General features: G+C 38.3%; 1 protein-coding gene across 1 annotated transcript; it reads right to left on the bottom strand.

Moving 5' to 3' along the window:
- Nucleotides 1-5,801: 5,801 nt before the first annotated feature.
- LOC130073988 (SH3 and PX domain-containing protein 2B-like) lies at nt 5,802-35,641 on the bottom strand. Its single transcript, XM_056239445.1, has 4 exons — nt 35,354-35,641; nt 20,615-20,695; nt 5,987-6,062; nt 5,802-5,821 (listed from the first exon to the last, which is right to left on the bottom strand). The coding sequence occupies exons 1-4, from the start codon at nt 35,423-35,425 to the stop codon at nt 5,802-5,804; spliced, it is 249 nt and encodes an 82-aa protein (XP_056095420.1). The 5' UTR covers nt 35,426-35,641.
- Nucleotides 35,642-61,695: the final 26,054 nt, after the last annotated feature.

The raw sequence follows: 61,695 nt of genomic DNA, 5'->3' as shown, positions 1-61,695 counted from the left end.
ATCCAACTCCATTTCAAAACAGTCTGTGGGTCCCATCTTTTGGACATTCATCGCATTGGTTTTCATTTCTTGTCCTCGGAGCACTAATCTTACACATTCTACATTGATTAAAAAAGAAATTCGAATGCGTTATTTATGGTAGTATTATTTTATACAGAAATCAATTATTTATAATTCAGATGAGAATAATGTTACATTGTTAATTAATAATGTTAATTAAAATTAAGGAAAACAAATATATTGATCTGAAATATAGCAAATTAATTTTAAATTAATTCAGGTACAATTACCAAACATATCGCAAGGTCTTTTTGTCTTTTTATTAATTTGATTAATAAACTAATTATATAAAACTATTGTCAGTGCACTACAAATAAACTGGTTCTATGCCTTTATTAATAAAACTTATTTAAAAAATACAATGCCTGCTGCATTTTTGTTTTGCTTTTCCCTCCATTGTACCGAAATCGTACCGAACCGTGATGTCTGAACCGAGGTATGAACCGAACCGTGACTTCTGTGTACCGTTCCACCCCTAATATATATATATATATATATATATATATATTGTCACGTTTATGGTGGCTTAGAAAGCACACGACGAAGGAGATAGTGAAAAATACAAAGTCTTTAACAAGTATAAATACACATAGAAAATGAGGACACTAAACAGGAACAGCAGAATGAAGATTAACAAATCAGAAACCATAGTAACTAACGAGAACTCATACAGAAACGACAGGAACAACTAAATGGAACATAATTGTGACATTATGCCCCCACGGAAAGGTGCGTCCTTGCGCCGAATAATGTCTAACTGAGGAAGGAGGGGGCTTTGGAGGAGGGCGTGGAACTGGTGATGGACAGGGACGACCCGGAGGAGTAGGAGAGAAACACCATGGTGGTGTCGACGGTGGGTGGAGCTTCGGCTGAAGGGCTGAGCGAAAACCTGAGAGGCGATCGATGGTGGCGGGACCAGGGTGAGTGCAGGAACCGGCAGAGCAGAGAGGCCGATGGACCAGGGCAACTTCGATGGTCTAGAAGCCCGAGGCTGAGCTGGTGGCTCACGGGACTGAGGTGGCAATGGGGACTTGGCTGACCGGGGCGACGCTAGAGCTAGCGAGGATGACAGGGAGGAAGGAGGAAGGAGGAAGGAGGAAGGAGGAAGGAATGAGACAGCGTAGGGGTGGGGGGTGTAGGGACTTCTGGAATCCCGGAAGTCCATGGCGGAAAATGAGCGAAGACCGCCGGAGGCCGACCTGGAGGGACAAGTGAGCCCAGCGGAGTCTCAGGGCAGACGGGCCACGGAGGCGACGAGGAAGCATAGAGCCGAAGCGAGAGCGATGGGCTAACGGGTCGAGATGGGGACTTGGGACTGGAGGCCCGATGTGTACCCGGGGACTTCGGCTCATGCCGAGCTTGTGGAGGGGAAGCCCGAAGCAAAGCTAACGAACCGGACGGAGCAAGTGAAGGGGCAGAGCCGGGGAGCTAGACGACTCCAGTGGCACTGACGGATCCCGATGACTGGCCGTGACCAGCAAGGGAGATGGGACCAGAGAAGTCAGGCACGACCAGGGCATCCAAATATCCGGACGGGACCGGCGAAAAAGGCGAGAATTCGAGGTTGTGGATCTGGGTGGGAACTGGATCCACAGGACACAAATCTATCAGGTTCAGGACCGGATCTGGGGTGGACTGATCAGGGCGCTTAGACTCCAGGGCATTGATGGTATCCGGATCTGGTTCCTGGACGAGCTTCATGGGTTCCTCGGGCTCGCTGGCTGTGAGGGAGAGGCTGTCGTCCCAGAGCATCCAGCCCCAATACCCCAGCAACCTTCGGTTCTCGGGGAGGAGGAGGAGGAGGAGGAGGAGGAGGAGAAGACCCAATGCTGGTGAGTCCATAGTTTACTTGTTTCAGAGGGTCGGTTATTGCCATACTTGAACATACTTGTAATATATATATATATATATATATATATATAGGCCTATACAAATAACCAAGCACTAGGAAAATATAAGTATCAGGAAGTTAAAGCTATTATAATACAGCTTTTTTAATTAAAATGACCTTTTTTTATCCTTCCCCAAATCATCCATGGGACAGACAGGTTCAGAATAAAGATTAAATGGTGCCCTGCCGTGAGTGTGTTTACAAAGCTCACAAATGGATGTTGAGTGTGTGTACATGATGCTCAGCTAATTACAGGAGTTTCTGTGTAGATTGGTGACAAAGTGCTGTGTCAGTAAGCCCAGACACTTGTTAAACGGTTGTAAAGAGCTGGTATGTAAGGCAACATTCAGGTGCTTGTAGACTGTCTGATTCACAAGCAAACAAACCTTCCAGCCTGCTTAATTACAGCCAGATGTTCATTCTAAACAAATTAACTGTAACATTCTGAACTTGCTGTAAATGGTGTTGAGCTAGTACTCTGGGGGTGAGCGGGGCACAACCTAACGCGGGGCTAGTTGTAACACACGTGCTAGCATGACGAAACTTAGCGTATTTACTAGTTGCCATATCAACACTAGGCTACATAGAGAAAAAATTGTGCCACAATTCAAAAATGTTCGGAAGATATCACTGAACAATTATATAACCATAGCAAAAGTAATTTAAAAAGTAAGTTACTTTTTCATCTCAGTTTTTAGTTTTTTTTTTTTAAAGCAAGACATCTGCTGTTATTTTAATTTGCCCACATTGTTTTGAACAATAACTATGTACTTATTAGAGATGTACTTAAAGGCCCACTGAAGTGCCTTGAAACGTGCAGCATTACACAATTTCCTGAAACAGGAAGACAAGGCGGGACATTTTGGAAAGCTCCTCCCTTTTTTAAAATAACCAATAGCTTTTAGTTTATATCACAGTTCAGCCAGAGCCGTTGAGCTTGATAAAGCCGCAGTTTCCTGCTAATCTCCTCCATATCGCTTTAAAATACAGCATTTTGTGCAGAATTCAAATGGGTTTGATACGGTTTCTGGTCTGCTTGACTCGAGATATGATCCGCTCTGTGCTTTCGTGCGGTGGTTTGAGTGACACTAACATGAAACTAGACTTCATTCGCCCCAATGGAAAGCATATTTACACTATCTGAATCGTTCCCTATCCCTATGTGCCATTCACCATGTAGAAAATAATAAATGTGTGATTCAGCGTCTAATCGTAAGTTCGGGGGCGGTGCTTCAGATTATAGATAGCATTTGATTGGACAGAAAATATGATGAGAAGCTGATATCATCAAAATCATTGAACCATATTGGCGGAAGTGAGAGACTAAGTTTTGAACGCGGATATCTTCTAAAATGTGAATTTTGTCTTTTTTTTTTGAGCAAACTAGCTTATAGACAACAGTAAGGCTAATATATTCATACTAAAAGCCAAAACATTTCAATTTTGATTTCATGGGGACTTTAATAAATTTGACTTAAAGGACAAGTTCGGTATTTTACACTTAAAGCCCTGTTTTAAGATCGTTTCCGATGAAATAGAACGGTTAAGATTGAAATTTGGACACATGCTGCTGGCCTGAGAATTTTCGGTTTCTGTGGTCCTTCATAAAACGCATTAAACTTTATTTTACAAAGACGTGAAACTCACTGGGGGAGGTAGGTGGGGAGGCTAATGCCAGGTATGGGAATTTAACTCCAACCCTGATAAAACTCACCTACCTGGAGCTTTCTAGCAGAGATGGACTTATTATTGGGAGATTCGAGGGTCCGTGGCTCTTTGATTCAAGAGAGCGTAACGGCTAACATGGATCACGTGTGCCTTGGTAACCAATCACATTACAGCCTTGACGTCATTGACTTTCGTTCAGAGTTATGCGACAGTCGATTACTGTTTGCGGATATTGTCCGTAAATTTCAGGGGGTATAAACTCTAAAAGTAGATACATTCAAAATGAATGTTTAAGAGCAAAAATGTTGAAGATTAGCCGATGGGTTGTCGCTTCATTAAATTATAAGCTATTTCATCACAAAACTGGTTAATTCAGCTTAGTGATGCCTCTCCTCCATTGACATCCATTCAAAGAAAATGGCCTCTTGTCTCCTTCCCTGCAAACCGCAGTGTTAGCATGTGTTACGCTTTTTCCGGCTAAGGTTGCAGGCTTGCCTTCGAGTGTCTTTGTTTCTAGTAATCCTGAAGACATTGATTAGCTTTTTCAGGTGTGTTTGATTAGAGTTGGAGCTAAACTCTGCAGGACAGTGACCCACCAGGACCGAGTATACAGAAAATGAAGTATACCCAGGCCAAAAAGTACATGGGTGGATCTGAACCAGAACTTTTTTATACACAGTGTTATTAACCAACATAGAAACAGATAAACATTTGGCTGGTTTTATTAACACTTCTTTCACAATGTAAGTAAACTGTAAGTATGATACGTTCAGTTAAAGAAAGTATACTTTCAGTATAATAACTATTAAACTGTTAAATACTTAAAGGAACACTCCGACTTTTTGAAACTTTAGCCTATTCACCTTATCCCCCAGAGTTAGATAAGTCCATACATACCTTTTTCATCTCCGTGCGTGCTGTAACTCTATCTGACGCACCCACCGCTAGCCTAGCTTAGCACAAAGACTGGATGTAAATGGTTGCAGCTAGCATACTAATCCAAATAAGTGACAAAATAACGCAAACATTTTTCTATTTACATGTTGTGATTTGTATAGTCACAGAGTGTACAAAAAACAAAGTCACATGAGACACAGACATATTTTAACCGTATAAATACTGGGAACTATATTCTCTGAAGGCGAAGCACTGCTACTTGGGCGGAGTGATAACCGCAGCACCTGAGACGCGCCGTGGTGAGGAGCAGAGAGCGCGTCTCAGGTGCTGCGGTTATCACTCCGCCCAAGTAGCAGTGCTTCGCCTTCAGAGAATATAGTTCCCAGTATTTATACGGTTAAAATATGTCTGTGTCTCATGTGACTTTGTTTTTTGTACACTCTGTGACTATACAAATCACAACATGTAAATAGAAAAATGTTTGCGTTATTTTGTCACTTATTTGGATTAGTATGCTAGCTGCAACCATTTACATCCAGTCTTTGTGCTAAGCTAGGCTAGCGGTGGGTGCGTCAAACAGACTTATAGCACGCACGGAGATAAAAAGGTATGTATGGACTTTTCTAACTCTGGGGGATAAGGTGAATAGGCTAAAGTCCCAAAAAGTCGGAGTGTTCCTTTAAAAGCGTCCTTTCATAAACTAAAAAGATAACTAGACGAATATAGCTAGTAAACTAACAGTATGCCTATAAGATCTTGTTGTATACTTCACAGAGTAGTTGCAATGGAAAATAAAAATGTGTAAACTAGTTGTGTCCTCAAAGACTACGGTTACACTTTTTAACAAAAAAATGGGCTTATTTAGTCCCAAGAAGTTCTGAAATAGTGGAAAATATACTCAAACTTTAATTGAGTTGACGTATATTTTTATTGTAAGAATCTGCGGAAGGAAATATGGGTTACTCTTTATTTTGACAGTGTGTGTACTTACAGTTACAACATGGGTTAAGGGGTTCAGGGTTAGTACGTAGTTATAACCCAGTTAATGTAATTACTATAATAAGTAAATAGTATGGTACATGCGGAACAGGACTGTAAAAAAAATAAGTGCTACCGAAATACGAAATATTTAGATTATGTTGTCAGAATAAACATATAAAGATGCACAGTGGCACCAAATATGTCTCAGCGACCTTGAGCTTTGGAAAGGCGCTATATAAATAAAACTCCTTCTTCTTCCAATGCCGTGCTAAATGCTGGCAGATTCCCTGTTTCCACTAAGTGATCAGTACTTTGTAGCAGAAACTGCTGATAACCACACATATCATAGTGAAAAAGGAAATTACAAGTTTACAGCATTTCCCATATGAAAGCAAGAAAGCGATTCCAAGAAGCAGCATATAAGACAGAGATCGGTGTATTTCTGTAGTCTATGACTTGACTTGAATGTATGCAAAGGGTGATGTTTACCTGGTAAAAAGGGAATGATTCTGCGTTTAGGATCCTTCTGTCCACCTTCCACAGGGAATTTATCCAGAAGCTCCATCTGGAAAACAATACAGAAAAACTTAACATTAATGTGAAAAGACAACTCATGATGAAAAATGTATTGCAGGACTTGAATGAATCAATTAGGGATTTGACTGGATATTGAGAACAAGAAGTCACTGATTACAATCCAACAATTGATATTCAACAAGTGGCCATTCCCCCTCCCGGCGTGCTCTAGATCTACTGACATAGTGGGACATTTTTATACCCAACACCTCCCTCCGTTAATACTCAAGTCCAGAATACCCTGTGATGCTCACTTACAGCTATACGTTATTTTTCTTTGCTGGCACCAATTAACATTTTCCTCCCATCTGTGGAGATTTGGTAACAGGCCCTTATTCCAGTCCAAAAGCAGCTGCGGACCAATGAAAGCACACCTGTGCCTTTCCAAAGTACGTTAAAGTAGGTCATATGTGCATTTTACACATTCATTCACTAATGACTATAGCAGAGCTTGAATTCATCAGCTGAGCAACGTTTTCCAGCACAGCAGTTCTGAAATATGCAAGGCCCAACAATTTACTTCTAATGCAATACCCAACATAAGGCTAACCAGTGAACCAGGATTATTGGAAATACGTGGCTGTGATGACATTTCTGCCAAATGAATGATACTTAGTTGTTTCTTGCATATCATGCACTATGATAAAAGTAGGGATGCACAATATATCGGCCACCATATCGGTATCAGCTTCATTTTTAATGTTATCGTTATCGGCCCGATAAGAAAATTTGGCCGATATATTAAAGCCGATAAATAATGTATTATTTCCTCCAGCTGAGACACTGTTCGACATGATGGTTTTGAATTGCTAGAAATATGATTGGAATCACTTCAAAAAGGAAAATACAGTAAAGTGCAACATGTGCAATGCAAGTCTGTCATATCGGCTACATAAAATTATAAGAACATCATTATAATTGTGCTTGGGACATTGCTTTTAATGATGAGACTTCTATTTTTGTAATCTCAAAATTATATAAAACTTTGGATTTAGATTTTTATCGGCTTTAAAATACTAAGAATTATCGGTATCGGCCAAAATTTCATATCGGTGCATTCCTAGATAAAAGTGATTTGAGGCCAGTGTAATAACCGCATGAACATTCGATAATCTACCCCTGTAATAATAATTGGTGTGAGAAAGACTGAAACTGTATGTATAGGTGTGTTATTGAGTTTTTACACAAATCTATGTAGAGGCAAGTTTTTCCAATGAGCCTAAGTTTGGCATTTCAGATCACATAAATTCTGTTGTGTGATTAATTTTTCTCATAAATATAATGATGACTTATACAGCATGTGTAATGAGTTGCAAATGGCTGAGGGGAACTGCATGATGCAAGTCTAACTGAACAAATAAAAACAACAGATGTAATGAAAATCGAAAGCTTCACTATTTTTTAACATAGACTTTCGCCGTAAACATCACTAAAGGAATGCAGTGGCACATTTAAAAGTTAAACATTAATAGTGCCGTAGTTCTCACTCTTGTCTTTTCGAGACGAATGACGAAGCAGAGAGAGACTGTCATTCTGCCAGACAAAGCTTTTACTGTTGTTGGCCGATTCGTTAAGCGAAGGCACAATGTCTTCTACTGTGACTCAGCACCATCTGAATGACGGCACATTGATAAAACTCTTTATTTTCTCTTTCGCACAGACAAATGAGCTGCATGGGTCCATTACAGGGCAGCGTCTGGCTCTTCTGAGATTTAATTTTATAGCTCCACATAACCGTTTCAAAAATACAACTTGAAAGCTTCATAATGCAAAGGCCTTGGTAGACCAGTGGTCTCTCTCCGACACAGTGTATTAGACTTCAGCAGGCCTGAGAGTCATATAAATGCCCTCGATTTTAATAATGCTATTTTACATTTTAAAATTCAAATGTGTCCGATATGTTTTCTGTTCTGCGATATGACTTGCATGATCCGCTCTGTGTCGTGTCTCTAGAGCTGCGGTGGTTTCGAGTGACACTAACATGAAACCAGACTTCATTCGCCCCAATGGAAAGCATATTTACACTGTCTGGCTCATTCCCTATACCATATATAGAGCACCAAGTGCCGTTCGCCATGTAGAAAATAGTAAATGTGTGAGCAAGTGACCGATTTCAGCTGCAGCTTCAGCGTCTATTTATAATGTAGGGGGCGGAGCTTCAGATTCTAGAGAGCATTTGATTGGACAGAAAATCTGAAGAGAAGCTGAGTGATGTCATCAAAACCCTTGATCCATATTGGCTTAAGTGAGAGACTAAGTTTTGAACGCTTATATCTTCTAAATGTGAATTTTGTAATTGTTTTGGAGCACACTAGCTTATAGATAACAGTAAGACTAACATATTCAAACTAAAAGCCAAAAAAACGTCAAAAATTTTGATTTCATTGCGACTTTAATTAAACGGCAGCAGGTTCATTGGGAAGATGTCACTTTAAGACCTCCCAGATCTAATATACAGAAACGCATCCGGTTTCCTCCCAACTTACATTCACTTAAGACATAGCCGACTGTGTTTATGTAAACCTTATGTGTATTTGACAGTTTAAATGCAATTATAATAACTTAATAACTTAGTTTAGAACTCACAAGCTGTTTGACAGGCTTTTAGTGTGTGCACGCTTTGGTTGGTCAGAACAGCATGCGAATACAATGTTTTAAGTCTCCCTGTAGTCCATCATTTTATCCCTTAAAACTCATCTTTCATCACCAAAATGACATATTTAAACAGTTTAATAAAAAATGTAACTCGACACCCTTGCCTCATTTAGTATACGCGGTTCTATGAATATGCAAATGAGCCCCGCCTCCACTCACTCACTCAGCTCAGAGATCCACTGGTTGACGATCACACGTTGATCTGATTGGTTACAAGGTCGTTTGTGACGTCAGAAACACCAGCGATTTCAAACCGTGTTTTTGAGACTGTCTTTGGTCCACTGCAGTTTTAAGGAGAAAATACTCAGCAATGGTGTCTTCTTCATCTCATGTGAGTGTATATAATTTTAATGAATTTATGTATAAAACTTTTTTTTCTCTTGCAAAAAATGCCTGAGTACACTGATTCCATAAGTCACTGTTTCCTACGCATTGTACGTGGAAGTGCAAATCAAATTTAACAACTACTGCAAAGAGTTTTCAGTTAACCTTGGTTTAAATTCATTACTATTTTTGACACTTTCATTCCATTCCTCTTCTCTTTTTTGTGGACATAAACAGTGTCTGCATTCTACAAAAGAACTAATGCTATGGTCTACAAAAGAAGGAAAGTCATACAGGTTTGGAACGACAAGAGAGTGGGAAAATAATGACACTGGGGGAATCAACTATTACTAATAATAATAACCCGGTTCACTAACCCTGCATTCACATTTCCACGAACAAATCATGATTCATCGACAACTTTCATACAAAAATGTAAAATATAAATTTCCAGGGAAAACGGAAGGAACAACTGAAACCACATGTACGTAAATATTACAAACTCAGGGTGGCCTTACAGACACACGGGAAAAGAGTAAGAGAAGGTGCATTACAGCTTGAGCTGCAAAGTTTCTTTACATTTATGTACAATTCGCCTTTGGCTAAGCCCCGCCCCCCTTAGTTACTGTTGCTACGTCCGACAAACAAACTTCATCTGGGCTCTGGTATCAACATGGCGTATGCTGTGACAGCTCTTCCTGCTGAAATTTTATCAAACTTGTATTAAGCAGCAAATAAAGTGTCCGATAGAAGTAGGCAAAAGGGGCTGCAATATACGTTCGAAGGCTATATTCACGACATACAGGTGAAACGCAAGGAACAAGGCATCCAAATAGAGGCAAAAGCATACCGGTCACAGTCAAAAAATGAACCACCGCATATCCTACTAATCGAGACGGAGGCTGGGACTAACAATATCTGTTCATGCAAAGCTGGGTAGGTCTCTATTCACTTCTATAATCGTTATTACAAAGCAAACGGACTATGCGAGTATAACGTTGTATTTATTAGCAGCGTGTGCTAGACGACACTTGTCAGGGAAGGGAAAAAAACGCACACCCCCCTCCAATACTACAAATTCCCCAGGCACAACGTTTAACCATATTTTTGATAAAACTACGACGGTAATAGCCTGCTGAGACCAAAAATATGAGACGCCTGTGTTAAAGTCAATGGAGCGCTGTGAAAAAGTGTCGGACCTCTGTGGGAGCTCGTTCTTGGCTGCGCTGTGATTGGTCAATCTACATTCTAGGGTGTGGCTTAGCCAAAGGCGAATTGGTGTCAGAGGTCTGTAATCTGGGTATAAAGGGTGTTTACCGGGGCATTCCTCGAGGTTCTTGCTCTCAAGCTAAAGAGCTTCTTTAGAGAGCATCCTCTCTTTGCTGAGAGAGATGAAAGGCTGTGCATAAAACCCTTATCTGGAAATGGTTTGGGCGTGTTATACGCAAATTAATAACCTTGCTAATTTAGAATACTCCAAATTCATTAACATTAGAACAAGGTTAAAGCTGCAGTCCGGCATTTTTCCTCTTTGTCGCCATCTTTGTTCGAAATCTGCAATTGCAGTCATTCGCGGAATTATCAACTTTACGTGGGTTGTAGTTCAACACCCTCGACACGGCACAGCGCGGATGAACACAGTGTTTGAGGAGAGTGTGCAGCTGTCAGTCACCGCGCCGATGTGGATAATTGCATTCAGAATCACAGATTATTCTTTTTGGAAGTGTGACCAACATAAGAATTTTCACTGGAAAATGTCATCTGAACTAGTAAGAAACATTCACTTTTGTTCTGGTTCTGACATTGCAGTAAATCGCGCTGATTAAATCTAACAATTGCTTATAAGTTATCATTTCACGCAAAACCGTGCAAAGTAGCTATACTATGTTCTCTAATTGTTAATGTTAACAACGTCAGCAAGCATTGCGTGACTACATCATGTGATGTCCTTCCGATATTATCCTTGTTTTCGCATGGGTCCGGTTGCAGTCTCTTTTTTTCTGTAGCCACTCCGAAGTCCGAACGAAGTCTTTTGCATGTTACAGCGGGTGAGTCTCTAGTTGTCACTGATGATGATCGTCGTTTGAACCTTTCTGGATCCGCCATCAAATTGATAAGTTTAATTATATCAAGTGCTGTGAGAAAAGGCTCTAAATCTCTACCTCCAACATCCTCACACGCAATATAGCTTATACTAGCCGAGACTCCTTCTTTATGTGTACAGATGTGACGTAATGACGCAAAGACATGCTCGAATCTCCCGCGGAAATCCACCAGTACCACTAAAATTAAAAACATTATTACAAGCTTACCGTTTTGCATCGAGCTAAGGCAAGCAGATAGTTTTGAACACTGGCTGGTTATGTATTTTATCAAATATGTATTTTGGATAATTTTTAACCCAAAAAAAGCTACGGACAGCAGCTTTAAGAACAAATTCATGTTTGTGAATTAGGCTAATTTATTTTTTTGTGAGAAGTTCTCCTATGCATATACAGTAACAATGGATAATTTGCATAATTATTAGTGAATGAGACCCAGTGTTTTCAATAAAAGACAGTAAATCAGCCCCTCAGAGTAACAGAAGTGGATGCGAGGAACCGAGAAGAGAACAAGTAAAGTAAAAGCTGCCAAGAACATGACTCCGGTAAATGTTGTTTATAGGAGGAATTGAAATTCCTTTATGATAAATCCATACAATCAGTTCTTCTTCCTCAGCTGAACAAAGAGAAAACCCCCTTCCCACATGACAGGCGTCTATCTGATGTGAAGAGCAGACATGCGTCTCTCTGGAGTTCACATATGCTAATCACATCCATATGTCTGAGAGCCACGCCTGAGCTAGTGTTCAGCACAACTTGAGCTGTTTGGACAAGTAAGTTGCTGACATACAGAGGAATTCATGTTTATCATGATCTCAAAAACTTGAAATGCTTTAAAGGGAGTTTTGTGGGCAAACATAAAATGTGTCTACACATTTCTTTTACAAAACTGGTTGGTTGAAATGGTGTCCAGATTGTGCAGAGCTATACATTCGCAGCTTAAATATACTATAGTTTTGAGTTTGTTTGAACTTTTTGTTCACAACATAATAACCCTATCTCTATTTGTGGCATTTCTTATACTATTATTCTAAAATGTGGAGAAAGTTACAATTAAGAACGAGAAGATGTGTCCACACTTTTTGTGGAAAAGATGTGCACTTCATTGTATTCAAAGTGCACTTGTGTACATTGAATCTTAAAAGTAATTGCAGATAATATAATATTAAGGAAATAAAAGGCCACTTATAGAGTAAACTTTCATGACTATGTTTGGTTACAATTTATTTTAAGGTGTCCATGTTACAGTGTAACTATACATTTAAATACTGAGTAATATTATTTAACATAGGGTTAGGGTTTGATTCAGGGTTAGTTGCATGTAATTAAGCATAAATTGTTGAATGATTCGGTTGTGCAAGGCACTATATTTTTTTAGTTTACCCTGAATGCTCGTCAGTACATTCGTCAGTACATACTTTAACCATATTTCAAAGACAATGGAAGTAAAAATGACATATGTAGATGCACTCAAGTCCTGCTTAAGTGGACTGAACTACTTGCATTCTATAATACATTTGAATGTAATTGTAAATAGCATGCGACTGAGTCTCAGAAAACATTACATTCATTTAGCACTTAATTAAATTCTTAAGTAAATTATTTGAAACTTTTTCAAAAGTATGCTAAAGAATACTTATTTTTCAAAAGGGCAAACTCTGTGTCCTGACCTGATATTATCTGATAAAATGATGCTATGAAAGATTAATTGAACTTAAAGAAATTCTTCACTGTGATGCCATTAATCAAATACTAGTTAAAACTCGCAATCCCAAACATTGTGGTATGAATGAAAATGTATGTTCCACCATTTGCAAAACCCCCAAATACAGAGAAAAACTGAAACAGCGTAACCACATTCAGACGACTATCATACGATCTGATTCACTACTGAAATGCATTAGTGGTTGTCGTATTTACTCTCCTCATTGCTGCTATGTGCTGCATCAGCACTAGAGTTTCTCAACAACTCAAGCTTCTCCATGGAAGAAAGACAAGCGGCAGAGAGTGAGAGAAATGGAGGGAAAGTTGAGGAAATCGTCACCAAAGCAGTCACATGCGTCATATGATAGAGACAAAAAGGAAGGAATAAACATGAGTCAGCCCATGGCAATGAATGACAACTATTTGTTTACATTCAAACACCAAAACACCACTTGTTTAAATGCAGTACTGAAGATAGGATGAAGTTAACTATATTATTATATTGCATTTCTAATCACAATCTGTGAAAAAATGATCACAACAAATTATTTTATTTCAAGTTGAATTTATTATTATTTATTTCAGTGGTTAGCTATTTACATGAATCATCTTGGTAAACAAATGAGAATTTTTTTCATTTGTTTCTCCACTTCATCATAACCATGCGATTTGATATGAAGTGACTGTAAGTGTCTTATCCATAACACATGGTAATAGACATTTAAAATAAAGAAGGAACACCATCAAACTTAACCTTGAATATGCTGGGTTCAGTAGAAGTTAAGCTCTATCTACAGCATTTTAGTATAATACTGATTACCACAAAAAATGTATGGCATTATGGTATCATTCCCTTTCTCAGGGAACCGGGGTTACATCCATAACCCTAAGACTTTCTCTTTTCAAGGGAATTCAACACTGCATCAGATTGATGCTATGGGAACGTCAATACCACTGCCGCCATACTGCCAAATCCCTGCCCAAAGGATGTGAATAAGCACATTCTAAGTCCAAGCCAGGAAGAAAAGGATAGTACCCTTTTCTTCATTATGTGGGGGCAACGCATTAATAGATGAGGGCAGGAGTTCCCAATCTTACATAGATAAACACATCTAACCGCTAAACCAAGAGGAAACAACACCAAAATCACGCCCGTCAACAACTTTAAAAGAAAAGTGCAGGTTGCTACTGTAACTGTACATAAACTGTAACACCTCTAACTCTACCGCTGTTCACCTTTACCTTCAGCCTTATCACAATGCTGAAGAGGATAGCAGAGGAAGTGGAACTCGACCACCAACAACTTCTAGAGATACACGATATATCGGCCACCATATCGGTATCGGTACCGATATTTGTTCTTTTTTAGTGTTATCGTTATCGGCCCGATAAGAAGATTTGGCCGATATATTAAAGCCAATACATAATGGATTATTTCCTTCAGCTGAGACACTTCAGATGTGCACTGTTCAACATGATGGTTTTGAATTGCTTTAAATATGATTGGAATCACTTCTAAAAGGAAAATACGGTTAAGTGCAACATGCTAGTCTGACATATAGGCTACATAAAATTAGAATGAGAACATCATTATAATTGTGTGCCAGGGACATGGCTTTTAATGGTGACATTTGTTTTTGTAACCGGGATCTCAAAAATTATATACAAATTTGGATTTAGATTTATCTGCCAATATATCGGTTATCGGCTTTGAAATATAAAGAATTATCGGTTATCGGTTTCGGCCAAAATGTTTATATCGGTGCATCTCTAACAACTTCAATGGAAGAGGGCAGGTATTCTTACAACCGAGCCGAACCCGGTCTGCACGATCACCTCCGAGCTAGACCTGTCAAGGGGGGAAAAGAGGAGCAGCGTTCTCTACTTATCCATTGCCCTTCACTGGGGCGTCATCTTAAAGGCTCGTACCTCCGACCCCCAAGGGACCAGCCGTGTGGCCTTGTAACTATTTGTCTACTCAGTACCTTGCGATACTCAGTACCTTGCGAGCTCTGAGGAAGGGCATATAAATTGATGCTTCTACATTCATACTCTCACTTCAAGCTCCAGTGCTGGAACTTACTTTGTCGGGAGCTAGGGAGGCCTCAGCTATGCATACATCCGCCAACAGCTTCCATGGAAGAGGGCAGGTTACTTATAGCTCTACCATCCTCGGCCACTGCACTGCTACCACCACCAGGATCAGCTGAACCACTTCTGACTTCATCGCCATCCATGGAGCTTATTCTCCTTTCCGAACCAGGGAGGCAACAAAATAAATAAATAAACGACTAACATGATTAAACCAAGGGGTCGCAGCTGCCAACATCTCCCAACTGAATGGCTACTGCACCTCTACTAACTCCAGGTTCTCGATTATCGATATTCTCCAGGAATCGATTATCTTAACTCTGTCGCCACTCGAAAAAGGAGCGTACAACAAGGAAGTGTACACTCTCTCCTCAAGCACAGTCCTGAGGGGGCAGTCAAAAAGCAAAATGAGGATTCTCCCATCTCTCTGCTTATAAATCCACCTTTTTCCTCCTGCACTGGAAAAATGCTGCAACAAGCTATGCCTATGTCCAATTGTCACCTCCAGCCCAATGGGGGCCAGGAAACATCTCAAGATGAGGTCCACCATCTCTTTATATCTAAGACTCTCTCAGATCCCTCCTGGACCTCCTGTGGGCACGCCGGTTCGGCGCTCGACTCCTCAGAGGCAGGGTGTGGGCAGCCACACTAGCCTTCTGACCATTTCTTCAAACTCTGGTGTTTGGTTGGGGTCCGGAGGCTCTTTTGTAGCCGAAGGTTCAGAGCCATCGTGGGGAATATACATATTGAATGCAGCCAACTGATTCTTTGTCTCTCTGAACCTCTCGACTACTCTCAACCAGTGGTGTAGTGCAGGGTATACGCAGGTATACGGCGTATACCCACTTCTTTTTCAGTCGGCATTGCGTATACCCACTTCTAAATCCCCTCTGATGCGCATCATTTAGTTGCTAATCCAATCTCGTGAATAAAAAACACCCAGTCAGGGTCGTACCCCTAATATTAACTCTAATTTGTTGCTGCAATGCTTCTCCCATCGCGACGATAACTGACCTTCTCATCTGATCTGCTTCAGCACTCAAACACCCGCTCGTCAATGTCAAAATGTTTGAGACCAATCAAAGCATGCAGGATTTTTGTTCACAGAAGCGCGAGCCGAGCGCTAATCCCAACGTGACGCTTCACTTCAGTTTAACGATCATACAGTGCGAGATAAGATGCAAGTAGCTAAAATATACGGCTGTTTTTCGATAGAAGTTTTAAATGACAGACAGAAATAATCAGTTTGATCAAAGACAGTGGAAATTATAAGCTCAATTTAACAACACAAGCACCCTATTAAATATATGTTTGTATCACTGTTTCACTGTTTGTATCACTCCGCTTGTCTGTGTTTGCGCAACTTGCATCATTAAGCCAGAAGGCGGCGACAAGTGACTGTCTTTATGAGTGAGCAATTGAACCATTAATTAAATCAACAGATTAGTCCAAAAACATTCATTCATTTAGGAAAGAAAAGGTAGCTGAAACTGGAACTGATTCTCATGTTTAAGAATCTGATCAAATACTTCATGCTTTTAAAGCTACTGTTGTCCATTTTTTTGGCCATCAAAACACCTTAAAATGCTCATGTCGAGATCAGGAAAATCAATGCATGCCCCCCAACCCCCCTAGCAATATCATTTATGGGACCTGGGTATTTAGAAAACCCTACGTACGGCCCTGATATGCAAGAATACTAGTGATTCTATATGTTCTATTGTATTCATTATATTCTATATTCTTGCATATTCAATACTAATGCAAGACTAGTCTTACATGTCACTGTTTATAACACAGAGCGTTCATCCTTTGCTGGGACGCTTAAAAAAATATTGGGGGCATAAATTAAAGAGTATACCCACTTCTCCAGGCACCACTACATCACTGCTCTCAACTGCAGTGCCAAAGAGGCCAAATGGCAAAACCAGGCAGTCCAGAAGAGTCATTTTATCTCTCTGCCTGATCCCCGAAAGGTTCAGCCATAGAACGCCAATAACACGGGCCGTCCATTTGGTGGCACTTAGAGCTAAAGAAGGAATTGTTTCCGCCTCAACTTTTAAACACATTAGACTCCTCGAAGTCAGATCGGGCCATTATTATGTTCTCAGGCAAACCGCAAGAAGCCACAGAGCGGGCTTCCAAGTCTGCCCTGAGAACTCCTGAGTTAGCGGGTGAAGACTGAGAAAGGCGAATTCCCGTCTCAGATCTTTCAGAACTCAGATCTTGACCTGCGATCACCAAGATTTTAATATCCGAGCTGCCTAAGCAGCCGCAGGACCTGAACCGTGGGGCGCAGATGCCAGGCTTCCATCATCATCAAAGAGATCCCGGCAAGAGGAGAGGTTTTTTTAGGGTAAAACACTCACAATGTGGGCAGCCACCTCTCTCAAGAGATGCCCCCGCATGCTGTGTGTCCAAAACACAAATCGTGTGCATCGTCCTCTTTCAGAAACCGTGTGCAAGGAGGCACACATGTTTTAAATGCTTTGCTTGCCATAAGAACTCCTAACCGATGGAATATAAGGACAAACAATGACACACACACATCAACACAAAGAGGCTTCCTAAAGACGAAGAAGATGATGACACATGTTTGAACGTCTATTTATAGTCTCACTGACTCGATTACCATTCGTAACCTGACTATTTCAAGGTCAATTTCATTGGTGTGTTGGCACACACGCTTCAGACACTGGCCCACGCAGAGGCGTTCCCATTGCGTCAATCTGACGCGGTGTTGAGTTCCCTCGAATGGGAACTTCCTTTAACTTAGCTTTTTATACATTTTACTTATGAAAACATGGCTGTATGGAAATCTATTAATATTGATGCACACCTCTTGTGGTCAATAAATTCTTATAATATTACAATATAAAAAAACAACAACATTATACCGCTACAGTTAACATTTTCAGACCTATGAATTATTTGAAGGGCTTTTGTTCATTTGCTAAAAACCTGATTTGGGTCACATTTCTGTTGAATTGCCCATCAGAAAAAAGATCCTGTAACATTTTCAGGAAGCTGTGGCACACCTCCCAGTGGGGATTTCTGACCAATTGTCCAAATTTAGTGAATAGCTTCAGTTGTGCTAAGTGCTTCTAATAATAGTGGGTTTCCGTTATAAACCGTTTGCAAGTTTTTGGCTCCTATAATTTGAGAGAAGAAGTGTCAGCACATATGTAAACCAGCAAAAAGAAGTTCAGATAAAACTTGTTCTCTCACAAGCCTCGAAGTTTAGTGCTTTGATCTGTGTGTAATTTATATCAGGCATTAAACTGGTGATCTCATTCTCAAGAATGACTCACTTACCCTAAGTCATACTCAATGACCTCCTGATCTTGATTTTACATTCATAATTATTAGGGCTGTCAATAGATTATATGTAAACTGAATAACTTACAAAATGTTATGATTAAATAACTAACTGAATCACAATTTATAAATAGATATTTGCTCAGAAAAGCCTCCTAATGAAGACCCAATGTCAATCCAATGTCATTTCGAAAGACAATCTTTTTTTTCTTTTTTTCTTTCATCTGAGCTACAGTTTTTTTAGTATTAATATAGTATATTATTCATGTACACGTGCAGTCTTTGGACCTTAAACGTAGCCTCTTTGTTAAAGGGGTGGTATAATGCCCTTTTCACAAGATATAAAATAAGTCTTTGATGTCCCCAGAGTGTGTATGTGAAGTTTTAGCTCAAAATACCACACAGATATTTTTATATAGCATGTTCAAATTGTCACTTTTTGAGGGTGAGCAAAAACGCACAGTTTTTGTGTCTGTCCCTTTAAATGCAAATGAGCTGCTGCTCTCAGCACAGGGGGCGGAGCTACAACAGCTTGTGTCCTTTTACCTCACACAGACACGCACTGAAAATATAAATGTTGGAGAGTCACAGACAATAATGGAGAGACTCAAGAAGAAGTGACAACAAGCAGAATGCAACAGAACATTTCTGAACGGTTAGTTGATGAATTCATTTAGCTTATTAATAGGGCTGTCAAATGATTAATCGTGATTAATCACATCCAAAATAAAAGTTTTTTTTACATAATATATATGGGTGCACTGTGCATAATTAATATATATATTTAAATACACACACATGCTTGTATATATTTAAGAAATATTTTCATGTATATACTGTATATAGATTTATATATAATTATATTATATATAAATATAAATATTTTATATATAAATAATATTTTTTTCTTAAATATACATGCATGTGTGTGTATTTATATATATATACAAAATAATTATACACAGTGCACCCACATATATTATGTAAAAAAAACTTTATTTTGGATGTGATTAATCGTGATTAATCATTTGACAGCCCTACTTATTATGTTTTGTATTATTATGCTTTGAACTTTGAGCTTCGTAACTTTGCAGATGTTGTTTATGCTCAAACAGCAACAGTACACACTAATTAAAGTTAAAAAAGTGAAATCATAATCAAGCACCCCTTTAAGACGGTCTTAAATGTACGTCACACTGAATGTTTTGATTCGTAAGGAACTTCATGAGTTGTGCAATGACATCTCGTCCAGACTCACATTGTCCTCTTAGTCATGTCATTTATTTTCTTTAAGAGGACAATGTGAGTCTGGACGAGATGTCATTGCACAACTCATGAAGTTCCTTATGAATCAAAACATTCAGTGTGACAATTATTTTAAGGCCCAATGAAACTTTTTTTTTTTCAGACATTCTGTGTTGTCTGTTTTATTTTTTCTGGAATTATGATTTAATAGGCCTATATATGTATTATCAAAAACATTGGTAATCAAACGTAGACATAAAACATTAACAATTTAATTTATCTTGTACATTTTTTTTTTTTTGGCAAAGTGTAAAAGTTATAAAGTTAAGTAATTTGTATTATTTATTTTTTATTTATTTAGAGAAGGGACAGTGTACATTAATCAACATTCATGAATGTAAATGTACCCAAAATGAATTAATATTACTAGTATTACTTTGAGAAGTACATTTCTACTGTACAAAAGTAATATATTTCAGTCACAATTTCTTCAAGTTAACTTTAATTTTGATGATGTCTGAAACACTGGTTCATAGCCTGTCAGGATCTAAATGTGGCCAATCAGACCAAGAACCGTATGACCAACATGCAAACAATCAGCTGCAGTTTTCCTGGAGCGAAAAAACGAACAAACAAAAGGTAACCGATTTAAATGCTGACACCGCCATATTGAAAAGTGCAGACTTCCACCAACAGGCCAAAATCCAGTTCACCAGTCTTGTCGCATAAGCATACTCAAATTAGCCGTAAGTTTCTACACTCTTCTCTCGAACAGAGCCATGAATATGATGATGGCTTTTCCTGTTGCACCACTGAATTCCTGCCACATAAACTTCAGCAATTCTGTGGCCTCACTGAAATCCATGTTGATCTCTCCAACTACTAAGCTTTTAGTTCTGCACATGACATCAAACTTAAGGTTTGGCATCACTTCCTCAAGGTTCCTTGACAAAGAACAGCCACACTGGTTAAGTTTTCCATTATGCTTAATGTTAGCAAAGAGGATGCTAATATTTGGATTCATTATATTTTAATTCACATTTTTATGATCACATTAGTATACTGTCGGCCTTACTAGTAGTAGTACTAGTACACAACTCACCTGAAGGTCGAAGAATTTACTGTAGCGCCTGAAAATGTTCTCAGTGCTGCCATCAGACCAAGCCACCTTGATAATGTAAACCTACAGTAAAAAAGGAAAGAAAATGAGAGTTAACCCACATTGACAGTTTATCGGTTAAAGGTGTAGTTTACCAAACTATGAAAATTCTGTTTACTTATATATTTTTTATCACCCTCATAGTCCCAAACCAGTACAGGTAACCAGTACTTTGCGCTCTTTTTCATGCAACTTTGATGAATGGGGACTGGAGCTTACAAGCTTTAACCCTCTGGGGTCTGAGGTGTTTTTGGGGCCATTTGGATGTTCTGTGATGCCCTTACATTTGTGCTTTTTTCAGTTATTTATAAACATGTTAATGGCAAAGGTGTAAATTCACTCTATATAGCACAAACAGGGCTACCATAATCTGTGAGCAACTTGTATGTACATTGTTTGTATTTTTAAGAGAATATTGTTTATGCGTGGTTATTGAAAAAAATTAAAATGAAAGCTGCTGAAATAAGACCACAAAACAAATACTAAATATGTGTCCACAAGACTTTTGACAAATGGATGTTGACGCTTCGAGTTCTGGCTTCAAAATGATCTGAAAATCATCCTTCCTAATCATTCACATAAACCAATAGATTGTTTTAAATTGTGAAAAACATTTTTTTGTTTGCCAAGGCAATATGCAGATGGGCGGAACGGCCCAACCCCTATCATGAATATTAAGTGGTTCTCAGACAGTGACCCTACATAATAATGAGCCTTTCATTCAGGGGTGTCACACAAGAAATAATGCAAGGACAATATATATATATATATATATATATATATTGTCATTGCATTCTTTCTTGTATATATATAGCCTAAATATATATATATATATATATATATATACACACACACACACACACATATATATATATATATATATATATATATATATATATATATATATATACAAACAATCAAAATATAAATGAAAGCCAAAAGCACATTTTTAGTCATACCTGGAAACAAATTCTAGTCAAATGCTATATGGGCCATTCTACAGAATCTTGAAAAGAAAATAGTCTTTTTCCATAAATGTCTTATAAAGTATTATTTTTTAAAGTAGACCAATACAATAAAAATAAACCAGTCGCATTTCAAAGTCGTTCGCGAAATGACCGCCAGGTGGCGCAAAGGGACATTTATCAAAACGTAAGTGGGGCTAATGTCAATTAACAGTAAGGATGAAATTCTACAAGTTATGGTAATTTGCAAATAAGCCTACAACAAACATTTATTTTTAAACAAATATTTTTAAATATGCAACATGCACGTTTAAACAACAAACAATACAATCTGAACCAGCGCTTCTGCTCCTGTATTGAGACATGCAGCGCGTTGCAGTTACGATCCGGGTTCCAGTGGCCTTAATACATTCACGGCTTTTTAAAATGTCACAAAGCGTTTTGAGATGGTTTTGAATGAAATATTGAAGTTTATAATTAGGGTATTTTGGCACACCACGCCGAGTGGCTATGCATTATTCTAAAATCTGGCTTTATTCTGGCATGTTGAATTAGAGTTTGACAAACGCGGCGGCGCGTTCATTTGAATTTATTTTTCTCATAACAGCTAAAAGAACTTACTGCGTAATTGTTGGTCATACAGATAAGATATCATCTTTTAAAACTGTAAAAGGTCTACTTTTATTCATGTAGGCTAAAGTAGGCCTACACTCACAGGCTAACGACAAAACGTTTTCTCGCTCATGACAAACAAACGTTTGGGCATTTCTCAGTGAGAAAATTCATAGCCGAGTGGTAGAACTTACGGTTCGATCATCAAGATGACACGGGTTCAAATCCCGAACAAACATGGTCTATTGTAAATTTTATATTTATTAATGCAGAGAGATTTGTGTAGCTCTAAAACTCTGGTACACCATACAGTTTTTTGCTTATATTTATAAAATAAAATTACCATGCATTTCCATTTTACACTAAGGAACAATAGTATCCAACAGAACGACTTTGCATCTGTACCAATCGTATGAGGCCAATCGTAATTTCAAAAGCAGTTCTGTAAAAAAAGTAATTTTATATATATAGCCAATATATATATATATATATATTTTATTAGGCCTATTATTATTATTTTTTTGATTCCCTACAACCTAGAGTTTTTAAAAACATGGTTTTAAGTAAAGTGTGATTTGCCAGGGGGACGGGGATTTCCTTCTGGTCTAAACATCCCTGCTTCTGCTGAATTATTTGAATCCCCACACCCCTCCCTCCACAGTAATCAATGCTATAGGCTACTTCACCAATAGACCATATCAAATATAAAATAGAGATATGCAACAGAACAAGCACGTTTAAACAACGATAAACAATAAAATCAAAACCAGCGTTTCAGTTGTCCATAGTTCAAGTGGCCTTAATGCATGCACGGCTTTTCAAAATTTCACAAAGCGTTTTGAGATTATTTTGAATGAAATATTGAAGTTTATAATTAAGTGTTTTGGCAGACCACGCCGAGTGGCCCTATGCATTTTTCTAAAATCGGGTTTTATTCGAACTTTTGCTAACGACAAAAGTTTATCTGTCGTCTCTGTCTCCGGGAACTGCGCGTCACAAAAATGAACCGAAAGCCACTTCAGCTCAGTCACTATAAGAAATCGGCTCTGTCTAATGCCTTTAAATGTCTAAATATTCAGGCTAATAAATGTTATCTGATTATGTAATCCATATGAAAACGAGAGGTACAGAGGATCTACTCAAACATGTAGCCTATGTAAGCGCTTCCCAATGAGAAAATGACAAGGGTGAAAATCTCGCTCTAATGAAATGTAGCAGGCTAAATCGCCCTGAATTAAAATGTAAAAACAGATCAAATAATGTATTTGTCGAAATGTTGCGATATTGTTTCATTTAAGTTCATAATTATTCTATAGGCCTACATGTTATTTAATTTAGCAACATTACCACGAAGCACCGTGGTTCGATATTTATTTGAATAATAAAAAAAATAATAAAAACTTAATTCACAAATTGCATGCCTGGTTGAAAGGATCCAAAGATCCCTGTAGAATTTAATATTAAGTTGAACATTTTGTTCATGACAACAAATGAACATGCGTTTTTTCAGATTATATTTAGTTTTGCTTGGAAAAAGCTGGCCCAAACCAGTTTTATTTCATCAATTATTGAAATAATGAAATATTTAGTAATAAACTTTTATGACAGAAATTTCACTAGGCTACATGTAACTTAAATCATTTAATTCCTTCATTATCAACACTGTCTAGAATAGCGATTTAAGTGTGAATTACGACTTCTCTTTGTGTTAAATCAGCCTCAGACTCCGATAGCCTGTGGGGGGTTGGGGGACAGTTCAGTGCTGTGCGCGCAGGACAATAGGCCTAGGTGTTAATGTTCCTCTTTCATATGGAGAGCGAGGGAGACTAAATAAACTTGTTAAAAAGAGATTCAGCGCGAGAGAGGCAAAGAAAAACGCATGTTTTAATTTAATTATGTTGCTTTGGACAATTTTCGTTTTGTAGGCCTACTGTTTTAATTGTTTAATGTCATTTATTTGGCAATACAAATTTAAAATGTCGCAAGAATAATATTAGCCTAGTGTTTCTTATTTTGCATCGCAAAAGAAATAAACTCTAAACCCGATGCAACCCTGTTTTAAATAAAAAAAAACACTTTATTTAAACCTTGAAATGTTCGAACTTGGTTTCAAACTTAAGTAATTTTAGTGTTCTTTTACATTACACAATAATTTAGCAGACTAAAGACGAGCTTCTTCATTTTCATTTTCTGATGCAATCGGCTGACAATCTTCCTTCATCAGTTTGTGTCCTTTGTGCAGCGGCTGCGGTTCTACTGGAATGTAGCAAATTTATGTTGTAATGATAATTAAACAAAACTCTTGACTTTAAATAAGTAAACAGTTATAAACAGTTAGCTATTTAAGCATCAAGAAGGTAAAATATAAACGCTGTTGGCCAACATCGGTTAACAACATGTATGCCACATTGAGATTCGATCTCGGGTCGATTGAAGCTCCCTGAAGCTCGTGTTGATGCGTTGATCACTGAGCCACCGTTTTATGTTTTCATTATTTATTCAATTTCATTTCAGTATTTCAGCCTAATTTCAGTATTGTGGTAATGAATTATTTTAACTACGTTTCACTTGTTGAATTCATCTGCTACCAGCTTTCAATCGCTCTGAATGAGCAGCAGATTACGCATTAGAGAGAATAAACGAACACTTTTCAGAGTCTATGATTGTAGCGCCTCTTAGCGGTAAAAGGTAGCAAATACACCCCACATTTTACCGCCGCGGTGGAACGGCTGATGTGGGCGTTGTCATGGCTTTCCTCTACATTTGCGTTTGAATAGCGCGCGTTCTCCGTGGGCGTGTCAGATTAACGCGTAATGAAGTGTAATGAGCTGGGGAAAAAAATTCTGACAGCACTCTCTTTTCATACAGATTACATAAACTGAGAATATTTGTTTTTTATATAAATTACTTCATTGAAAAGAAGAGAATTCAAGCTTCATAAAGAAAAATCTCTCGTGCCTGTGTGACAAGTATTTGCAGAGTTAGAGTTAATTTTTCGGACGCGTTTCAGAATGGACTGCACTGACAGAGAGAAGGCAAAACTCGCATCATGTTTATTTTTCTTCATTTGACAAAAAGCACAACACTTTGTTTTTATTGTGAGTATACAGAAAAATAATATACACTAAACAGGATCGACTGATGTATAACACTTACATGTAAGATTAAAATCAACAGAGTATTTTGAGTCTCTTTTGCACTGATAAGAAAAAAAGTCTGCCTATCGCGCCGGCGCGATAGCCGACCCCAGGGGGTTAAAAAGATGCAGAAGCACCATACAGACATCCTAAACGTACGTGTCTCTAATGACCTGTGCACTACATTCAATCTGAAGCCATGTGACAGCTTTGACTAAAACTAAAGCCCCGTTCACACTACAAGCGACAAAGCGGCACGATACCATTTATTTCAATGGGGGGCGACACGCGCGACCGGTGGGGCGTGTCTGGCGACGCGACAAAGTTGAGATTTGTTTAACTTTATGCAAATGAAGAGCGACTTTCGGGAGCGACAACCAATAGGAGTGAAGTCAGTGGAGCGCGTCACTCTTCAGTGCTGAGTCAAGTTGAAAGAAGCTCATTTTAGCAGTCAGAAACTGTCCTATAATTTATGATATATCTCCGTGTACATACAGTGGTACTGACTCCGTGCCTGAATGGTTTCGGGAACCCAGATAGACCGGTATTTGCCCGTTTGCTGCAGTTAAATAGCTGCGATGGCAAAGAGCACTCACTGTTTCTCGTTCATCTTTAATATTAGGCATTTTATGTACTGATTCCATTTATATTTAGACCTATATATTTAGAGTCGTCACTTCCTATGAAGTGACGACTCAACACGGGCGATATGGACTCTCTATGGTGGACGGCACTGATCCTCAACAACTCGTCTTAAGACCGACGTGCATACTTGGACTTCCAAAAAATACTCTAAATGTTCCGATCCAATCTGACTTGTAATGCTGCCCGAATCATGCACTGTTCCTTCGTTGGCCAGAGGAGAACTGGCCCCCCGACTGAGTCTGGTTTCTCCCAAGGTTTTTTTCTCCATTCTGTCACTGATGGAGTTTTGGTTCCTTGCCACTGTTGCCTTGGCTTTTGGCTTGCTTAGTTGGGGACATTTAACATTTAATATTCAATAATATTATTGATCTGCCTTACTTAAGGTGGACGTTGACGCAATTTCTTTTAGAAACAAACTTTGTTATATTGTTTTCATGTTATCACTGTGAAGCGCTTTGATACAATCTGTATTGTAAAAAGCGCTATATAAATAAAGGTGACTTGACTTGACTTGACTTTTCCTTCCAAAATGTTTTTTTGCGCGGCAAGAAAACGTATTTGTTGTCTAACATAAGCCCCTTTCACACCCGGCAAATTGCCGGCAAATTGCCAGAGTGCCTTCTGTGTGAACGCAAACACAACCCGGGATTGATGCCGGGATCGATGCCGGGTTGGGGACCTAGTAACATTGCCGTGTTCAGACCCGGAACGCGCGCTGTGTGAACAAAAGCCGTAACCAATGCCGTGTCGTAATGATGACGCTGAAGTGGAGTGAAAGCAGGCTAGTGAAACGGTACGTAATGCGCTAGTTTATGATCGAATCAGAGAAAAAAAATGCACAAGCGTGGTTTCTCCAGAGAGAAATCGCAGCTCATAAGCAAACTATACACGCACGCTGCTACATGTCACATCGATGTCACGTGTCTTTACGGGATATTTACGGGTTGTGTGTGAACGCGCTCTCTGATTCCGGAAAATCACTGGCAGTGTGAATGAACCGAAGTCAAACGAACCCGGGTCAAATCCCGGGTCGCTTTATCCGTGTATTTTCCGGAATCTCTGTGTGAAAGGGGCTTTAGAGTAACATCCATGAATGTCACTCACAAAACAGCAGTAGTGGGAACGCCCTCCAGCGCAGCCACTGGCGACTTGCAAAGTCGCTTGTAATGTGAACGGGGCTTAAGCCATCACACACTGAATTTGTCTTTGGCGTGACCCAAATCTAAACGATCTGATCATGAATCAGACTAATTCACTCATTGATTTGATTTGGTTGCAGTGGTTAACTAGCCTGGCTCCGCTCTCCTACGCACTTCCGCTCAATTTTCATTTTCCTTCAGTACTACGTCTGGGATTGTGCTCTATCCTTTGGTTTTCTCCGGTCAATTTTTTACCGTTCCAATCAGCGAACAGAGGGAGTGCCCGAGAACGATGACGTTGATGTCGTGCGCTAGTTTGAGTCGTCATACGTCACGACCAAACGTTAGCGATTGGTTATGGCAGATCCAGAGTGACTCTGGGCAGATCCAATAGTTTTAGACTTCAACAGAGGAACCGCCTACAAGGAAGTTACCGCTTGTCAATGGAGCGATGCCAGACTCTCTGTACAAATGAAATGTACGAGAGTCTGGTGGGACCAGGCTAGTGGTTAACAGCCAACTGGATGGATTTTCATTTATTCCTCATACAAAGATAGTTTGGCTCCAAAAGACAGAAGACACTTTCACTGTAATTATACTTTCATGGTATTTTTAGAATCCTTTTGAAGCTTTTTGAGGCGCAGTCCCTTCATCAACACTGCATAGAAAACAGCAACCAGTGCAATTCTTTATTATATCTTCTTTTGTGTTGCACAGAAGTCATTTGGTTTCAAAACAACATCATGACTGAATTTAAGTTTTTAGTTGAACTTTAATGCAACCCCCGGTCCCCAGAAGCTCATCATTTAATAACAGCTTGCTAAGAGTAGGTGTTCGTGGGCAGCAATACATTATAATATGAAAGTGAGAGACTTCTTCAGTTAAACATACAGTGTGACTACTGTATTACAAACAACAGCAATGGTGTAAAAATGTGATTTTATGTGTATGGGTGGTTGGAGGATGTTGTTATGAGCTTGCTAAGGTGTTCTATATTGATAGTTGCTGTTGTTTGATTAACATTAATGACAGGTGGCAGCAGGTTTATTAGGCTGCTGTCTCTTTAAGAGCGAATGCAATAATGATTCACATCCCATTTCTTTCTCAACCGTTTACGTTCACTTCAGACACTTCAGACATAAAATACTTCTACTCTATAATGGTTTAACTTCACAACTCACATGCGTACCGAACTGTAGGGCCTGGTCCGTACGGCTCAAGGATCATTTATGAGTAATCAGTAATAAACTTTATTTTATATAGTGCCTTTAAAAGTAGCATCTCAAAGCACTTTACATAAAAAATAATGAAATTAAAAGGATACACATAACAGTCTAGGCAGTAAAAACTAAACAAGCAATAAAAATAAAAAGCCCATATAATAAAAAAAACTGAGTAATCACACGAATCAGATAAAAGCCACCCTGAAAAAGTTTGATTATTAGTTCTACCCCTATTCATGTCGTGTAATATTTTAAAGTGCAGATATGGTTCGGGTTCTTCCTTCACTGTAAGGCTAACATTGTGTTCATCATTTTGTTTTTGTTCATCATCCATCAGAGAAAATGATATATCCAAAGGAACAGGACACCTCTAAATAAGCTGTATGATTTGATGTCTAAAGTGCAGCAAAATCAATGCGGGGAGAATTATTCACCAACGTTTGTAAAACATTTAAATCCCCAACCTGGGAAGCATGATTTTAGGGGGGAAAACTTGTTCTTATATTTTTCGGATAAATATAGTGATTGTGGTTGAAAATGAGATTCGATTTGTTATTTTACTTTTTTGTGGTTCAAAGAAAACCACAAAGGCATGCAATTTAAAGAAGATTTCCAAATAGATCCTCTCTCTCTCATCCCTACAAATGGTTTAGTTCGATGGTTCGTTATTTCAGCTCAGTCAGCAACACACAGCAGAGGGACCCAATAAAATGAAAGTCCCGTCCCAGCTAGTGAACAGAACTAATCAGAGTTAGGCTATGGAAGCTTGTTACCGCCACAGAATAAAAAATAAAAAAGGTAATTACAACTTTTTATCTCACAGTTCTTCTGACTTTATAACTGGTTTATATCACGCAATTCTGAAATGTGAGATGAGAAGTGTCTCTAATACATAAAATAAGTAAGCTTGACCAGATTTCTAGCGAGGAGAAGAGTTTATTGAAGGTAGTAATGTCGCACAGTTCTTCAGCAGCGATGTTAGCGTGTCGGCCTTCCCCCAGATTTCAACTGTGGGACAGGATTTATACCTGAAGACTAGAGGGCTACAAACAATAAATACTGTAGGACCTCCTCCCAATGGAGATCCTGCAATCCACAAGAAGTTCCTGAGGAATGCGGTTGCTTTGTTATTCTAATGGTATGGACCATTTGGTTCACCCCTCTGGGCTTCTTCGGTCAAAAATGACCGAAAACTGTTACGTTTTGAAATGTTTAATTTTTTTGCTTTATCGGAGGGGGATGAAACTTGGTGACTTTTGTTGTATTACCTATGTGAACACACAAAAAAATGAGATGATTCGGATATGTTAAAGGGTCGTAAAAAAAATAGTCACACTTAGCTTCCTCCCGGTCAAAAATGACCGACCATAGGAAATGAATGGGAAATACGAAAAAATAGGAAAACTCAGAGAAACTTTTGGTGGTACAAACTACAGATCAGCCATTGTGCAGAAAAAAAGTGTACAGCAATGAAGGGGTGACACTCTAAAACATCAAGAGTGCAAATAAGACACCTCCACACACACACACACACACACACCCACGCACACACACACAGATAAACTGGCAAGACTGCAAAAGCAAATTTTTAGAATATGCAAAATAAAATCAATAAATGAAAAAAAACTCTCGCTCAAATGCACGCACACACATACACGCACACTTATTTTGTTCGATTTTTTAATTATCAAATACTGACTGAGTAACAAAAATGTTTGCATTGTGTTCCCTTTCTAACCAAATGTTATTGTTTGATTGTAATCATAATGCAAAACCTGATACTTATCTAAAAAAAATGTTTTACAAAAAAAAGAGTCTTTTAGAATATCTAAATGTATATATATCTAAATAATAAAAAAATGAATAAGATAGAGAAATCATGTCTAAAACAACAATAGGAATCAAAAAGCCTTTCCATGTTTTTATATAGGAAGCTATTGCCTACAGGCGGTTACAGGACATTTCACACATTTATATATTTTTAAGGCCACTGGATGGCGGTCTTCTCACTTGAATTGTTTGTTTTGCCTGCAGCCTGCACTCTATTTTGATGTGAAATGTTGCATTTATTGAATTTTTATTTTTTTTATAATAAAAAAAATATTATATTAATTCTAATGGAAAAAATTGCTCATAAAAATTATATAATTAATACAAAGTATCATAAAAATCTTTACAAATTCTAAATAATAATAAAAAAAAAATATTATTGAACAAGAATTTATTTGATTGGTTTTCCTGGGGGGAAAAAAAATTACATTTTAAGGCTTCTGTCTTTTTAAGGCTTTTTGACCGGGAGGAAGCTAAGTGTAACCCCTAAACGAAGAAGCCAGAGGGTTAAAGATAAGTGAAATACATATAATCTTTCAATATTTCAGTGATAAACTTGGATATGTTACAGCTTTTAAATGATTATAAATGGAGTGCTCTTTATAATCCATTCAGAATTTGAATAAAAGTTTTGTTTTTCATGCTGTTAAGAGGACCAACGGTCACATCCACATGCAAATGCAGGATTCACTCTCAAAATTACAACGATTGAAATACCAACCAATGGAAGGAACAAAAATATAATGTCAAAATAGATTTTTTCACCCCAAAAGGAAAACTCTGTCAGTAATTACTCTCCCTCATGTTATTCAACCCCGTAAGACTTTCGCTCATCTTCGCAACACAAATTAAGATATTTTTGATTAAATCTGAGAGCTGGATCACTCCTCCATAGGCTTCTTAAGGGATCGAAACTTGCCGGCAGAGAAAAGTTATGAAAGACATCGTTAAAATAGTCCGAGTGACTACAGTGGCTCAACCTTAAGTTTATCAAGCGACGAGAATACTTTTTGTGCGCAAAAAACAAACCAAAATAACGACTTTATTCAACTAATCATTTCCTTCCCTGTGGGCCTCGAGATTTCACATAGTGGAATTGCGCAACGGTTTTGTGTTGTACGTCACACGCAGGCTCACTATTGGCCGACGCTGGTCATGTGTGTGATGCGTGTGATGTACAACCTAGAAGCTTTGCGCAGTTTCACTACGTGAAATATCACGGCCCACAGAGAAGGAAATGAATAGTTGAATAAAGTCGTTATTTTTGTTTGTTTTTTGCGCACAAAAAGTATTCTCGTCGCTTGATAAACTTAAGGTTGAGCCACTGTAGTCACTCGGACTATTTTAACGATGTCTTTCATAACTTTTCTCTGCCGGCAAGTTTCGATCCCTTAAGAAGCCTATGGAGGAGTGATCCAGCTCTCAGATTTAATCAAAAATATCTTAATTTGTGTTGCGAAGATGAACGAAAGTCTTACGGGGTTGAACAACATGAGGGACAGTAATTACTGACAGAGTTCACATTTTTGGGTGAACTAACCCTTTAAAAATTAAGTGCATTAAAAAACAGATTCATGGAAACATATTTGATTTTGCGCATCAAAATTTAAAATGCTTGTTTCTAAGGCGCGTTTATAAAAGCCACTTAAATGCCACAATTGATCTAAGGCCTAATCCGGGCTTAATCTAAACCCTGACTGTGAAACCAGGCCTAAGTGTTTAATACTCTACGACAGAAAAACAGAAATAAAGAGTAAAATGTCAACTCTTTGAGCGTGTTGTGCTGCTGTGTAACTTGATCTCCATCCTCCAGAGAGCCTTCACCAATGACCTGCTTCTTTGAGCAATATAGAAATACTGTATTATTTATAGTAATGTTGATTTCCCACACATCCTTTATTGATCAGTATCAGTAACTCGATACAGTGTTTTATAGAGCGTGTGCCGCAGGCTATTAGTGGTGTTTATAGTAATCGACTTGCTTTGTTACGTTGCATTCAACACTAGCTAAGGGTTTTCTCAGGGTAACTGGTGTCTATAATGGCTCTTCACAACACTGAAGCCTGGATCACATTTAGGTTCTGGCTTCCTAGATCACGCTGTTCAGAGAAACGCTACTGAGGATGCCATCAGATTGTACACAACTCTGCTTGCACATGGGCAGCTGTCGCGTTCATGTGGTTTTGCTCTGAATGACGTCAAACCTGCTGCTCCATTATTTTAAAAATGAGTGACTCACACAAACTAGAAATTGCAGTAACACAAATACAGAACCGAAATTAAAAGTGACCTATTAATACTAACACTTTATATTCTATTTATTAAAGACTTCACAAAACTTGCTTGCTAACTGGGATTCTCACATCACTTATATATTGTTGCTCTTTGGTTAGTTTAATTTATTTTATTGTTCTCCTCTTTTGATAAAAGCATCTGCTAAATGAGTACAAGTAAAATGTAAATCTAAGACTAACTTTTCTTTAAATGACACACTGACTTGTGTTCCTGGAGCTCGACTGGTACAACATGCTCAAAACAAATCAAGGTCATGGGTTTTATTCCCAGGGAGCACATTCACTGGCAAAATGTAGACTTAAAGGGTTAGTTCAGCCAAAAATGAAAATGATCCCATAATTTACTCATTCTCAAGCCATTTTGCCTTTCAGCCAAACACAATCAGAGTTATATTAGAAAATACCCTGGCTCTTCCAAGCTTTATAATGGGAGTGAATGGTACCTTAGATTTTGAAGGCCAAAAAAATGCATCATAAAAGTGATCCATACGACTTAATAAAGATCTTCTGAAGCGAGGCGTTTGTGTAAGAAAAATATCCATATTTATAACTTTATGAACTATAATCACTGGCTTCAGACAGACGGCCGTACGCGAGTCGAAGAGTGACCTCTGACCCGATGCATGACGTATTGAGGAACGCAGAAGCGCAGAGGATAGAGCAAAATGAAACACTGGTCACGAATTAAACTTTTTAAAGAGAAATGTGGCAGGAGCTTGAGTTTGTTTGAACCGCGAGAGAAGCTTACGCTACTCCTACATCCTTTGGCATGCGTCGGGTCAGAGGTCAGAGGTCACTCTCCCACCGGAACTAGACTCGTGTACAGACGTTACGTGAAGACAGTGATTATAGTTTATAAAGTTATAAATATGGATATTTTTCTCACAAAAACGCATGGTTTTGCTGGAGTCATTGGGATTACTTTTATGATGGATGGATGCACTTTTTTGGCCTTCAAAATCTAAGGTACCATTCACTCCCATTATAAAGCTTGGAAGAGCCAAGATATTTTTAATATAACTCTGATTGTGTTTGGCTGAAAGAAGAAACTCATATACACCAAGGATGGCTTGAGGGTGAGTAAATTATGGGAGGATTTTCATTTTTGGGTAAACTATCCCTTTAAAATGTACTTACTGTAATTCTCTATGAATAAACATGACAGTCAAATCAAATGCATACATGCGGGAGTAGTGGGATTTCCCTGCCTCCACATTTCTTGAATCCCCAGTATAGGGATAGGTTTTATACCTTATTTATTTAGGTCAAACATGATTCATTTCTGACAATATAGATGGTGAAATAAGTTTTCCTTCCGACATATTAAAACATGCATTACAGAGTAGAGCGGTAATAACTGGATTAATATTATGTTGAAATTTTAGATCGAATGTTCATAAATGGCATGCCAACAGTTTTACTAGCTAATACTGTCCTTGACGTGATTGACTGCCACCACTCTTTCATCACACCAAAACTAATTTCAATTTTATTTTGTTGTAGATTTTATTTTCAGCGGTGCAACAGTGTGCGACACTACGACTTACACTGGACTAAGATTGAATGAAGACAAATTGTTTGACAGCTTGGGCCTACAAATCATTGAAATCAATTAATAGTCAACAAGTTAATTGTTAAAACCGTATTTTATTTAGTTTAAACAATTGGGCTATTTCTATATTTTACTGTTCGTTTTATATGATTAAACTGTTTATTTTTCTACATTGTCTAAATATTTACACATATATGCATTCAAATTCCGAAAACATGTCGAAGTCAAATATCACATAAAAATAACATTATTTATTATATGGGATTCTAATTAGCTACTCATTATTTCCGGTCATTTTACTGTAATATAGGAAACAACTTATTTTTTTTAGCATAAAATAAATTAAATTCAACAAATAAAACCATAATGTATAAATCTCAACTATTGAAATATTGTTAGAGGTTTCATTGTAGCTAAATTACTTTCATATTTGGAGTGAAATATGACTTAGACAATTTGACAAATTAAGTGAAATTCACCCCTGTATCAAAGCACAGAAACAAAAAGGGTCTAAATCTGGGGAAAATAACAACATGGTAAATCAAACTGATAACCTTGAGCTATAGAGCACAGAGTTGGTCAGATTGCCTATGCATTGTAAGTAAGCTTTTAAATTATTATTATTTTGTCATCTGAGCGGTAATAAGCACGCTGATTCAGGCAAAAGAGTAAAAACACAAATCATAGCAAAACATAATAGCAACTTAATCTGCAAAAGATTAATTAAAATACACAAAACTTTGGCTTTGTTGGACTGGAAAAGCTGAACCTACGGCAGCATTCAATAGCAGGAGGTTAGGGGGTGTTCAGAACTTTAAGGGTGTGGTGAACAGGACAAGTTTCACACACACACACACACACACACACACACACATATATATATATATATATATATATATATATATATATATAAACAGATACCGTCTAAGCTAATAGACTCATAAGTGTCTTTGATATATTTATGCAGATGTGAAAACATCTGGATTGACCTTATTACTGCAGTATAGATGCCTTATTACCCACAGCTGTCAGGAGACTTTACCTGACACTTGAAGAGTTTATACTCTGCAACAGTAACAGAAATAAAGAGATACATCATGTATGTAAAAGATCAACTCTTTGAGCGTGTTGTGCTGATGTGTAACTTGATCCTCCTGATCACATCTCCAGCCTCTTTGTTCAGACCAACCAGCGAAACATTCTCAAAATACATCCCTGAACACTTTCATTAGGAGAAAAAACATTAGGAAAAGTTCGTTTAAAGTATTTAGAGATGTCAACTTACATAGTGTTTGTTGGGGTTTCTTCTCTTTTGCACGTCTTGAACAGTTACTTCTAGTACAGTCCGCCGTGGCATGTTGTAACACTCTCAGACTAAAAACAGATACACAATAACCTCAGAGCCACAGCAGAAAATCTGATGAAGTTTTCCGCATGGATTTAAAGTCATTCGCTTGTTTGTCTATCCGTTTCTGCGGGTTTATAGTCCACGTCGGATTTCCTGCAGTCTGGACCGAGTGAACTCCCAGCCTATCCCAGCTCACCGACTCTAATTTAATTAAAGCCCACCGTATTCACACACATCCTACTATGGGATTCAATGGCTCATGAATATTAAATACGTACCGCGACGTTCGCCCAACAACCCTCACTGATTGGCTGAAGGGTAGCCATTGGTAAGCGGGCGTTCGCCAGCTTCCGAATTATTTATTCCAAATATGGTGAAGAGTTGCCTTATAAATATTAATTAGGCTACGTGACTAGACGATTACTGGGAATGCCAGTACGACTACATTTATATTCATGAATTATTCCTTCGCCATAGTATGATTCGTCATTTAGCTCTCAGATGAGACCAACCCAGTGGGATCACTTAAAGGGAAAGCGCACAATAATTTGATACAAATGTAATTTTTACCCTCTGTGCATAGAGCTCACGGCAAAAATGTAGCAAATATTTTACTTTTTTTTTTTTTGCAGTGAACATGAACTGTTCAGGAATACAAAACACAAGGCCTGCCACAACATCCCCCCCCCCCCCACCCACCCCCACCCCCCTATTGTTTATTCACAATTATGCAGCATCATCCATGCTTTTTCTTTCGTGGGATGCTTGCAAAATAGTTACCATAACAACGTGTGTAGGTATATGTGCAAATTAGCAATGCGACACAAACTGTAAATTCTAGAGAGAGAGAGAGAGAGAGAGAGAGAGAGAGAGAGAGAGAGAGAGAGAGAGAGAGAGAGAGAGAGAGAGAGAGAGAGAGAGAGAGAGAGAGAGAGAGAGAGAGAGAGAGACCAAATATCTTTTTTACGCAAGGAAAACATTAGACATTAAAAACAAATAAAGAAGAAAAGGATTGAAGATTGATGAGGTTACAGTAAATGGCATAATGCTGTCATGTTGCCAGTATTCGATTTAGTAAAATATGACTGAGATGTATTTGAAAACATGGATGTCTTACATTCTCATTAAAACTACTAGTAAATCATTTGATCACAAATCTATTTGCAGTTCATAGTCTGAGATTTTTTTATTTTCACATCATTCAATCAAGTGAATTAATTTTAGGAAGTGAATTTAATATGTGTGAGAAGGTGTGGAGTAAATCTGAAAAAAGATAATAGGCTAATAATAATAATAATTAGAGGATTAATAATAAGAATTATCATTACTGTTGTTATTTCCCTTTTTCTGTAGATTTGTGCTGCCATCTTGTGGTACATTCATGAAATAAATACTTTTACTGAAGTTTTAAAGCCATGCACCATGATTCCTGATGAAAGCATTTAGAATCACTGATTTAATCGTCCATAACCGTGTCTCATATGAAGTGCGAGGGATCAGAGCCATCACACATCTGGAGTTCCAGGTGTGAGGTGATGCCAGAGAAGTTCTCCTGTTGTGGGAACGGGAACCCATGGCCTTTCCCTGAACAACAGAGCCAAAGTAACCATATGGACGGATGTTGAAGATCTTCACACAGTGCACTGAGGAAAAGACACAGAATGAACAAGCAGCACAGCTGATGTAGAGGGAGGTAAATATGGGTCAAAGACAAAAAAGTAGGCTACGTCTAGTTTGAAAACTAGTTTAAAATGCACGTGCCCAAGTCCATATTAAATGTAATGTAACGACATAGCAATTGTACGAATTTTACGAGGTGGCTAATTCGTACGAATTCATACGACCTCACTCGTACAAATTCGTACGATTTTTGTTAATTCGTACATATTTTGCGAGTTACCAAATTTTCGTATGAATTCGTATTAATGACCAACCTCTGACCCCGCCCCTAAACCTACCGTGGGTTTAGGTACGAATTCGTACGAATTAGCCACCTTTTAATCACTCGTACGAATTGGTCGTGAGAGCGTGCGTTGGTATGTCATATATACCTTTGTTATAGAGTTTTACACCATCATATTGCACATGTTGCTCATTGCACAGAGTCTCTCACTGGTCTCCCAACTGGACCATCGAGGTTTCCAGAAAAAGGAGCGTTGATGATGCCGTAATCACTGCATACAATATCAATTCCCTCGTGGATACCTCCATCACTGAAGATACAAAAGAAATCACGTGTCTTAAAAAGCAACAACGCAAGAGTTGTAGTTACTGTTCTGGAAAATGCTAAAACAAATAGAAAAATGTTTAATGTATAAAAGTTTGTAAGTTCGTTTCAGGCTTCTGATTGGTCAAAAGAGCATTTCGGCAAAACTAAAATACACAACATTAAAACAACATGATACAAAACACCTGTTTATCATATGATCACGCAGCACCGAGGTATTTTTGTTGCATATCATCATGTTCTGTTATGTCAGGGACTATAACGTTTAGCAGAAGAATGCCACTTAAGGAATTTGCCTAATAAAATAGTGCTTTGGAGGTGGTTCCAATATTTCAAGCATTTGGGTTTTCAGAGTGGTTGATTATTAAGCGGACAGATTTCTTTTTTTTTTCTTTTTTTTTTTTAAATGAAGGTCACATTTTCTCATTATTATCATCATTGACAAATGACAGAAGACATTTGCAAGTTTTAGTTCCTACAATGGATATATACGTCTTTTTGTTTTCTGTCTTATAAAGTATCCCATTTCTATTGTGGTGTGAGAAACTATTACAAACAATTCAGTGTGTGATCAAACTGAATCGCAAACCATTTCAGATCTTTTTGCAAACACGTTTGACTGATTGATCTTGGGTCCCTAATTCTGATTCTAAAAAGCTGATAGAAAACATTCAAATTGATTGCTGAAATATTATCAGAGAAAAGGATTCTCGGGTCGATATACGTTCCATTTACATATAAGGATATGTCAGTAATATTTTACTGGGGTACAGCAGTATTTCTCTGGGGCTTGTCCCCCAGTAAAAAGGGTCTAGAGACGTCCCCACCGCCAGTCCTGTCCAGCTTGATTGACTCCCTTGTTCCACCCAGGACTCTAGCTCGTCCTCCTTAGCTGGTGGACTCCTTAGTTTTGGCCTGGACCCTAGCCTTTCTTGTCGCCCTAGCCAAGGTTTTCCAATCCTCAGCCTCCACCTTAGCTTTCCGATCCCTCGACTTCACTGTGGTCCTCCATCCTTTTGGCTCCACCATGGGCCTTCGTCTCCCCAGCTCCACATTGGTTGGCTGCATCTAGCTCTGAGGAGTGGGATGTTGAATATGGTGATGTTTACACACACATAGTGACAAGAACCACACAACCTGTCCATTATGGGTTGAATCATACGGCTTCTTTTATTTCAGGTTTTCCACAATGAGTTGTAGAGGTCCTGCAAGCATTTATATTCTGCTCATGTTACGAACCCTGTGATAGGTCATTTATCATCTGCATCGTCCTGGAGAGGGACATATCTATTCTCCAGACCATGTGTAATTTCATTCATTGCACATCATATGGTTCTGCAAGCAGATCTAAACAGATTTTTTTTTAATGTTATAGATGAGGGCATGGGATTAACTCCTGAAGCAGTAAATTTAGTTACTGGGCCACAGATTTTACCCTCTGTGCCACCAAGTCAACGGCTCGCTCTATTGGCCGTTCTATGGTGAGTATGGTTGCTAACGGAGTGGCATTTGTGGTTAAACTGGATGGATTAAAGAAAAGAGTAGCAGTAGTATTGCTGCCCCAATCCCTTCCACCCAACCAATCCTTTTAAGTTATCGGGACATAAGGTTTTTAGGACAGTTTGCTCCCCTAGAAGCTGGGCACTCCCTTTTTATTCAAGCACATGGTACTTCTCTCGAAACAGTAACAGCTTGTAACTTCTGCCGAATGTGTCACTTTAGGTCTAATTTCAGAGGTAAACACCACGCTTTAACGGCACACTAGTGCAGGGCAGGGCGGGGCGCGGCGGGGCGGGGCGGGGTGTTGTGGGGTGGGGGTTCTGCACCTATGGACTCTGAAAGACCTGAAAGTCATCTCACTTGGCAAATAAATTGCCTGGAGATGATGGTAGTACTTCTGCCTTTTCAATAGCAAATTCTCAAAATGTGAACAAACTTCAAAGTCAGAAGCACCAGAATGTACATGCAAAGATGGGAATTACCCCACTTTTTATAATAGGCCTTGAAGGCAGTCGAAAATTTTAGTTGTACTGTTCTGGAACAGTGTTGTAAATAAGCACCGGTTTCTTATTGTGTCCTCTTTTGGAAGGCCAAACAAAGTAGCCTGGCGTTCGCAAACAAAAAACACATCGTCTCCATGACATGGCGGTGCCGGCGGCAACTATAATACAGCGAGAATAAAAGTTCCTCCTTTTTTCTTTGCGTATACATTTGGGCGGTGTTACGAAACTGCCCCCACACACTGGCGTAGATTTGTGGGGGTGTGTTTGAATGAAGCGTTTTAGGAAGGCGTGGCAGAGCCTTAACATTTATTAAAGGGTAACTAAACACTAAACCAACTTTTCTTAATTAATGATCTGTAAAACTGGGGCTTTATTAGTGCTGTTCATTGATTCGAGTAACTTTTTTGACATTTGGGTATAAAGTCTTTTAATTCTACAATATATGGTGTAAAAACGTCTGAGTGCTGCCCTCTTCAGGTTGAACGGTGGCTACTGCAGTTGAATTTTCCTATTGGATGTTTGCGGTAGTTCGTGACGGTAGCGGTGAGAGCTGACGTAAGCAGGTTTCAGCTTACCACGCCCTTGGTACGAGCTACCACGCCCATGGCAGTATAAAAACCATCTTAGCGAGTCAGGAGTTGGAATTGCGAGTATTGAAAACGATCAGGATAGAGTGTCCGTTCATCCCCTCTATCTCCGCTGGGCTCCGCCCACTTTTCCAGCATTTTTCAAATATTGCCAGCGGGTGGAGTCAGGCTCTGACCAGGGGTTTAGTTACCCTTTAAGTATGACTCTTTAGGTTTGACACTTTAAGCTTTATAACTGCAGATCTTATGCATGCACAAACAGCTACATAACACACTAAAGAAAAAGGAAAACAAGAAATCGCATCATATGATAAAATGAATAAGATGATTACTACATAATAAAAATATAAAGTACTACTATATTCATTAAAACATGATTTTATTAAGCAATTTCATTAAACACTATCCTTCCATCTGTTAGAATAAAAGTTCACATTTAGCCTCTTTAGGTGCTGTCATAATAAAAGTCACCAGTTATTCCAAAATATGCTTTGTAACTTGTGGCATTTCAGGTGTTTGGATATAATGGATGATGTTTCAGGAGGAATGCTGTTTGTGAAAAACCTTCTGGAGTTAAAACCACCAGCACACAGAGTACCCCACACTGGGGCAAATAAGTTATTCTGTCTAATTTTTTAAAAGTAATTTAGTCAAATCTAGAATCTCGTCAAACAGTGGAAAATCAGACCTGGTGTACAACACTGGCGTGATATCTCTCCCCGACATCTATCCTTTAGGTATCTGCCCTGACACATGTAGGTATTATGCTGACAGATGCCTCCAATGCTGGTGCAGTCCATGTCATTTCTTGACTTGGTTCCTCTAGTCGGGGTTAAGACCTCTCTGCCTCTTCCAATCATGGCCAGTCTCTTATCAGGTCGGGTGAATTTCATTTCCTTCCCCTGAACTCTCCGTTCTCTTGCTTTCTTATCATTTTCATGGGAAATACCCAAGAGAAAAACTGTAAGAAGCAATATAAATATTGGTTTAACAGTGTTTCAATTTCAGCTGTTACATTGTAAATATAGTCAAGTTTAAAATATGGGGAGGCTCCAGGAATGATTAAAAACATCTAGGTTATGTATCTAACCAGGGTTCGCTGAGAAGGAGAACAAGATGCTGCGTCATGGAGTTGATGCTATGGGGGAACGCCATCACATTTACATTTAATCATTTAGCGGATGCTTTTATCCAAAGTGACTTACAAATGAGGAGAACAATAGAAGCAATCAAAAACCAACATTAGGGTAAGTGCTGTGACAAGTCCCAGTTAGTCTAGCACAATACACGTATCAAGGTGTTTGTTTTTAATAGATATAAATAAATAAATAGATAGACGGAATAGAAGTAAAATAGTAAGTGTTAGTATTAATGGGTCAAGTGTTGGCAAAAAAAAAAAAAAATCTGTCCATTTGTCCATTAGCCATTTCTTTTGTGCCTCTTTGGGATGGCACCATAAGGCAGCATTCACTTGCAGAACCTCCTGGAAGGCACATAAGTCTGAAGTAGTAAGTTTGAGTAAAGAGGTGCAGATCCAGTGGTTGTTCGGTGGGCAAACATCAGTGCCTTGAATTTGGACCAGTGCAAATTGATTTAGAGAGGTGTGACGTGTGATCTCTTCGGCTCTTTAGAGACCACTCTCGCTGCTGCATTTTGGATACATTGCAGAGGTCTGATAATACACGCTGGAAGCCCTGCCAAGAGAGCATTGAGTACCATTCACTCCAGTTATAAAGCTTGGAAGAGCCAGGATATTTTTTAGTATGACTAAAAATACATTTTTAGTTAGGTGTCCATGAGCAAGACACCTAACCCCAGCTGCTCCCGACGAGCTGGATGGCGCCTTGTATGGCTGACACTGCCGTCGGTGTATGAATGAGTGAATGAATGGGTGAATCTGAGGCAAATTGTAAAGCGCTTTGGTGGCCATTGGGTCTGTGAAAGCGCTATATAACTGCAGTCCATTTACCATATGACTCAGATTGTGTTTGGCTGAAAGAAGAACTTATACACCTAGGATGGCTTGACCCTTTAACCTCAGTGCTCATGCTAGATCTCCCTTAGAACCCCACTGGTTCACTTTATGTTGAGTATTTTAGCACAGCTGGAACTCTGTATTGACCAGACACCATTCAGGATTGTTACGGTCCATTTTATAATGGTACCTTACAATCTTAAACTATATTTCTGTAAAATGTAATACTTACGAACAACATAAAAATACAGAGAAGTTGTATTGTGTTCTTTCCACAGGCCTGAAATGATTAAATTGGCAGTCTGTAAGCTTGGCATTCAAAGCCACACTGTGTTCTGGCAGTTTTTCAAATGGAAATAGGCTTTGTTTTGTATTAGTGCTTTGAGAGAGCAATTTTCTAACATTTCAAGAGAAATCTGCATAACGCTCATGCTGTCTCAGACAATTGTTGTCCATTTTAAAAAAATATATTGGGATGTATTATAGGCATTGTGTGAGGAACCAAATAAAATCTTCCCATCCACAATAACTCTCAAATCTCATTGATGTTTCCCCATACTCTCTCTAAAGCGCTACTTGGATGCAAGAAAAACAATAACTAGTGTCATTTGGTATCACTTACATGAAACATGGGGCAACCCATTTTGGTATTTGGCAGTCTATTCCTCACAAATCTACCATAAATCAAGACCTGCAGTGCATAAGTCAAATACATAACCTTTGCAGTACTTATAATAGCTCTGTTTTTTTTGGAGATTGTATGCTGTATGCTTTCGTTGCATGGACATTCAATTATACAGCATATATCACTGACAACTACCCAATGACCAGCTTGCTTAGAATTTATTCCTGCAATCATTCATAAATATTTTCTTTGCAAGAGGTTTGAATTTCAAAAATGTTAATGACAAATGCCTATATAATATGTTGTCTAATGATCCAAAGCACACATCTATTCCCGGGTCTTGTTCAACAGCATGTATGTAATTATGGAAGTCAGTAAGTGGAACGATCTCATTAATCCCAGCATTATTTCTGCATTAATTCCTCAGTCAATCTTATGCTACTTGGAAATAACCGTCCTCTTTCCAGTCATTTAGGACTCGGAAGAGTTCAATTTCATAGAAGGGTGTTTCTTTAATTAGGGGCAATTTCTTCAATGTGGGATATTTTTAAATATATTTCACACTCTTAATACACTGTAAGACAAAAAAAGTTACTGGTCATTTTCTGCTAGGACATTTTCTGTTAAGTTTACGGAAATATCCATCTTAAAAACATCACAATTCAATATGTAATTCAAAATACAGATAAAACACCTGTGAAACATCTATATGGAAAATTACTAGGCACTGTTTTAATGGACTTTTCTTTTGCAGTTTATTATTTATTTTAATTGTAAATGCATAAAACAATGGACATACAATACATGCAACATATAGATTATTCTGTACGTTTTCTGAAACAGTTTGATTTAATTCCCACCGCAATGGTAGTGCAAAATTTATTAGATAGCATTCTGTAATGGAAATGATGGATTACATTTTAGTGGGATATCACACTATTTTTATTATTTTCGCCTGATGTCCACTCTTAAAATGATAAAAAAACATTATTAAACAAAACATTTTTTACAAAAAAAAAAGTCATTTAATTTTATGCCTGTGGTTTATCACCCCTATTTTTGGTGCTGCCTCTCCTTTAAAGGATAAAAAAAACTTTTGCTGATAATTTACTCACCCCCATGTCATCCAAGATGTCCATGTCTTTCTTTCGATCTTTACGATCTGTCATTTCAAAAATAAATAAAAAAGTTAAAGTTTTATAGGCACAAATGCTCGCCTTGCGAACTCTCCTGTTCGAACTCGTTCATCAAAATGAACGAATCTTTTTTCGAGTCATTGATTCGTTCATTTTGATGAACGAGTTCGAACAGGAGAGTTCGCAAGGCGAGCATTTGTGCCTATAAAACTTTAACTTTTTTATTTATTTTTGAAATGACCGATCGTTTCTCTAGATAAGACCCTTATTCATCGTCTGGTGTCGTTTAAAGCCCTTTGAAGCTGAACTGAAACGGTCATTTAGACCTTGAACCGTTTGGCTACCATTGAAGTCCATTATACGGAGAAAAATCCTGGAATGTTTTCATCAAAAACATTAATTTCTTTTCAACTGAAGAAAGAAAGACATGGACATCTTGGATGACATGGGGGTGAGTAAATTATCAGCAAAAGTTTTTTTAAAAGTGAACTAATCCTTTAAGTCTTCAGTGTAAAGGCTCACTGTTCTGCTTGCAATTTCCACATGATAAATACATACATATCAATGCCCCCATCATAATGTTTGTTTTAAAAACAGAATCATGGCAAACCATCAAACATCAGGGTGACCATATGTTCTCTTTTTCTCCGACATAAAAAGTACAAGGCATTTGTAAAGTAGCAAAAATCTACATTTTGAAGTTTAATATGACCTTCACAAAAGGAAATCTGATGAAAGTGCCAGTAGTTGAAGAAACCCAAACTCTGTAGTTTCTATATTACAATGCATTACAGATGCATAAAGAGTCAGTCTACTTATACCACGCTGGGAAAAGAAAAATCGAGGACATTTTCATCAGCATCTTTCGAGGTCAAACGTCTGGGGAAAAGCAGTAAATAGTTGTGAAAAAATATGGAATCATTGTTTCAATTGAATATACAGATCCAAGGTCGCACCGGTAACACTTTACTTGAAGGGGTGTGCATAAGACTGATATGACATCTTCAAAATGAAGGAGGTTTTATGCATGTTTATGACAACTGTCATTAAGTGTCATTCGCTCAAATATGACATTTTTAATGCAAATATGACATTGTTTGAGATGTCTCTGTTATGACAACTTACCATTGTTATGACATAAACCAATACATCATAACCTGTCAGTTTCTTGGTAATGACAACTTGACATTACCAAGACAACATAAATTGTCATAAATATGTCATAAACATGACATAGCAGATTCATTATCAAACTTAAGAAACCACTTAGCTTTATGGGTGAACATTACATTTAACTGTCAGGTGGTTGGTTTTGACATTCTTTATGACATATTTATGACACTGACAGGTTATGATGTATTGGTTAATGTCAAGGTGTCATTACCAAGACATCTCAAATAATGTCATAATTGCATTAAAAATGTCATAATTGAGCGAATGACACTTAATGACAGTTGTCATAAACATATCCTGTCATGATTACAAAGGTGTAATGTCAGTCTTATGCACACCCCTTCAAGTAAAGTGTTACGTTCCGTCTAACATACATGTAGTTTACAATTAACATTAACATGCTTCCCCTAGAACCCAGAGCAGAAGAAAATGATGAGCCTCGCTTTGCCAATGTTGATATTGGCCAGTAAAGATGTTCCTTTGCCACATTTAAGAGACACGCTTTTAGAAAAGTTTGTTCATATTCTGAATTTGATTTTCTATTTTCTGTTTTCATTTTAATTTCAGGTAAAGTTTGAGTCATTTTGATGTGTTTTATATGCCAATAGATGTTTTAATGAATCAGTTAATCCCTCATTGGTGGACATTCAAAAGTTGCTTTGTATTTGAATATTTCTTTGTCCAGCAACATCCAATTTGTACGGAAGCGTATTGCATTCACTTGAGGGAAAAAAATCTACTCTGTTTTTCTGAATTAACGAGTTAATTATCTCAGAATTACGAGATCATTTTTCATGGGAAAAAAGTTTTTGCTCTGTTTTTCTGAATTAACGAGTTAATATCTCAGAATTATGAGATACATTTTTCTTGAAAAACATTTTTTTCACTCTGTTTTTCTGAATTAATGAGTTACTCATAATTTTGAGATAATTAAGTCATTAATTCAGAAAAACAGAGTAGATATTTTTCCTCAAGTGAATGCAATACGCTTGCGTAAATTTGCAATTATTTCAGCATATGCATTTTCCAAATGATTGGTTAAGGGCACTATTATTTTAACCAGTATTATTTTAGAATCATTGTACGAAAGCGTATTGCATTCACTTGAGGAAAAATATCTACTCTGTTTTTCTGAATTAATGACTTATTAATTCTGAGATATTAACTCGTTAATTCAGAAAAACAGAGCAAAAACTTTTTTTTCACGAAAAATATCTCATAATTCTGAGATAATTAACTTGTTAATTCAGAAAAACAGAGTAGATTTTTTTTCCCTCAAGTGAATGCAATATGCTTCCGTATCATTGAGATACTATTATAACTAGTTTTTATATATATATACAGTATATATATATAATAAAAAAAAATGTTTAGTTAAAGGTACACTATATGTTACTTTTTTTTGTTCAAAAGTAATGAGTCAATACATCTTCCAAAATGTGTTTTTGTCTTTTGTCTCGATTCACAATGGTATATCATCTAGGTGTTTATAGTTTATAAACACTATTATAAGTGTTTATATTTTGGACCTGACGGGATGGTTGCGTACATACGTCACTCGCCCCTGCGTGTGTTGTTATAAATTTCTACTTTGACGTGTGTCTGGTGTGGGAGTGGTATAGGTTAGTTTAATGTGTGTGTGTGTCTGGTGTGGGAGTGGCGTAGGTTATTTGTCACAGTCTGTTCAAATTTGATAAGTGGGCAGGAGAAGTTTCTTCTGACTGACCCTCAAACCCTTTGCATTTTGTACAAACCTAGTCATTTATATGTATATAGTGTAACCAAACACTCATAGGCATAACATTAAATATTACTCTGGTGTCATATCTGATCCATTTGTTAGTCCAGGATGCAGGACTATGTAGCCTCCAATCACAATTTGGCTTCTGTAAGGTCTTTCAAAATATTGTACGCTGTTACATAATATTTACGTCATATCATCATTAGCATCAACTTTTCAAATACCCTTCCACTATGTTTTGCTCTGTCCCTAACTTTTTAAAGTGTGTGTGTGTGTGTGTGTGTGTATAAAGAGGAGATTACTGCTGCCGGGGGTTCTGGGAATGTGTAGCTTCAGGTGTATTCATTCAGAGAGGAAGATATTGTCTTTCTCTTGGACTCCAGGGGCGTCTGGTGCTGCACAAACTGAATTCTAATACAGACGAGAAACCTCTGCTGCACAGTTTAATGTATTTATGGAGTGTGTGCTTTGATATCACATGTGTTTATTGCAGAAAGTTGTGTCTAAAATCGATACGGCATCCAGTAATGCGATTGGAAGAGGGTTATGGTGTGTCAACCAGGGGGTGCTGAAGAGAGATGACACTTTAGTTAGCACAGATTAACCAGCCTGAGTGAGACAATAACTTAACTCAAGGGCTCACTTTGATACACATTTGAACGAAGCCCATGGAGGGGTCACATGGCATTTCACTCAAGCTCCTCAGTTTGTTTGAATTGGCAAGGAGAGTGTGCAACGATGCCACAAGTGTTTCCTAGCAACAGTGTCCCAGCCCTCCCCCTTCCTCCAACTGCAGCAATGCACCACTTTCCAAGGCTCTGAATTGCATTTTAATTTTGAGATTCTTGTCACCGGCCTCTCTTGGAGAAAAGCGCAAGAGTAAACGCAAGTGCTTCTACTTCGTTCTACACAAGCGCAGTCTCGTTCGTATTGCCTTCCGAAATGTGTCGGATTGTAATTCATTATGCAGAACAAGTATGCTGAGGCGCTAAACCACCTTCTTCTACACTCAGTTTTCCCTTTAAAGTCAGATATTGTCTATCTAAAGTGATGTCAGTATCAAAAGTTTCTGGGCTAAGTTATGGTGGGACTCGGTAAGATGTGAAAAACACGATTTTTTTAAGTTCATCCAATTGCTTCAAGGAATTTGACTCGAAGAATCAAATTCGAATTGATATTTTGACATACAAGAGGTCGTTGCAGTATAAAAAAAGTTTCAGATTAAAATAAATTCCTCCTCACTGCGAAAAAAGTGCTGCCAAAACTTCTTCCTCCACATTGTGACGTCACACTTTGGTAGATATTTGCATCTGACTTTGCTTCTACTTCACCTTGCCATTAGCCAGACATAAAAGTGGACATTTACTAACAAGTCTTAAAGTCCCCATGAATTCAAAATTGACCATACTTACTTTGTTTGCCTAAATTGATCGTTTTGTGGTGAACAATTCATCCATGCAAGTCAATCCACACAAAAACTATTTTTGGCTTCGTAATCTTTAATCAAAATCTGAAATTTCCCCTCCCCCCTGCATTGGAGGACCTTCCCTGATGACGTAGGTTTGACGGTTTGGGTGTCTGCTTAACATCCGTAACCACGCCCCTCCAACTGACAGTAGACAGACTGAATGAAAACACCTACTTTTCTACATCCAATCAGGTGCTAGTTGGAAAAAAAGCCACGCCCACTATTTTGCCTCATTTAGTATTCCGTTTCTCTCGGAAATACGTCACAACACTGGAGAAAAGTCGTTTGCAACTTCCGGTTCACGGGGACTTTAAAGGAGATGCAGCAGCAAAACCGAAAAGTTTCTGACAGGTTGAAAATAACAATGTTTTGAAAATATATGGCTGTTTCATGTGCATACAACTTTGCTTTATAACATTATAAGTGAACCTTAAGGAATACATAAAAAATGTAAAAGAGAGCATTTCATGACCCCTTTAAAAAGGATGACTATCAAAGTGACATCATAAAGCCTTTTTGATTACATGGTTAAACTAGCACACTTCTCTGTCAGACTTGTTTCGTTGTGTTTAGTCAACATTTGCAACCAATTTTGCTTCAGTGATGTGAGAAAAAAGTAGGGCGGGTCAAAGACAAACACGTTTTCTATGCAACAATGTGCACTGATGGACCATGCACAATAGCACCAGGAATGTGCGTTAAGGTATAAACTGGGTCAGTTTTGACTTCGAGGGCGTTGTCCCTTTTCTTTGGTTCCCAAAAGCAGCTTTATTAGAACTGAAAAACCCACCTGAGAGTGTTATGCTTCTCTTTTAGTCTTCCCCCAGGTGGGATCCTCCTAAATACATTGATAACAATAACGTCTTAGAACCTTCTCTTTAACATATCACTACAACTGCAACTGGGCAGTGGCATCATGCCGTCCTAAAAGCCACAGACAGGGGGAGCCATTGCATTTTGAATCCAAATAGACGTGTTTTGTATTCTTCAGAAGTGCCTCCTACGGCCAAGCCGCTGCTTTGAACTGCTAACTTGCAGTCGATTCAGTCTTTTCACTTGCTGAATTAACATTTCGTGCCAGTTTGAAGCAACCCATATTTGTGCTGACTGAATTATTATCCATCATATTTGAGCTAAATGAGTTTGATTGTCCTAGCACAGCTGTACGGTTATTTTTCCATTGGAGAAATCTCCTATCATTGCCGTATGCCATCTCACTGCGAACCTCAATCTTATCCGATCACAACACGCACAGCTCAGCTCAATTGACCTCAATAGAGTTTAAAGCTAACATGTTGCTAAACTAATAGTGTGATACTCTAACAAGCAAGGCACACATTTTTTTTTTTTATCAATGACTGTCATACTTTTATTGCTCGTTTTCACGGACCTTCACATGCATTCAGGATTTCCCTTCCCCGTGAATATGGCTTTGAAGATTCTCAGTTATATAATCTAGGTCATTGTAGAATGTTCTAGTAGATGTCTGGAAGCTGGCAGGTCTCGCTCACAGTCGCGGCTGAAGAAAGCTGTGTTTGATTGGGCTGGCGAGGCGAGTGTCACATGAATCACAGTCAATCAGATATCGAGCAAAGACCAGGGAGACAGTCCTGATGGATCAGTGCGGGAGAGAGAATATGAATCACAATAGAGACGCACAGCACTTATCGGACAGGTTTTGATGAATGTCTGTTTGCTTGCAGTCTGAGGGGGGTGGTCACAGTAGTCAATAACCAGGAACACTGACAATATGTGCAGCCAGGGTAATGATGAGGACATTGGGACAAAACACTTCGATCATTTTGTTCATTTACGTCAATGCAATTTGCATGGAATTGGATTTCTTTCGGTTTAACTGTAAAATCCTTTGTTGGTAATTACAGCAGGTAAACGCACGTAGAATTATTCATTGGTCATTTAACCTAAATTCTATTTGTGTCCTTCATATACGGGACAAATATAGTAACTTTTAATGTATGTTTATGCTTTTTATTGCCTTGTTTCTTTTTATCTCTGCATGCGGATACCTTTTTATGGACATTTGACTTGCTTCAGATTGTGCTCTGAACTGTCGATCTACCTAAATGTTTGCATTAGGGTACATGTGTACCATAATGTCAATAGAAATATAGAGATTTGAGTGATCAGTTTGCACATACACACATTTTATCTAATGAAATGTTTCAAATCAAACAAAATTCACCCTATCAAACTGGAAATGGCACCAGGTTTCAAAGGCACGCACCACGTTGAGGTGAGCAAAACCCATGTGCGCTCTGTCAGAGTTGAAGATTTCTCCTCTTCTCTGTGCTTGTGCTAGACTGTACGTCTGACTAATTCCCACAATCTGTGCTTGGCTTTAAAACACCGTTCATTAAAAGAGCACCTAATTACAGCAGCTGCATTATCTATAATTATTTTCCCAGCCAACTTCCCTGATAAAAATGTCTTCTGTGCAGTCAAATATGTAATTATATTTTTAGAACACCAGTAATTCACATAATTAAACTCGAGCTCTTCTTATATCTATATATAGCCTGTAGAAAATGCTTCACCTCGCGTTTTCATCACAGACCAAACACACCGTAAACAACTTTCAGATGGTGCAACTGCTGTTAAGATGGTGCGAAGAAGACGTCCTAGAAGAATAACCATATTTGTATCTCATCACATTACATGGATTGCAGAAAGTGTCCAGTGTCTTCTGAAAAGTGTATTAATGTTACCTGTTTCAAAATAAATGCCCAAAAGTTTGATATTTAAGCTGATGAAATTGAGCCTTTCCCTTTGGCCCTGTTTCTAATATCGTCTCTGGTTTAATAAAGAGCCAAATGTTATTTCTGTAAATCTCAATATCATTTGGCAGTAAAGCAGCACCATGGAAACAAGGGTGGGTCAAAACGTGAAAGCTTTTTTTAAACCCTGGTTGACGCAGTAGAATGGCGTCCATGTTTTACGCCTCTAGATGGCAGAAAGACCACACTGATGCACCGCATTCAAACACTGAGGTTAATTACAAAGATCCCTCATGCAGAGAACACGATTGCTTAAATATTCTTCAATAATGATAAAAAAGCCTCTATATTAATAATCTGTTCTTTCACACGGTGTTGCTGCCATACCAGATTGCCTTTTAAAATGTCCTTATACTGTAGTCCTACTGGTATAAAAGTACTTGTATATGCATATCATGTCTGCATTAATAAAAGGATTGCAGATGTTTGTAATTTCATGCAATGGGCTTTAACCCAGCTCGACTTTAAAGATGATGATGGACATGCCATTAACTGGGTGATTAAATAAAGCCTAATGAAGGTTACTACATTGATTTGTGGTCACAAATACTCTCAAAAGAACATAATGGTAAAAGGTTATGACTTCAAAACATTCTGACTTCAAATGAAGTATGATTTCTACAGCAGGTTCCCCTGCATAATATGAATGCACATGTCACTATTTGAGACACAGTAATAGCTACATTAAGGTAGCCTGGATGCCAGCCCGAACCCCGCCCACAACATTTTTTGGTCGGTAAGTTCGGTCTGGACTCGATCCATTGAGGAGTAATTATGATCGGTTCAGAATTAGTCGGGCCAATCAAATTGCCAGGGCGGGCTTTATACGATGATGGACAGATGATCTGCAGTTACGTAATCATCACGTTATCAAAGAGCGCTTGGGTTGATCTGGTTTCCCTCAGAGACGACTGCAGCTGGAGAACTGAGATGTAGAGAATCCACTATTGCGTCTGTTGTAAAAGAAATCGACAGCGCATTCATTTTAAAAGACGAGCAGAGAACTGCAATCAAGACATTTGTCAATCGGATAGATGTGTTTCCCGTCCTTCCTACGGGATTCAGCAAAAGTTTAATTTATCAGCTGGCTCCGATGGTCGCTAAGAAGATGGGACGCAATGAAAGCCCTGTGGTCGTTGTGGTTTCTCCTTTGGTCACACTCATGGAGGACCAAGTGAAAGAAGCAACACTCATTATTTTACTACTTCTTCCAGCGTGCGTGTAGTTGAGTTCTGTTGACAACTTTGCGTATCTCATAAAAAAACACTTACTGCGTTGCTCTGATTGGTTGTAGGTCTATCCAATTGAGTGCAGAGTTGTTGTTTTTTCCTGGTTCGTTTAAAACACGCCTCATAATCAAAGCCCTATAGAGAAGTATCAGACTCACATTCTGACTAGAATATGAGTATGACGAAGTCAGGCTAACATTATGGGTAAGTTCTAAGTCAACTACGAGTCAACTACTCCCACTGATCATTGGCTGAACGTGTGATGTGTATGACACACACAAAACTGGAAACACTTCAGGAGTTTTGAAGTCATCTTTTGATTGGTTGAATTCTACAGGGTTTCCGGGAGACGTGTGTGTCGCGTTATTTAACGGTCCGCCTGGAAACAAAGCTGTCGTGATGCGAAACCCCCTCATGGAACAAGAAAGCCGTATTATTTACAACTGTGGCAATGAGTGCTTATGCAGAACCTTATTTCACCAAGTGCAACATGTTCCTGGATCGACATCTTTGTTGATCCTGGAACAACATTCCAATCAACCAATCAGATTTGAAGGACAAGTTTATAGTTAACGTAAAACTTCAAATAGTAGCCCGGGCTTTTGTTTTCCCAAATCGCCGAACTGCACCGGCTTGTATTTGAGACAGGCGTCTATATGAGACAGGCCTTTAATTTAGTGTTGAGATGTTGTTCACTGAGTGTAGGCCTTGGCTGATAGACGGAAAGCATGACAGTAGGAGGTTACCACATTATATTATGTTTTATTTATAATTCGAATGTGTTTAACAAATCAGTTAATGCAAGAATTAGCCTACTATATTGTCTAAAGGGGCGAGAAGTGCAGCGCTGCGCCGCGTCGCGGACAACTCGAGGTATCGCACACCTCAGTTTATGGCCAGCAATATTGTTATGTTTAAGGACATTATGGAATTAAGATAATGTTTGTATGATGTTATGATATACTGTACAAATCGTTGCTAAGTCTGCAGTCTGAACACTTTACCTCAGAGCGTCCGTTAACTGAATGAATTGAGAATATCATAATACTCTCGTTGTCATAGACGTGACACGGAGCGGCGCTGCGCTTCTCGTCCGGTGTACGACCCCCCTTTATATTATTGGCATTGAAGCGATGTGACAGCCATGGGCCGAACAATACAAGTTACAAGTTCATTGACGAATTCCTCCTCCTCGTCGCTCTCCTCCACTTCTCCCTCTCCGGCCTCCGCTAACTCTGCCTGCCGCTTTGCGCTAACAGCTCCCGCCCAGATGCGCAGGGCTCTCTTGCGTGCGCAATCGGCACCATAGAACTGGCTTAAACAGACGATCTGACGGGTTTTAGAAGATTAAATACAACCCGAAACTAAAAAAAACAGACCAGGCCTCTATTTGAGACCGGCCTTTATTTATCCAAACCTGTAGCCACACCAGGCGTGTAAAAGAGACAGGCGTCTATTTGGGACTCGGCTATTATTTGTTTTACGGTATGTCAAGTCTAGGCTTAGAATCAGGGTAGGTGCTTCTACATCAGTGTTATTCATCTTGCACTGCCCTATGATTTTAGGGATAACTTATGGGTAGGGGTAGGAATAGGGTTAGGATTCAATTTTTGGACAGGAATGTTGTTTCAGGATCAACAAAATATACTGACCCAGGAATGCAGGACATGCCTCGCTCAGGCCCCGTCCACACTACTGCGTTTTCCTTTAAAAACGAAGACCTTTTGCTACGTTTGCACCTCCCGTCCACACTAAAACGACAAAAACGGAGACCCAAAACGGAGAAGTTTAGAAACGCTGCCGATCCGTTTTTCGTTTTGAATCTCCGGAGGGCGTTTTAGTGTAGACGGGTCAAGACGGAGGACTTTAGAAACGATGACGTAGTAGAGGCTCACGCTCGGCTCTGTGATTGGGTGTCATCAGTCATGGCGTATATCTTTGCTAGCAGCTGTTGTACAAGTAAATCCTGCATTTTACAACGCTATAACTGCCTACATGCGCCGGAGTCAAGCTATTATTCGAGCGATCTGTGACAATTCCCGTGTGCAGCGGCGGCGTTGACCGTACATGGAGCGTCGGTTTGGGGTTAACCCAGAGCATGGTGGGATAATTTTATCAATGAAGTTGTGTTTACACCGGCACGCGCATGCCCAGTGTTGGTGAATGGTCGCGTGATCCGCGTTTTCAGTCGTTTTAATGTGGACAGAGATCAATTCTAACACGCAGCTAAAACGCTGGTGTGGACGGAGATCGTATTCGTTTTAATTATCCATTTCTAAACTAAAACGCAGTAGTGTGGATGGGGCCTTAGCCGGAGGATCAACTAAACACTGGATTTTCAAAAGTATGAGAAGTATGTGACTCTTAGAGCTTGTTTCACAGACAGGGTTTAGACTAAACCAGGATTAGGCCTTAGTTCAATTAGGACATTTAAGTAGCTTTTATAAACATGCCTTGGACAAAAAAAAACCCATTACTGGTGTGCATCTGGAGACAAAACAATGGCACTGACATATTTTAATATATATTAGTTAACTTACAACAGCTCAAACGAGCATTTTAGTCCAGGACTAGGCTTAAGACTTGTCTGTGAAACCGGTGGTTAGACTCTTTAAAATACGTCTTAGAGTTTTGCACACTGCTTTGTTATTGTAGGGCCATCGACTTTACATCGTCACGCCCACAAACATGAAGCTGAACACAAAGAACTGTGATTGGTTACTTTACATGTCGGTCAGACGTCCTGTTGGGCATCATTGGCCAATGAAATCTGCGATGGAGTCCAGACCTTCTGCCGTCAGTATGAAGGTCTTGCTATGCGAGAGTAACTAATGAAAGGCTTAAAGGATTCTCATCCTGACAAGGATAAAGTACAGCCACGGCATCCATAGGGTCATAGAAGAGATTATCATGGGCAGTATGTTTAAAGCTTTTTATCATGGCAACTGCATTATGATATATTTCCTTTTAGAAAATCGAAATCAACAAACAAATGGTTTATATGTGAAATAACCTTCTGGCAATACATATTTTTATATAAATAAATAAAAAACCAACAAGTGAAATTATTCATAACAAAAGTGCAGAAAGAGGTTTACTTTAAGGCTTAAAGCATTCTCCGACTCTAAATTCTGATTGAATGAGCCACCAAAAGCCATTTTACACCACACATACAAGAGATTGCAATATAAATATTAACATTGAAAAAATGGTCATGTAAAAGGTTACTAAGTACTGTAGGCCTAACTTTGCATTTGTGCATATGGTGAAACATAGCTATTTGAAAGTGACGCCATTTTGATTAATGCATGTGGAAAAGACAGCAAAAGTTAACAAGGGGTCTACGAGCCTCTGCTTAGGAAATGTTACGTGATGAGCGTGTGGGAGTTTTGATGCCTTATCGCTGATCTACAGGAGAGATCTCCCACACATGTGCCACCTATCTCCGCAGTTCATCCAGTTTGGAGTGAAATATACAGCATTATCACGGCTCTCCAGTACACGCATCCACTGTGGCACGATAGGAGAATAACAAACCTACCGGGGGGTCTCGGTCTAATGATCACAAGCTAAAATTATATTTGGCATATACCCCTTCCTAGACATCTTAAGAGGCATCTTTAGTATGGCACCTGCTCGAAAATCCACAAGTCCAACAAGTCTCAATACGTTCCTGTCTCCCGTGAGCTGCAAATAATGCCAAAAAACAAATTATTTTCAAATACTTTTCATTTACACATTTGGCAGACACTTATCCAAAGCACCTTACATCTTATTCAAAATAATCATGTCTTGCATTTCATGGGAATCAAATATACAAATAAACAAACAAGCAAACAAAAAACACAACCTGGCTAGTGTAGCGTCATTGTTGAGCTACAAAAAAAAAAAAAAAAGCGCATAATAGTCCAATTTGTTCTCTCTAATGCACTATTAACTAGCTTTTTTTTTTACATTTACCTATGAAATTATGAGCTTAGCTTGCTAAGCACCACCACAGAGAGCCGAGGGTGATTACCAGTGCATTGCTGTTCTGTATCGTTCGTGGTTTGAGTGTAGCTGTGGGGTTTCTAAGGTGATCTGAGTGGTTTCTATGGCGAAAGAGCCCCCCCCCCCCCCCAACTCTCTATTACATTCTGGTTTCTAGGCCCAGTGTGTATCATATTCCCCCCCACCCATTTTATTACTCTTGACAGCTTGAAACCGAATGTTTGATCATTTAGAAACGTTAACAGAGGAGATCTTCTTGACAAGTGGGGATATGTGGCGTATGATCAGTGTTATTTTATTATCATTGATATACTGTTATAGTTTTTGTTAATGTCCCCCTGTGGTGAAAATCCAGCTTTTAATGTTGTTTATATGGCTATGTGGGGTTCATAAGTCGACAGCGTTGCTGAGTATTTTCTGCTTAAAACTGCAGTGAACCAAAGACAGTCTCAAAAACACGGTTTGAAATCGCTGGTGTTTCTGATGTCACAAACGACCTTGTAACCAATCAGATCAACGTGTGATCGTCAACCAGTGGATCTCTGAGCTGAGTGAGTGAGTGGAGGCGGGGCTCATTTTCATATTCATAGAACTGCGTATACTACATGAAGCAAAGGTGTCGAGTTGCATTCAAGGAAAAAAAACATTTAAATATGTAATTTTGGTGATCAAAGATTGGTTTTAAGGGATTTAAAAGGTTTTAAGGACTTTAATATTTTGAATTAGATTTTTATTTGTATTATTTTGTTTTAACTTAAATTTTTGTTTGAATTTTAGTAAAAAAAAAAATCGCATAGCGGTCTACATTTTTTTAAATGAATGTACCATATATTATTAATTTTTTATTTAATGTTTTGTATTTTATGGTGATTTTATGGTACTGAATTATATTTATGGGATAGTTATGACAATTTATTACCTGTTAACCTTTTTTTGAGAACTGTCATAAATCTTGAATGCTTTGGAGCACAGACTTTGGTTTGGTCTCTTTTAAGAGAGGACACATGGCAGAATATTGCAAAATTAAAAAAAAAAATGAAACAAAAAATGTTTTATAAGTTTATAGTTAAAATGTATTATTATTATTATTATTATTATAAAAAATGCACAAAAATACAATTTCTTTGAATTTTTTATAAAATAAATATTTTTCAAAACATGTTTTACTGTAAAACTGGGATAAAATTAAAGCCATACATCTAAACAAGTTTAGTTCCAAATTTGAGGTTGATATCTCAAAAAATGAGCTTTCAGTAAGATTTTGTTTGGGTGCAGTACCAAAAGAGATGAAATTAGTATCCTGTTAATTTCCAATTTCGGTCAATACAAGTGTGCAAGCTAAATATACACGTAAATAAATATATACTATATAATTATTAATAAAAATAAACATGAATCAGTCACGACAAGTTATTATGATAATAATGTGTGCCCTTCTGTGACGCCGTGACCGATATTAAAATCAGTGCGACACACTTTGGAAAAGGCTTGGAAATTATCGATATGACTTCGAGCTGTTGTTAAATTTACATGTATATTTAGTTTTTTTTCGCCAGAGCACCACCTGAGTCTTCTATGGAAGCTTGTTTCCGCCACTGAATAAAAAAATAATTCTGAGACATAAAGTCGCAATTGCGAGAAAAAAAGACTGAGACTTTTTATCTCACAACTCTGACTTTTTTTCTCACAATTGCGAGATTATATCTCACAATTCTGACTTTATAACACATAATTGTGAGATATAAACTCGCAATTGCGAGTTATCAGGCCAATTCTAAGGAAAAAAAAGACTGACTTATTCCCCCTCAGAATAGTTTATATCTCACAATTCTGACTTTACAACAAGCAATTTCGACTTTATATCATGCATTTCTGACTTTATAACACGCAATTGCGACTTTATATCAATCTATTCTGACTTTATATCTCGCAATTCTGACTTTATAACATGCAATTGCGACTTTATTTCACGCAAATGCGACTTTATATCTCGCAATTCTGACTTTTCAACACGCAATTGCGACTTTTTAACCTGCAATTGCGACTTTATCTCAATCAATTCTGACTTTATATTTCGCAATTCTGACTTTATAGCACGCAATTGCGATTTTATATCACGCAATTCTGACTTTGTATCTCGCAATTGTGAGAAAAAAAGTCAGAATTGTGAGATAAAAAGTCGCAGTTACCTTTTTTATTTTTCATTCTGTGGCGGAAACAAGCTTCCATAGTCTTCTCCTCCCATTTCTACCAGTGATGCTTGATTCAACGTCCCGCGTCTACCGCCTGCAGACATCGACAGCACAACTGCGTTGTAGGTTGCCAGGTCGTGGTCACAAATGGGTTGAAATTTGAATGATGTGTCGATTGTGTGAGTAGGATGAGTTTCATACAAGATCTGGCAACTGAACAACCTTGGAAAAATATATTGATGTGTGATTATTCATATAAAGTGGTTTGGGCCATACAAATTACGGGAGTTTCCCGGGGGAAATAACAAAACGGGAGGGGGCGGGAGATGAGTGTGAAACACGGGAGACTCCCGGGAAAAAACGGGAGTGTTGACAGGTATGGTAATGTGTATTAAAACTAAACCATGCAGTGTGTTTAAAAGTGAGAACGGGAGCGAACAGGATATACTGTAGAAGAACTGATTTCACCCAGCGCACTTGATTGACAGTTTTTGCGGAGACATGCTGAGTTCCTTGAGGCTGAGCAGTGACATTCAGGATGAGCCACCTGGTGAACACCGCCCAATGGGGGATTCAACACTGGCCCTTACATGATTAATCACATTGTCGTGGATGACAAATGAACAGCTATGACTGTAACCTACTTTAAAGTGCACGAAATCCATGGTATTCCCCCCCCCCCCCCCCCCCCCCCCTTTGTAACGCAAATGGGAGCAGCGAATTTCCTGTCCTTAAAAACACAACATATAACAAGACACCAGCTGTTTTCTCTCGCTTAACTAGTATTGGATAGTGTATAACAGGTTTTCCTTCCATTCAAGAGAGGGGACTTCCTACTAACCTGATGCTAAAAGCTCTTCAACTCTTTTACTGTGGTGTTGTGGCTAGGAAATAGCAATTGTTTGCCATCTTGCAACAGTACACAAGAATCATCAATGGCAACAGTTTAACCCTTTCCGTGTTAGTCATTTTTTATATTTAAATAGGCTTGAAAGGGGTATTAATGATAATGCACAATTACGGTAACAACACACAATATGGTTATCAATCTTTGTTAATGTTAGCTAACAAAAATACAACTTTTCATTGTTTGTTCATGTTAGCTCAGGTCCATTAAATAATACTAACAGATACAACTTTTGGTTTTAGTAATGTATTAGTAAATGTTGAAATTAACACTAACCAAGATTAACTACTAGAGATGTATTGATACCCTCATGTCACGATTCGATACATATCACGATACTGAACTCACGATACGATATTATCGCGATACTCCAAGACATATGGTAAAAGATTAACAAAAAATGTAATGTTGATTAAAATGCTAAATTTGGTGTTACATTGTGTGTGTAAATGAATAGTCTTGGACTTGGTGCTGAAAACCAAAGCACAGGACAATAGAGACACCAGAATAACAATATTCATGATTCTGAAAATACAGAATTACTTTAAACGAATATGCTTGATCTCTGTCACTGACTAGATATATTTAATATAATGTAGGACACTTTTACTGGTAACATCAGACATTTGGCATTATCAGGACCCACAAATATCCTCCCATTGCATTATTATACATTATATTCAGCATTATAAATAGTAGTATAATGTCGTACTGACACTAAAACTCTGAAAACTTGAATTTTTTCACACATAGTCATTTTTATTTTGGGTGGACTATACACAATACATTGTGTCACTATCGACGATACATATTAATGCATTTTTGTTTTGCGATATATTGTGACATGATATATTGTTACACCCTATGTTAAAAAGTGGAAACTTATTGTAAAGTGTTACTGTATTCCATTATCATCATTTACAATCTTCAGTGCATGTGCATAACATAATTTCTTTGCAAATTTGCCGGTTGTGTCTTATTCCTCAAAGGCAGCGATAAATTCCTTACGCAACCAATGTCACAATATTAGTGGAGTTCCAAATAAAAATTTGGTAGGAGATTGTTGATCTGGTCCTCTCAATCACAACACATGGGTGAAACTCGAAAAATTAGAATATTGTGCAAAAGTTCATTTATTTCAGTAATTCAACTTAAAAGGTGAAACTAATATATTATATAGACTCATTACATACAAAGTGAGATATTTCAAGCCTTTATTTGTTATAATTTTGATGATTATGGTTTACAGCTTATGAAAATTCAAAATTAGAATATTGTGCAAAAGTTCATTTATTTCAGTAATTCAACTTAAAAGGTGAAACTAATATATTATATAGACTCATTACATGCAAAGTGAGATATTTCAAGCCTTTATTTGTTATAATGTTGATGATTATGGCTTACAGCTTATGAAAACCCCAAATTCAAAATTAGAATATTGTGAAAAGGTTTTCATAACTAATCCATAATCATCAACATTATAACAAATAAAGGCTTGAAATATCTCACTTTGCATGTAATGAGTCTATATAATATATTAGTTTCACCTTTTAAGTTGAATTACTGAAATAAATGAACTTTTGCACGATACTCAAATTTTTCGACTTTCACCTGTATAAGCATCTGCTTAACTCACTAGAATTAGTCTGGGGAAACATTGAGCCAGAATTGAGCCATGCTCTCCATTTAAACGCAGTGCAGTCTCTAAGTGAGACATATTTGTTTCTGAATTATTATATTTACCAAGTGAAAAGGTTTAGTGTCACTCCTCAAGTGATTCACTAAGTGGAAACGACGTCTGATGCCAGGCATTGCGTTGATGAAACCTGGCTGGAGTATGCCTGTTCTTGCGTCTGGTGAGGTTCTTTAAGCGTTCAGAAGCAGCCAGTAGGTCTGTATCACTGTCTGCATGAGTGCACATGCTTTGGCTTGTCAAAAAAGCCTCTCTCTTCTGCATAAATGAGGTCAGAGCGAGCTTCCCGCAGGCTGACCGACGGCTCCGCTGACATGGCCCAGGTGCTGGAGATATCACCTGGACAGGACTTGACATGTGATTCCTCCAGGCAGCTGCTCCTTTGGATAACGTGATAAGCTTGAAGCTGGTGCCTGAAGTTGAATGTAGAAGACATTACAATCAGCATAAACTAAATTCGCTTAGTCATTTAAACGTGTGCAGGGTTATATAGACCAGTGGTTCTAAACTGGTTTTGCATGAGAAAATTTGACCTTGG

This window comes from Rhinichthys klamathensis, unplaced genomic scaffold (genome assembly GCF_029890125.1).
Source record: "Rhinichthys klamathensis goyatoka isolate OS25496 unplaced genomic scaffold, OSU_Roscu_1.1 h1tg000564l_1, whole genome shotgun sequence".
NCBI lineage: Eukaryota > Metazoa > Chordata > Actinopteri > Cypriniformes > Leuciscidae > Rhinichthys > Rhinichthys klamathensis.
This window is presented reverse-complemented; position numbering and strand designations above follow the sequence as displayed.

Bases quoted from the DNA above. Each gene is read 5' to 3' on its own strand.
- LOC130073988 (XM_056239445.1), bottom strand. From the start codon at position 35,425: ATGCCACGGCGGACTGTACTAGAAGTAACTGTTCAAGACGTGCAAAAG. The intron at 20,696-35,353 runs GTAAGTTGACAT...TTTTTACTGTAG, and splicing joins GAAACCCCAACAAACACTAT to GTTTACATTATCAAGGTGGC. The intron at 6,063-20,614 runs GTGAGTTGTGTA...ATTGTTTTCCAG, and splicing joins GTAAATTCTTCGACCTTCAG to ATGGAGCTTCTGGATAAATT.